This window comes from Salvia splendens, chromosome 2 (assembly GCF_004379255.2).
Source record: "Salvia splendens isolate huo1 chromosome 2, SspV2, whole genome shotgun sequence".
Lineage (NCBI taxonomy): Eukaryota > Viridiplantae > Streptophyta > Magnoliopsida > Lamiales > Lamiaceae > Salvia > Salvia splendens.
In genome coordinates, this window is record NC_056033.1 from 17,993,465 (window position 1) to 18,065,553 (window position 72,089).

General features: G+C 39.8%; 3 protein-coding genes and 1 pseudogene across 3 annotated transcripts; 3 read left to right on the plus strand and 1 right to left on the minus strand.

Annotated features, from left to right (window-relative positions):
* Positions 1-8,015: 8,015 nt before the first annotated feature.
* Positions 8,016-10,879, plus strand: LOC121762328 (serine--glyoxylate aminotransferase-like). The gene is made up of 5 exons (XM_042158174.1): positions 8,016-8,048; positions 8,336-8,554; positions 9,198-9,849; positions 9,998-10,208; positions 10,611-10,879. Exons 2-5 carry the CDS (start codon positions 8,350-8,352, stop codon positions 10,746-10,748), a joined length of 1,206 nt encoding a protein of 401 aa, XP_042014108.1. The 5' UTR covers positions 8,016-8,048; positions 8,336-8,349; the 3' UTR covers positions 10,749-10,879.
* Positions 10,880-11,805: 926 nt separating this feature from the next.
* LOC121790529 lies at positions 11,806-25,771 on the plus strand. Its single transcript, XM_042188726.1, has 7 exons — positions 11,806-12,013; positions 20,167-20,274; positions 20,374-21,024; positions 23,299-23,375; positions 23,999-24,472; positions 24,706-24,800; positions 25,564-25,771. Exons 1-7 carry the CDS (start codon positions 12,004-12,006, stop codon positions 25,634-25,636), a joined length of 1,488 nt encoding a protein of 495 aa, XP_042044660.1. The 5' UTR covers positions 11,806-12,003; the 3' UTR covers positions 25,637-25,771.
* A 1,970-nt stretch (positions 25,772-27,741) lies between these two features.
* Positions 27,742-29,097, plus strand: LOC121775206 (annotated as a pseudogene).
* A 13,988-nt stretch (positions 29,098-43,085) lies between these two features.
* LOC121762336 (zinc finger CCCH domain-containing protein 46-like) lies at positions 43,086-45,942 on the minus strand. Its single transcript, XM_042158185.1, has 6 exons — positions 45,182-45,942; positions 44,787-44,921; positions 44,519-44,698; positions 44,051-44,433; positions 43,828-43,969; positions 43,086-43,741 (listed from the first exon to the last, which is right to left on the minus strand). The coding sequence occupies exons 1-6, from the start codon at positions 45,769-45,771 to the stop codon at positions 43,678-43,680; spliced, it is 1,494 nt and encodes a 497-aa protein (XP_042014119.1). The 5' UTR covers positions 45,772-45,942; the 3' UTR covers positions 43,086-43,677.
* Between the last annotated feature and the right edge of the window lie 26,147 nt (positions 45,943-72,089).

Genomic DNA, 72,089 nt, shown 5'->3' on the forward strand with positions numbered 1-72,089 from the left:
GGGTATCAGCGCCAATGCCAACATCAAGTAATCCTGCAGCGGACCTAACAGAGGCGGTAGTAAGCGATCCCGCTGAGCAGGTCTCTAAAGTAGGACAGCCCGTTCCTGAAGGTGACCCACAGCCAACTACTTCCCCGTTGAGGCTATCCGATGTAAGTTCTGATAACCCTGCTTCTCCAGTTTTCTTTTCTACTGATGATGTAAGTGTAGAGGAAGAAGTAGGCTCCGATGTGGTGAACACGGTTGAAGAAACCAGTGGGATAGAAGAAGTTGAAGGAATTGACCCTGATACAGGAGGGTACATTCTTCCACCCCGGGCCAACAGGGGGGTTCCGCCAAAAAGGTATACCCCGGAGAGAGTTAAAAGGAAGGCTCGCTACTCTGTTGCTTGCCTAGTTACCAGTCACCTGAGCGAAATGGCTCAAGCATTTGAGAAGGCACTGTATGAGGAATAAGAGATCCCACAGTCATGGGAAGAGGCTATGCAACATAAGCACTGGAGAGAGGCAATGCAAAAGGAAATAGATGCACTGATCCGGAACGACACTTGGGAAACATGCATCTTACCCAAAGGAAAATGGCCTGTAGGATGTCGATGGGTTTTCACTATCAAGAGGAGACCAGATGGCTCGGTTGAGAGGTACAAAGAACGGCTAGTCGCGAAGGGCTACACCCAGACATACGGGGTGGATTATTCAGAAACTTTCTCTCCGGTGGCCAAGATGAACACAATTCGAGTCCTATTGTCCGTGGCGGTAAATAGAGATTGGCCACTACACCAGTTCGATGTGACGAACGCCTTTCTTCATGGTGAGTTAAAAAAGGAAGAAGAGGTGTATATGGAGGCCCCTCCAGGATTTGCAGCAGATTTCAAGATGGGTGGCGGGCCTAACGATCGCGGCTTTTTCTCTTGGATTTAAGTTATATGGAAGAGATAACTGAACCGGATGGATCAGTTAGCAAATGTCGTTGCCACTTGATCAAGTTGATCTCGCTATCGCACGCCACCAATGTAATTTATAAACTCTCAATTTTACACTACTTTAACAGTAAAGCGGCAAGTTCGGGGTCGATCCCACAGAGAAGCTAGTGTATCAAGTGTGTGAGTAGTGAACAGGGGATTGGCTACTGCCACGCTTTAACTTGGGAGTTTTTAACTATTGATTTTTACTCTAGACAGAATTTAAGTCACTAACTTGATCAATGAAATTTTAACTACTGGGTTAAGTGAATTTCAGACTGGAATGAAAATTAACTACGTGAAACAGTAAACACCATGATGAAAATGAAAACAACTTTGATTAAGACTAAAACTCAGAACAGTACAACGTGAAATTTAAACTAAGCTAACACTTCGGAAATACGAAAGCAAGTAAAACCGGGGAGATCCTCGGCGGCAAAACTTAAGAATACGCCGACAGATATCAAGTATTCTGCAGCGCTCCTTCGATAGCCCTTTCTAACTAAGCATTACTTTATCTAAGCTATCTAGAGAACTGAACTAGACTAGAGAGCTAAACTAAACTAAATAAAGACGAAAAGTAAAGGATCAGATCTCCTTTGCGTGGTGGCACATCCTCTATTTATAGGCTTGGCATGACTTCCAGCTGGATAACGATCTTGGCAGGGAATATTCGCTCATGCTGAGAGTGAGCGACTCATTGATTGCTACGTGCTTTTCTTCTAGAATGACGACGCTTTTCTGTTACAGATTCGTGACTCAGCTCCGTCCTTGCGTCTCATATATTAGCAGGTGTCCCATTCTAGAACGTTGTCCTTGATAACAGAATGCTGCGCACCATCCAGCTCATAGCCTCATGTGTCCTTCTTCTGGAAGCCAACGGTCCCCTCCTTGATGCTTGATTACTCCCCTTGATCAACTCCCCTACTTTCTGGCATTTTTCTTCTATTGTACTTGCTTGATCAGTCTGGCCTTGTTGCCTTGGTCAAGTGGCATTTCTGCACATTTAACACTTGTTTTGCACGATAAAACCGATCAAGTAGCGCACATTTTATCCCAAAACCGATGCATGAAATGAGCATTATCAATGGGGAAAGGATGTAGGCTAAGGAAAACTTGTATGGGTTAAAGCAGTCCCCAAGAGTATGGTTTGGGAAGTTCGCCGGGGCAATGATTAGCTATGGATACAAACAGAGCAACTCTGATCATACTTTGTTTCTGAAGAGGAGATGAGATAAAATCACTTGCTTAATCATATATGTCGATGACATGATTATCACAGGTGACGACTTGGAAGAAATTGAGAACTTGAAGAAGAATCTGTTTCAGGAGTTTGAGATGAAGGACTTAGGGGATCTCAAATTCTTTCTTGGGATCGAGGTGTTGAGATCTCAGAGAGGGATCTTTCTAAGGCAGAGAAAATATATCCTGGACATTCTTGTAGAAACAGGGCTCCTAGAGTGTAAACCGGCTGATACGCCCATAACAGTTAATCATGGATTGCAGATTGATGATAAAGCCGAGTTGACCGATCGAGGGCGATATCAGCGACTAGTTGGAAAGCTTATCTACTTATCGCACACTAGGCCAGACATTGCCTATGCCGTAGGGGTCGTGATTCAGTTCATGCATAAACCACAGACGGATCATATGGAGGCAGCACTCAGAATTTGTCGATATCTGAAGGGGACAACGGGACATGGAGTACTATTCTCTAGAAATGGGAACCTTGATATTCATGATACACATATGCTGATTGGGCTGGGAATCCGAATGATAGGAGGTCCACCGCGGGGTATTTTACCTTTATTGGGGGTAACTTGGCGACTTGGAGAAGTAAAAAGCAGAAAGTGGTGGCTCTTTCCAGTGCCGAGGCAGAGTTTCAGGGTATCAAAAGTAGATTAACTGAGATAATGTGGCTAAGAAGGCTGATGAAGGAACTTGGTCTCTCTCCAAGAAAGAAGTGCCGACTATACTGTGATAACAAGGCCGCTATAAGCATTTCAGAAAACCCAGTTCAACACGATCGAACCAAACATGTCGAGGTGGACAGACACTTTATCAAAGAAAACATTGAAAGGGGAATTGTTGAGCTACCATTTGTTTGCTCAGAAGATCAGCTTGCCGACATGTTGACGAAGACAGTCAACACGAGAACCTTTGGAGATGCTCTTTGCAAATTGAGTATTGGAGACCCCACCACTCAATTTGAATGGGAGTGTTAGAAAAGGAAATATGTCAATTAGAATCAATTGTGTGACAAGGGAAGATTGCAATTAGAATCAATCACACAAATTAGGAGATTGATAGAATATTATATAATTAATGTTTTACCATGTACATTATCTCGTTAACCTTATTTAAAAGGTGCCCTATTGTATAGAGACATCGTCTCATTCTAAACAAACCTAAACGTGTATTGTGCCTTCTTTATTCTAAAGTATGTCGCCTGAACCATTTGACAGTTTTCCCAAATGTATTGGAATTTGGAATAGTTCATACATTTGCTGGAATTTTCGTGATTTTTTTTTTCAATTGTGTTGCTGTTAACAAAATAGTTTCTCTAGATGTAATTTTCAAGAATGGCAAAATCAATAGAAATTAAATTTTGGTGTTTTGCTATTTAATTCGTAAGGCACCTGTTTCCTTTACTTTAGTTCTACTATGGTATTGTTACATTTTGGTTTGTGTGACTGTGTCATCTCTTAGAATGTCCAGAAATTAATTTTTGAATACTCTTGGCCTATTTTGTTGGATTACTCATCTCTTGTGTCATCTCTTTGGTTTGTGTAAATGCAGCTACTGACTTTTGCTGTTACTTTTCATACTTGTTTATAACAAGGAAACTCCAAGATTCTTCGTGACGTGGAAGCACAATATAAAATAGAGGTGTGGAAAAATATCAAAATACTGTTGTGAAAAAATATCGAAAATACCATTTTTTCGGTATACCGTAATTTTATGTTTTGGTATGGTAACAATATCAATTTTCCTATACCGCGGTATACTAATTTTTCGATATATATATCGTAAATTAGTACTCCATATGTTGAGATATTATATTATATTTTTATATATTTATATATAAAAAATTGAACTAAAAAGAAAAAATCTTCAAAAATCATACTTTTGAAAGTAAAATAATTTTTTTTTGCATAACGGTATGGTATACCGAATATTCAGTATACCGGAATGCAGTATACCGAAACTTCGATATGGTATCAATATGATATTTTGTCATACTACAGTTTTTGGCACTGTATGCGGCATGATGTTTTTGGTAGGGTATAGCGCACCGACCCACCCCTAAATAAAACTATGTAGAAGCGAGAATTGCGTGGAGAGAATTTGTAGGAAAAATTATGCAACATGAGGATAGTTTAGTCATTAAGTTAATTAATGAGAAGAATTTGGATAACCTAATTTTTACTTTGTAACTTGTTGTACCAAACATTTAAATAGAATAACTTGCAATTATCTAGAGCCACCAAACATCCAATCCCGATAAATTAACTAATCAAAATTATGATAATTATCACTATTTGTATCATGTCTAGTCGAAACATAACATAACTACCAAACTTGCCCTCAGCATATCCGGGACATATTAAGAATTAAGAAATGTGACATATTAGTACCAAATTAAACAAGGGAGTACCTGATTGCACATACGGGTGCAACTTTGGGCAGGTTTTGGGTCGGGGTAGAGCCCTACAATTAATCAAACACTAACTCAATGAATCTCAAGAATTATTAAATTGTCACTAAAGTGAAATCACTGACTTCTTTCGAAGTATACAATTTGTAGTTTAAAATTCAAGTCTCCTTTTAAAATTAAACTAGCAACTCATGTTTCTAGGATTTAATTCTTCATTCAAAAGTTTAAGTCTATCGACTATTATGGATTAAGGTGTTGATAATATCCAGCAACTCCCGACGATTCTCTCAACCTTCCTCCCGATGCAATCTGATAATTTTAGGAAAATACATTTTTACCCATCAATTTTTCTAACCCTAATCAGAATATAATAGCCTCCGGCCAATACGTAATTTGATTTCTCTTCTTCTCAAACTTGGGACGGAGACTGCTTTCTTGATTCTCTCAACCTTCCTCCGACGGCAATATCCAGCGACTCTCCGACGATTCTATTTCTGAATCAAAGTTATGATCATTGCAATTATTCTTCAAAACATATAATCGATTTATGTGCAATACCCACAAAAAAGTCGATCTCTTTATCTGCAAAGACTAGATAATTAAAGGTGTCGATTTATTCCTTTTTAAAATTAAGTTATTCATCTCTCAATTATTGTGGGAAGTCAGCATGCATGCACAAGATGATCAATCAAATAATTAGTATAAAGTTGCAGGAGTAACCAAAATACCATGACATTATTACCGAAAATCAATTAAACATAGGAGTCAATGTATATCCCTCGTAGAATTCCACAGAAGATTTAGTCACACATGTTAGTAACAAAAGTCGAAGAACAATTTAATGAAAGAATTTAAAACTAAAGCTAACTACGCCCTTGATAGAGATTAAGAGCTCCATCTTCATCTTTGGGATGAATGGGATCTTCTCTTTAATATGCTCTCTGCTTCTGTATTATCGGATCGATATTTCGTGCCCTACGTCCCTCCCTTACAATAAGATTTTGAATGGCTTAATAATAAGGCATGCACAAACTGAATCTTCACGTAGACCTAACCAGGTAAAACTGTCGAGTAATTCTAGTCGAACATGTAGAAGGTACTAGAATGGCTTGCCACTGACCGGTTAGCTAAATTATCTAGTCTTACCCGGCCGGGTAAAACTCTCTAGAGTACAATGCCACCAAAAGACCTGGTTGAGTGAGAAAATGTCCTTTTTCTACCCAGCCTGCGTGAACTTTATGTTTCTTCATGACTACCTACTTGGTCGAGTGGCTTTACAATCTCTGCATACCTGGCTGGCTAGGTAGATATCTTTGGACCCCTCTCAGTGTATGTTCTTTTGCCATTTTCATCCATTTTTACATATGCTCAACAAACTCGTCACTTAACCAATTGGTGTGTAATTGACATAAAAACATGATTCGAACTATAAAACTCGAGAATAAACACACCAATCGACTAGTCAAAAACTACAAAACAACGAGTTTATCAGGATTCAGCCGCACCTCATCATATTTTTTATAATAAAAAAAATACTCTCCCTCCAACTCAAGCTGATAAAAACTAGGAAATTTAATTATAGTAGAAAATTAGACTAAATTAAATGTCCCCTTATTAAACCTAAAATCCAAATTAACTAAAGAATCATTTCCTTTACCTCCCACCTACCCAATCCGCCGAATACCTCTCATTTCCAAGGTTCAATTATAATGTATTTCAACCATTTTCTTTTGCTCATTTTAGCAGTTATTAATATTGAAAGAAAATGCATGTACGAGAAAATCTGGTGTTTGCACATTGATATATTGTGTTGGGATGAGAAGATATAAACAAAAATAGTGTTGAATAGAAAAGAAAGGCAAAGATAAAAACAAAATGCAGAAAACCATAGTTGTGTGGCTTTGGTTTCCATAGAAATGGTGTGGCTGAAAGCCCTTTATCACTTTATCTGTTGCCATATTGTTTCCACCTCAATCTTTTCAACTCTTCTATGGTGTGTATACTTGTGGACCTTCTCTTCTTTTGTTGTATTTATAGATTAAGCACACATGTATGTATCAAGATTGCATTTCATGCATACATTTGTTGTATTTATAGATTAAGCACACATTTATGTATCAAGATTTCATTTTATGCATAATTTGTAAAAAATCTATCTTAGAAACAATCCCCAAATCTAATAATTTCCATAAATACCTTATTTGCATCACCCATTTGTCCCACGAGCATATATTTTGATATGTAACATATTAAATCTGATTTAATGTCGTGTTTAAATAATAGATAACATGTTACAAATAAATTTGATTAATCCTTCATCCGTCTCATTAAGAATGAAATATTTTTCTATTTAGGTTGTCTCAATAAAAATGACATATTTCCTAAAATAAAAACATCACCATCTCTCTTTTTCTCTCTACTTAACTTATAATACAATACCACATAAAACCATGTGCATGCCGAAAAATAAATATTTTATATTTAGTGTGTCAAAGAGAGAATTTATTATAATTATGATTTAAATTAGGTAGGAGATGGCCAGATGATATCCAGAAGAATCACACAAAACTATATACCTATGGTTTCGTTCCGTAGATTTTTCTGAGTAAATTAGTCATAGGTGATGTGGGATGATTAATTATGAGATATAATTTAATATTAATATTATAGAAACACGTCAAGACACATTGTCGCGGACTAATTTTTTAAAAACACAATCGAACAAGAGGTAAAATTAGTGATAACCTTTAATCAAGAGGTGAAATTAGTGATAACCTTTAATCACAAGTATTAATGGCAATCGAACTACCCATAAATGATTGTTTGCTTTTAGCAAACAGTAGATTAGAAGGTTACAAATGATTGTTTGCGTTGTAGCAAACAGTAGATTAGAAGGTTGCATTAAGCCATTTATTGTGAAATGATAATACAACAAATTAATCACAAGCACTCATTAGTTACAAATTAGTACTCCATCCGTCCACAATAATTGTCACTCTTTTCTATTTCGATCCGTCCCACAATAATTATTACACTTCATTTTTACCATAAATGGTAAGTAGATCTCCCAATCCACTAACTCATATTTTATTATATAATCAATATAAAAAAGTGGGTCTCATTCCACTAACTTTTCTAACAAACTTTTCTTTATATTTCTTAAAACTCGTCCCAAAATAAGAGTGACAATTATTGTAAGACGGAGGGAGTAATTTTTTGAAAATCTAGAGGCGGATTTGATTTGAATATAAGAAGAAATGGAGGGGTATGAACGCATAAAGAAAAAAAATCTTTATATTGGTGTAACTCTTATCTGCCACGTAAGAAGCCCAATGTGGGACCCACGAACTCTTATAAAATTTTATTCAACTCTATTCATCTTTCATTGGGCTCTCTCTCTCTGTCTGCTCAATTCCCACCGTCACACGGGTAAACATATTTCCTTTTCCTCTCCATTCAATTTTTGTTTTTCTTTTTATTTTACTTGCATGAGCATGCATCTAGTTTACTACTGGATAGAGATATAATTTTTGTATTTCAATAATACGTAAGAAAATAATGAAACTGATTTCTGTATTTCCAATGAATTGAAGTAGTCCTATATATTCCTACTCCTACAAACAAGAGTGTGATTGGATAAGTTTTCTTCAAAATATGTTGTGTTTTATGTATTAGGACTTGTTTGATTGTTGAAATATGTACTATGTATTTGGTAGGGAGTGATAAGAAGATGGATTATGTGAATGGGCCCGGAAGGAACCACCTGTTTGTTCCGGGGCCTGTTAATATTCCGGATCAGGTTATCCGGGCAATGAGCAGAAACAACGAGGACTACCGCTCCCCGGCCATCCCTGCTCTCACTAAAACCTTGCTTGAGGATGTCAAGAAGATCTTCAAAACCACCTCTGGAACTCCTTTTCTCTTCCCTACTACAGGTCATATTACTTACTCTTTTTATGTGTATATATATATGAAATGGTTATTCTGAGAAATTTGTTTAAATGACAACTATGAGAACCATATTTATTTCACATATAAATTAATATCAATTGATATCACAAAATATATCAAATTTCTACTTATTATCATTTAATAATTTATGAATATTATTTCCCGACTTAATATCAAATACTTGCTATCAAGAACTGATATGCTGATTTCATTTTTAGTTCATTTTAGAAAATCCAGATTTTAATAATACGGAGTTAAATTTTAGATCGTTCTTGTTCATGCTTTCTAAAATAAACTAAAACAAACCAAAAATGAACTTCGTGTTGGTTGTAAGGTTCGATGCTAGGAATTAGTTTTGCATACATCACTATCCTAGTTTATTCTATGAAAATAAGTATAGAAATAATCCAAGGTTCTAGGAATCCTGTTTATATAGTCATCCAACATATGCATCTCTTTCATTGTGAGTTGGGAAGTTGATTGTCTATATGTTTTCAAATTAACTACACAAGGAACTCTACCATCTAAATTGGACATGCCAAATTTAAAAACAATCAAGACATTCCAATCAAATGAAGCTAGTTTATAATTGATTTAAAGGCTAATTAATATGACAAAATGGAACAGGCACGGGCGCGTGGGAGAGCGCCCTAACGAACACGCTCTCCCCAGGCGACCGGATCGTGTCGTTCCTGATTGGGCAGTTCAGCCTCCTGTGGATCGACCAGCAGCAGCGCCTCAACTTCAACGTGGACGTGGTCGAGAGCGAGTGGGGCCAGGGCGCCAATCTGGACGCCCTGGCCTCCAAGCTGGCCGAAGACAGGGCCCACACCATCAAGGCCATCTGCATCGTCCACAACGAGACGGCCACGGGCGTCACCAACAACCTGGCCACGGTGAGGAAGATCCTCAACCAGTACAACCACCCGGCCCTCTTCTTAGTGGACGGCGTGTCCTCCATCTGCGCCCTGGACTTCCGCATGGACGAGTGGGGCGTGGACGTGGCCCTCACCGGGTCCCAGAAGGCGCTCTCCCTCCCCACCGGGATTGGGATCGTGTGCGCCAGCCCCAAGGCGCTCGAGGCGTCCAAGAGCGCCAAATCGGTGCGAGTGTTCTTCGATTGGAAGGACTACTTGAAGTTCTACAAGATGGGGACTTATTGGCCCTACACACCTTCCATTCAACTGCTCTATGGATTGAGGGCAGCTCTTGATCTCTTGTTTGAGGAAGGACTTGACAATGTCATTGCCAGGCATAACCGCCTCGCCACTGCCACCAGGTATGTGTTAGGAAACCAATTGGTGATAGGAGGAGCGACCTATGAGATGAGACTTAATTACTTATAGAATAGTTTCAGACTTTCAGCTCTCTTTTTGCACCGATATGAGATGTTATAGTTATACTATTATATGTATATGGTTGGATAGGCTGGCGGTGGATGCGTGGGGCCTGAAGAACTGCACGCAGAAGGAGGAGTGGCATAGCGACACGGTGACTGCAGTGGTGGTTCCAGAATACATAGACAGCTCGGAGATCGTGCGGAGCGCGTGGAAGCGCTACAACTTGAGCTTGGGGCTGGGCCTCAACAAGGTGGCTGGCAAGGTTTTCAGAATAGGCCATCTTGGCAACCTTAATGAGGTGTGTCTTGTCTTTCATCTATAATTCACATATATTCCCTTCGTCCACCAAATCCTGACATATTTTGTAATTTTGTGGTATATGGTCATTAAAGACACATTTACCTTTTTTCACTTTTAGTAAGTGTGCCTCATACTCTACTAATTACTCATTACACTGACATTCTACTATAAAATTAATACTCCAGTATATAAAAATTGAACTCACATTTCACTATTTTTTTTCTTCCTCCCTCTTATTTATTTATTTTTCTCTTCATCTCTTTTACCCATTTCTTTATCTCTTTCTTGCTTTACCAAATCATCTCTCTTAAAAACTGTGCATTAAAATTTGTCATTTTAAAAGTTTCTATTAGTATAGTATCCAATTATCATTGACATCTGCTGATTATTGATATTGCAGTTGCAACTATTGGGGTGTCTTGGCGGGGTGGAGATGGTGCTCAAGGACGTCGGATATCCGGTGAAGCTCGGAAGCGGCGTCGCTGCTGCGGCCACGTACTTACAAAACACCACCCCTTTGATCCCTTCAAGGATTTGATTTCTCACACATATTTTGCTTTTGTGATATGCTCTCATACTGTAAAAATTGCACCTTCATTTCCAACTCCTTATGCATGTATTCAGTTTATGTGTTCCTTAATGCAATGCAACTTTATTTGCAATAGCCAATAGCTATCGATTGAGTCGACTAGTTACTAGCCATATTAAAAAAAATGAAAAAGAAAGTTAGATTATGGTTTCAACGTGCTAATAAAATACAAACTCTAAATATTGTATAAACTTCAAACTATGATCTGGACCGTTAGAAAATGTCAACAGATGAGAAAAGTAACATTAACAAAAAATGTCATCACAGCATTAATTGTTGACACTGTGTTAACGTTTTTATTGTTATTATTTTGTGACTTTTGTCATATGTGACATTTTTAACGGTCCAGATTATAGTTTGGAGTATGTATAATATTTAAAGTTTGTATTTGATTACATAGTTCATACTGCTTTATTAAAGTGTGTCACTAGTTTTAGACCTTACTTTCCTAATTTTCTTATGTATCATTCAAATGTATAAAACTTTTTCAAATAAAAAAAGGATATGTCGAGACATTTCTTGAATCTGAGAAAATGAAAATTTATTTTCACACAGAATGATTCCTCAAAATATCATTATATATATTTTTGAGTAGGTGATAGTGAGAAAACAATGAATAAGTATCAAATTTATTTTTCGATGAGAGAAAAAGGAAATTATTTTAATTGAAACATAAATCTCATTTTTAACATAAGAGATCTAGTTAATCATATCCATATAAGCATCATGAAATATGAAAAACAAACCCGAAATTGTGCAGAAAGAATATACCAATATTTGAAGAATTTCAGTGTAACTTTTGTATTCTTGTGAGATTTTCAGGAATATTGACTGCAATTAATTAAGAAAGCTATTAAAATTTGAATATTAATGAGCAGTTAAATCGAGACTAAGCATGAATGCAACGAATATTTATTCAAGAAACCAAATAATCAAATATTCAAAATCAAGCAGAAAAAGATTTGCAGATCAAACGGCAAACATAATTAAAATCATCCAGAAAATAAAAATTTGTTCATCTCCATCCTTTTCTCGTTCCACTTTCTCTCTCTGTCTATACATGGTTTGAATTGAAGATTCGCTTCTTTCTCTACTTGAACTCACCGCCAAGTTGAGTGGGGGATGGAGCGTTGATGGTTCGATACAGAGAAAGGGGGTGTCAGGTTGAAACCTAATTTCTGAAAGGGGAAATTGACGAATAATCATGAGAGAAGGTATGGATTGTTATTTTTTCTAGTTTAATAACGTATCAGATCACGATTGGCTCGTGCTGTTGTTGGAGAACTTGATTTAGTTGGATTTCTGAGTTTAATTTTGAGATTTTGGTTGCGCAATGTCGTTGTGCGTGGAATTTTGGTGCGAGAAACACAAACACCTTTTAATAAGTGCGAATTGGATGGGAGCTAAATAAGTGTTGCGTGGGTGCATGCAACACGTGAGAAGTAGAGGATCAAATTTACCATACGCGCGGCACGTGGATCATGAATCATGAAGTTAGTTAGATTGTTATTGTGATTGTTATTCCGTACATGCAGCATATATAAGCTGCTTCCTTCATTGTATTTGGAATTATTGATGAATTAATGCAATTTACTTCCCCCTCATCTCTCTCGTCTTCTCCTAGTAGCTCTCTGCGTATAGGTGCGATCTCGGTCACCGTTCCGGTCATCGGAGACCCCGGTCTTGCACCAAGTGGTATCAGTTTTTCAGATCCTGTTCCTGTGATGGTTGAGACTCGCTCCGGCGACATGCGTCGTTTGGAGGAGATGCTCGCGGCCTCCATGGCTGATCTCTCCAATCGCTTTGCCGATTCTGATCGGAGACGTGAAGAGCTTGACAAGCTCCGAGACACCTCTGATGGCTCTCGCGATATGGCGATGAAGGAACTTCGCGACGGTCTCATTGCTCTGCAACTCCAACAGAACGAGATCTTCACTCGTTTCGCTCAGCCAGCTAATGGCAATGCAGCTGGGCAATTTGCTGGTGGTGCTCCGATTGGCCAATTCGGTGGTGGCCCTCAACAGCGCCAACAATACTTCGCTACGCGTCAATCGAAGGTCGGCTTCCCGATCTTCGCCGGCGAGGACTTAGCCGGATGGATCCTACGCTGCGATCACTTCTTCACGGTGGATCTGACACCGGAGGATTCTAAGGTACGTTTGGCCGTGATCAATTTTGAGGGTCGGGCTCTTCAGTGGTTCCAGAATTGGTCTAAGTATCAGGAACATGCTATGGCCACGCCTTGGCCTCTATTTTTGCAAGCTTTGGAGGGACGATTTGGTGATCACCTGCTGGGTGACCCTATGACCGAGTTGTTGTCCCTCAAGCAGACCGGATCGTTCTCTGATTACCATGACAAGTTCGAGTTACTTCTGGGCCGGGTATCTCTCTCTGAACCTTATGCTATAAGTCATTTTATTAACGGCTTGCGCCCGTATGTTCAGAAGGTTGTTCGTTTGTTTATGCCTCAAACCTTGGTTCATGCGTATGCCTTAGCTAGACTTCAGGAGATGTCTAGTTCAGGAAGGGAGGGATTTGCTCAGGTTCATAAGGGAAGCAGGGGTTCTGAACTGAAATCATCAGGATCGGGTGTGACTACTACCCCTCTTTTACCCACCCCATCTATGCCTACTATCCGGAGTAGGAGACTATTAACCCCTGAGGAGATGGCTGATAGAAGGGCCAGAGGTTTGTGCTACGGCTGCGATGAAAAATTTGAGCGTGGTCATGTATGTGCTAAGAAGCAATTATTTCTATTAGAATTGGAGGAGGGATGGGAAGGAGCTGATTCTGATGCTACTGATAATTCCCCTGATGAGGGTGTTGAGGATGATAACCCTTTAATCTCTATTCATGCCATTAGTGGCTCGGTTTCTAGAGGATTTCGAACCATGAGAATCACAGGAAGGGTGGGCAAGAAGGCTGTGCATATCTTAATTGATTCTGGCAGCACACACAATTTCTTGGACTTGCAGTTAGCCAAACGCTTGGGCCTTCCCTTAACACAGGTCAGACCAGTCATGGTTGATGTGGCTGATGGGAACCGATTGGAGTGCAACTCCATGTGCAAGGGCTTGAAATGGGTGCTGAGGAACACTAAATTTATCACGGATGTTTTGTTGTTGCCCTTGGGCAGCTGTGATATGGTTTTAGGAATTCAATGGTTGGAGACTTTGGGAGTTATTCACTGGGATTTTAAACACTTAGTGATGGAGTTTAGCTTGCAGGGAAGGAAACATGTGCTACGTGGGGGCCAATCAGACCACATGGTTCAAACTGTCTCTGAGAAAGAAATGAACAAGCTCATTTCTCACAGCCACGATGTTCAGCTCTGTTGTATCAGAGTTACTGAAGAGAACCATCCTTCCTTGCTGTCTCTGGAAGGGGATGAAGCATTAGATGGAGTTTGTCATGATATTCGGCAGTTCTTGGATGGTCAGGAGGCTGTTTTTGCTGAGCCAACTGCCCTCCCTCCCATGCGTTCTCACAACCACCAGATTGTGCTCACTAATGGAAGCTCACCAGTCAACTCTAGACCATATAGACACACGGCCCTACAGAAGAATATCATTGAGAAGATGGTTGTTGATCTACTGAGGCAGGGGTTCATTCAACCAAGCACTAGTCCCTTTTCTTCCCCGGTGGTGTTGGTTAAGAAGAAGGACGGGTCATGGCGAATGTGTGTTGACTATCGGAGGCTAAATAAGATCACTGTGAAAGACAAATATCCCATTCCATTGATTGATGAACTCCTAGAGGAGTTACATGGGGCTGCTATATTTTCCAAAATCGACTTGAGGGCCGGCTATCACCAGATACGGATGAAGTTGGAAGACATTCCCAAGACAGCTTTTAAGACGCATGATGGCCACTACGAATTCACGGTGATGCCTTTTGGACTCACAAATGCTCCGGCAACCTTTCAAGGTCTTATGAATGACATCTTCCGGCCCTACTTGAGGAAGTGTGTTTTGGTTTTTTTTGATGACATCTTAATTTACAGTAAGGATGAGGAAGCACACCTAGCTCACTTGAAATTGGTTTTTGAGAAACTCAGGGAGCATTCTTTGTTTGCTAAGAGGAGCAAATGTGACTTCTCGAGGGAGAGAATTGAATACTTAGGGCACATCATCTCTAAGGAAGGGGTAGCCACTGATCCAAGGAAGCTGCAGGCAATGCAAGAATGGCCGGTCCCCTCTGACATTACCAAGCTAAGAGGCTTTTTGGGGCTTACTGGTTACTACAGGAAATTCATTAGGAACTATGGAATTATTTGCAAACCACTCACTGATCTTTTGAAGAAGGATGCATTCAAATGGAGTGATGAGGCAGAGTCAGCTTTTCTGGAATTAAAAAGAGCCATGATGAGCCCCCCGGTGTTATCCTTACCTGACTTTTCATTACCCTTTATTGTGGAGACTGATGCATCCAGTTACGGTATTGGGGCAGTTCTGATGCAAAAAGGGCATCCCCTTGCTTTCATCAGCAAGACCCTCTCCTCAAAACATAAGCAGCTGTCAGTGTATGATAAAGAGCTTTTGGCCATTGTGTTTGCTGTCACACATTGGAGTCACTACTTAGGGAATCATCCGTTTGAAGTTCGAACTGACCACAAGACTTTAGCTCATCTTATGAAGCAGAAACTCTCCACTCCTGGCCAGCTGAGTTGGCTATCTAAATTGATGGCTTTTGATTTTGAAATTACCTATAAGAAAGGGGCTGAGAATGTAGTAGCGGATGCCCTATCTAGAGTGCATTCTTCTGATATTTTGTGTATGGCCATAACCTCTGTTTCTACAGATTTGTACCCACTGGTTGAGGCTACATGGACCTCTGATCCTCAGCTGCAAAAAGTGATATATGAGCTGCAACAGAATCAGCAGCAACACTCCAAATATTCATGGATTGGGAACCAGTTGAGACGAAAAGGCAGATTGGTTGTGGGCAATGATGAGGCCCTCAGGTTGAGAATTATTCATCTCTTCCATAACTCAAGCTCAGGGGGGCATTCGGGAGTGCTAGCTACCTATAAACGGCTCTCTTCTTTATTTTATTGGACCAACATGGAGAAGCAAATCAGGAATTATATCCGGGAGTGTGATACTTGCCAGAGGTTTAAATATGATAATAGTGCTTACCCCGGGCTGCTGCAACCCCTTCCAATCCCAGCTGAAGCATGGACTCAGGTCAGTTTGGACTTTATTGAGGGCCTACCCCTGTCCCATGGCAAATCAACTATTCTAGTGGTGGTAGACCGGCTCACTAAATATGCTCACTTCATGAGTTTGACTCACCCGTACACAGCTATGACTGTTGCTCAAGCCTTCTTGGACTATGTGTTTAAACTCCACGGGCTGCCGACTATTTTGATCAGTGATAGGGACAAGGTTTTTCTCAGTAACTTCTGGTCTGATTTCTTTAAACTTCAAGGAGTGGAGCTGCATATGTCTACTGCCTACCATCCTCAATCAGATGGACAAACTGAGGTGGTGAACCGTTGCTTGGAAACTTATCTCAGATGTATGTGTGGGGATCAACCAACTGAGTGGAGCAAATGGTTGAGTTTAGCGGAGTTCTGGTATAATACATCATTTCATTCAGCCATCGAAACCACTCCTTTTGAAGCTCTTTATGGCTACTCCCCACCCCTTCATATTCCATACTTTAAGGGTGATTCTACTGTCCATGATGTTAATGAGAGTCTCATGTCTCGGGATGCTATGATGGAAGTATTAAAACATCATCTGAGTCGTGCCCAGCAGCGTATGAAAACTCAGCACAATAAACACAGATCAGAGAGGAAGTTTGTGATAGGGGATTGGGTTTACTTGAAGCTGCAACCCTACAGACAGAATACACTGAGGGATAGGCAATTTCAGAAGCTTAGCCCACGCTATTTTGGGCCATTCAAGGTGGTGGATAAGTTTGGCGAGGCTGCGTATAAACTGCAGCTCCCTTCGGACTGCAAGATACACCCCGTGTTCCATGTTTCCCAGTTGAAAAAGAAGATGGGGCCCTTGGTTCAGCTGCACGGGACCTTACCTACGATGGGCAATTCTACATTCTTGGAGCCGGCACAAATCTTGGGAAGGCGTTTAGTGAAGCGAGGTAACAGGCCGGCAACTCAGGTTCTTGTTCACTGGGCGAACTCATTTCCAGAAGATGCTACTTGGGAGTTCTTGCATGACATTCAAGAGAGGTTTCCGCATTTCAAACCTTGAGGTCAAGGTTTATGTAAAGGGGGGAGATTTGGTGCGAGAAACACAAACACCTTTTAATAAGTGCGAATTGGATGGGAGCTAAATAAGTGTTGCGTGGGTGCATGCAACACGTGAGAAGTAGAGGATCAAATTTACCATACGCGCGGCACGTGGATCATGAATCATGAAGTTAGTTAGATTGTTATTGTGATTGTTATTCCGTACATGCAGCATATATAAGCTGCTTCCTTCATTGTATTTGGAATTATTGATGAATTAATGCAATTTACTTCCCCCTCATCTCTCTCGTCTTCTCCTAGTAGCTCTCTGCGTATAGGTGCGATCTCGGTCACCGTTCCGGTCATCGGAGACCCCGGTCTTGCACCAAATTTTTATTCAAATTTTGTTGTTCACTTTTTTTTATGAATTGGCTTTGATTTTTGTTTTCAATTTTGATTCGTGTTAATGTTTGTGTTTGTCTGATAACGCTGCATTGATGTGCTTCTGAGATGATACTGTATTCAGGAGTTGTGAATTTTTTCCGTTTCATCATTGTACTGTTGCTTTTGTTGCTGAAAGCTGCAAATCGTTAAGATGATTCACATATTGTAGTTAGTTTCTTACTTTAGGTGTTTATTCTCTTGAAATTTGTCGATGAAAAGATGAACCACATACATGATGTATTTGAGCAGTCTGGATTTTTGGCTGAATGGCGATGCATATTATGGACCCTGATCTTTGGATGCTTGTTATTAAGTATTCATAGATATTTTCCTTCTTCACAATGTGCTCCACTATCCAACCAGATGACATAAAGTTGTCATATTGTTGTTGGTTTGAATATTAATAGTTTGCTTTTACGACATCGTGTTACTTTGTGTATCCTTCCCTGGCAATGTTCATATATGTAGAGGAACAACATTCTTCGTATTGCCAGTTAAAAGTTATCGGTGAGCTTAAAGAGTTATGAGCCTGAAGATAGAAGATGCCAACATTTTAGGATTCATTCATCCATGGGCACTGAAATATAAACACATAAGGCCATTAGCAATGGGGCGCCCTAAGGCGCGCCCTATGGCTCGCCCTATATGTTATACTATTGTTTTGTTAATTAATTTAAATGTTTTCAAATATGTAATGCAAACTAAATTAAAAAACACAACGATTAACTAAAAACCGTCGAAGTTTGCATTCATTAAACAAAAGTTACACGATTCAAGTTGGCTAATCTACGCAATTCCCAACTTCCGGCGCAGCTCATCGATCAACCCCCGGAGATATTCTGCTTCGGCGGGTCCGTACACTTCTTGAGGGCCTTGTGCGTTTGCAACAACGTCTTCGCCATCGAGGCTGTTGCCAACTGCTCGTACGCGGCGGCCGTCGGGTTCGGGGTCGGGAGCGGGACCAGGATCGGCAATGGGGCGGCGGCGGTCGAGAATTATGTCGCCGCCGCCTTCCCCTTGGCCTTCGCAGCCTTGACGCCTATGGGACGCAGGGAGGACATCGGTGTGCCGGAACTCTCAATGTCCTCGTACGTCCGGTTGAGGTCCACCGGACGAGTTCCGCTTTCGCTGCTCGTGTAACCACCAGCTTCGGTGGTCTTCGTCCTATTTGTCGCCCCGGTGTGCAGAATCCCGCCTTGGAACTTCTGCTTGTCCCTCAAGAGCGCCCAGATGGCCTCGTGCTTGAACTCGCCGTACAGGGACTGGTACGACAACAGTGCTTTGGAGCGCACGTCGCTCAAGCTCTCGCCGCTCCCCTGCTCCCTCGCGCACTTCTCGTACTCCGACGAGAACAGGTTGATCTGCTTCTTCACCTGGTCCCAGTGCTTGCGAAGTTGCTCCCGTTGGCGCTTGTACGCGCTCGGCGGCTTCGCTGCATTGTAGCGTTCGGCGATGCGTTCCCAGTACGCCACCTGCCTCTGGTTGTTCGCGAATATCGGATCCTCCGATATGTCCACCCAATACCTCGCCAATATGAGGGTTTCTTCCGGATGCTAGTTCGTACGGCCGAGGGCGTATTCTTCACAATTTCCCAGATGTGGCAACTTCTGCGCGTGGTGCCGGGGCCGCTTCTTTTTGGCGGGGGCGGAAGGGGTGGCGTCGGCGTCGGCTGCGGGGGCGGTCCCCGCGGCGGCGCAGCGGGTCGGTTTGGTGACGGCTCCATGTCAGACAAACCGTACGATTCCGTGCTGAATTCGGGATTGTACTGCGTGTTAGCGTCGAACGACTGATATTCGGCGGGTTCTGTACCCGGCCAACGCACCTCCCCAAAAATCAGACTATTGGGACTTGAATCCATTTCGTAGTAATAATAAAAATGTGAGTTTCGAGAGTGAAATCGTGAAATGAAACCTTACAAATGAAGGTGAGATAGGGGTATTTATACAAAAAATAAAAAATGCATGCCATCGTCCGCGACCATCGTTCGCCGATCCCGCAATGGGGCGCCTGATGTCGCGGACGATGGCCTATCGTCCGCCGAGCCCACAATGGCGCGGACGATAGGCCATCGTCCGCGACGTAGGGCGCGGACAATGCATCGGACGCGGACGATGGCGGGCACCCACAATGTGGGCATCGTCCGCGCCCGAGGACGATGGACGCTATCGAGCGTGCCATCGGGCGCCCCATTGCGGGTGCCCTAAATACCAATTCATTTGGTTGGATGCAGATAATTGTCTCCATCCAAGAGTAATTTTGTCTTGACTCAAAATGCCTGGATACGTTATTACTCTTTTGAGGCATATAAGTGCTTTCTAGTTTCTATGTGCATATAATATAATGTGAGAAGCAGAGATTAATGAGATACAATCTCTCATAGATGTTGATAATGATTTGCCTTCATATATGTATAAGATCTGCTTATGTTGGTACTATGTTTTGGCTTTATGTGAAACATCAAATATGCATATTCCTTGTCGAAGTATCTGTGGATTATATCCAAAAGAAGTGAGTGATTAAAAATCTAAATATTTACACAATTGACATTTGTTCCTTATCTTCTAAATGAAGTGCTAAATAAGTTTTTTTCCCACCTTTTGATTTTTTACTCCAATCACATATGTCCCATAGGAAGTTGCTAATGAATACAGAATTGTTGGTGCGTGTTTGCTGATAGCTCTTTAATACTTACCACATATGATTTTGATTCTTAATGTTTTTCAGGATCATGTGAGATGCAACATGAAGATGATAAATCTCTTTCAGAGAAGAACAAGAAAAGGATTGTGAAGACACAGGCTCAGGTTCAAGCATTAGAGAAATTTTACAATGGTAAGTTACTTCTCTTAAATTCTTAAAATGTGATATATCCTGTCCTGTCGTTTACTTTTCTTTTACATGTTAATTTAAGGGCTGGTTTTATTTTACCAGAGCATAAATATCCTTCAGAATCCATGAAAATACAAGTTGCGGAGTCCATAGGTTTGACAGAGAAGCAAGTTTCTGGATGGTTTTGCCATAGGAGGTTAAAGGATAAGAAATTAATCAATGGAGTAAACCATGCCACTGTAAGGCAAGATCGGTCAAGTGGAGTCATACAAGACGGTGGCAGCGGGCATAGGCAAGATTCATGTGGTAGCACAAAACAGGGGGATGACAAGAATGTCGATACTAGGGAGGTGGAAAGTGGAAGAGTGACTTCAAAAGACTTTTCTGCTGCAGACCTTCCGTATGAGCATGACAATAATTATGCTGGAAACTACAATCATACAATTGATGATTCTTCAGGAAGTAGCAGTTCATTGCGGAATGCACCTCCTAATTACCAAAATGGGGATCCCTCTGACGTGTCTACTTCAAGGTACCTAATGCCAAAACTTCCATCTGATACAAAGGGTATAAAACCCAGGCCTGGCCCGTCAGGTTACTTAAAAGTGAAGGGTCGACTGGAAAATCCTGCTATACCTGCAGTCAAGAGACATCTGCGAAAGCAATATCGGGAGGATGGTCCTCCTCTTGGCGTTGAATTTGATCCACTTCCTCCGGGTGCATTTGAATCCTCAATGCAGGAGCCGGTTGAAGGTAAGCTATTACAATGATGTTTTTGTAATATAAATGTATATGTCCATTTCAGAAGTTTCCTGATGTCATATGTAACTTTGATGACTTGTGCATATAAATTTAAGAATATCTTACTCAATTGCACCGTTAGTCTTACAGTGAGATCAGGCTTGTTATTCTTGTTACAAACTGCATTTCAGCAATTCTGGCCTTCTAGCTTGTGATCATATGTATATGTTTAAGTGTTTGTGATACGGATGTTGTTGGAGGGGAGTGGTCTACAAGCGAGGAAAGAGGGAGGTCGTTTGGCCATCAAATCGGGAGGAATAGCGAGAAGATTTAGAAGTTAGGGCTAGCACAAATATCTCGGCGTTTGTTAATTCAATTCCTATCTTTCATCAATTATTGTTATATTGTTATTTCAGTTCCTAGTTTAGTGTTAGCAATCGTCTATATATAGGGAGATACATAGATGATAGAAGCATCTTGGAGAGATCAATTGCTTTGGACGACTTGGTCGTAGGCCTCTGCGGAGGATTGTTATTTCATTCTACTCTCTTCAATAAAAGTGATCATTTCTCTCTTTCTCTGCAATTACAATTTATTGATTTGATCAGTGAGCATAACTCGTGCTCCCTGACTCCCCTTTGCCTTTCTCTCCTAACAATTGGTGCGGTGAACGATGGTGAACTTTCGAGCGGACACGCGATTGGACGAATTAGAGAAGGCGACGGATGAATTGCAGCAGGGTAGACTCTTGTTGGACGTGGCAGTGAAGGAACTGAATGCTCAGTTCCGCCGCATTGATGACCAAGTAACAGAGGTCCGCACCGAACTGACCGCCATGCTTCAGGAGATGCGCGCGGGTTTCGCTTCGCTGAAACTCAAGGACACTTCCAACCCCGAGGACGGATCCACCTCAGCGAATCAGGGGTCAAAGACGACAACCGCCGGTGGTACCTCAGCGTCGCCCATGCCTACCTTTGATGGCTCGGACGCCCTCGCATGGCTTGCACGAGCAGAGCAATTCTTTTTTTTTTTTATCTCGGAAACCCCTTCCGAGGACCGGGTAGGCATCGCAATGGTGGCTCTGGCAGGCGCTGCCCTCCCTTGGTACCAGTTGTTGCGACAGCGAGTTCCGGATCTGACGTGGGCTCGGTTTGCAAGGGAGTTGATGAAACGTTTTGGCGGTAATGGGGCGTGAATATGAAGCATTCGCCGCAGTACCATCTCCTCCTCGTCCACCTACACTAGCAAAGGTGACAGCTCCGATGTTGTCCTCTAGTCCGCCTACAACAGCCAAGGAGAACACTCTACACACCATCCAACAGCCCCTACCTATACAACAAATGTGCACACCCTTGACAATACAACAATCCATTCCACCTCCAGTTTTGGTGCCTCTACCATCTCCTCCCAGTCCACTTACACCAGTGACAGCCCCGCTGTTGTCCACCTCCGGCCCTTACATTCTGCAGTTTCAATCTCCGTTCTCGTCCTTGCTGCAATGTTTAGTTTCCGCTGCCCACCAGTCCACACCTATGACGTTTTCCTTTCCAGGATCTCTATTTTCATTGGCAGGCGCTCCATTCTCCTATCTGGTCATGCTGTGATTCCTACATATCGTTGCAATCTTCTATGGTTCGATGCTCTAGCTACTACTCGAAAGCATGAGTTTGAACCTCCACCGGACATAGTGATGTATTTTGAATTTTAACAGAGCCTTGAGGACAAGGCTATTTTGAGAGTGAGGTAGTTGATACGGATGTTGTTGGAGGGGAGTGGTCTACAAGCGAGGAAAGAGGGAGGTCGTTTGGCCATCAAATCCGGAGGAATAGCGAGAAGATTTGGAAGTTAGGGCTAGCACAAATATCTCAGCGTTTGTTAATTCAATTTCTATCTTTCATCAATTATTGTTATATTGTTATTTCAGTTCCTAGTTTAGTGTTAGCAATCGTCTATATATAGGGAGATACATAGATGATAGAAGCATCTTAGAGAGATCATTTGTATTGGACGACTTGGTCGTAGGCCTCTGCGGAGGATTGTTATTTCTTTACATTCTCCTCAATCAAAGTGATCGTTCCTCTCTTTCTCTGCATTTACGAATTATTAGTTTGATTACTGAGCATAACTCGTGCTCCCTGACTTCCCTTTGCCTTTCACTCCTAACAGTTTGTTTTTCTTTTTCTTTTGAATTATTTTTAAGAAAGTGAATTTTCAACTGTTTTGCATTTACAATCTGGTGATTCACAGTTCACATTGTTCATCATTTCACTTTGGCCTTTGTATTAGAAAATTATCACACTGGAGAAGATGTACGTGGTTCACCTGATCTTTTGAATGTTCGCCAGAATTCCAAGTTTTTCAAGGTGAGTCGGTGTCTCATAATTACATTTAGTTTTCCATCTTCTGCTTATGCCAAATATGATTTTGAAACATCAAACAACCTATTACTCAAGGAGTGTGTACTCGGGCTTATTGGTCAAGTAATTGTACAACCTAGCAGGTCATACACGAGTCTCTGCTAATAAATTTTGGGAGCTTGAATAATGCAGTCTATTTGCCACTGCGTGCTAAGATGCATGAATGTGAAACAAGAGTATAGCAGTGTGTATGCATGATCTACTGTAGAACCTTAATCCGAGATATCTCCACTGTCCATTTAAAATTCTTGATGTTTATAGCTATCCATTAAGTAAGCTGCAAGCAACTAGGCTGAACAGTTTTTTCAATCTCTATTTCGTGTTGCATGTCTTAACCCTTGAATGTAATTGTAAAAATAAGCTGCTGATCTTGCTATCATTCTCTTTTTTTCTGTCTAAGCCGAACAGTCTTTTTTACTGATTGATTAATTTTCTGGTTAAGCAGAACAGCCACAGACCTTATGTGCACATCTTGTAATGTTTTCATTACTATTTTTCTTTTATACTGACTTTGAGTGGGCAGTGCATCTGATATGATCTAGATTTTCTTCTAATCAAAATTCGTACAGGGATCTGAATACCCATCCAGCATGGCTCCATTTAACTCTGATATTGATGGTACGAATTTCAAAACAAGGAGTGGCTTTGATATTCTTGATAGCTACATTTACCGGAAGTCCAGGATAAAGACCTCTTTATCCAACAGTGGTTCCTATTATCCAAGGAGTAATTCTTCAGTGGAATTTACGGGAGGTAGTGGCAGAGATATACCAGGAGTTGGGAGTAGAGATGAGTATGGTTCGAGGCATAGACCTGGTGTTGAAGTTGCAAATATGGATACAGTGCCAAGATATTCAAATCTGCAAGCTTTTGGTGGAAAAGTGAGAGAGAAACGAGCAGAGTCTTGGTCTCAAAAATATAATAATGTGAATGGAGGGGTTCCCTTTGAAGAATATACAGAACATGAGAATTCCCCCTTGGCCACAAGAAGAAATGGCTACTACAGCTTTGTGGACAAAGGGCTCCGAAGAGAAGTTATCAAGGTTAACTTTCTTACTTCCCTCTGGTGTGCTGATGTTTTGTGCCTTCACACAATGTTTTATGCAGGATGATACAATATATACTAATAGGAGGATGATAAATGAACATCAAATGAATATCCCCATCAAGAATGATACAATTGTAATTTACGCCCCTGCATTTGTGCTAATATGCATATACTAATTAGGTAATAGTCATTGATACACTTTTCTCTTTGCATGTTTCTTATTTATAGGCTAAGAAAAGATTAAGGGAAGAATTTCCACATCAACAACCCTTGACAGCAACATTGATGGTGGATACAACACCACATAACTATCTAGTCATAAGGTGAGATTTGGTCAATATATAGTACTCCCTCCGTTCCATAGTAATGGAGGCGTTTCTTTTCGGCACGGAGATTAAGAAAAATTGTGTTATGTGAGTTAAGTAAAGGGAGAATAAAGTGGAAAATGAAAAAGGTAGAGAGATGAAGAGAGAAAAAAGTAAGACGGAGTAAAGTAGGTGTGGAAAAATGTGTTGACTTTTACTAAAAAGGGAAATGACTCTATTACTATGGAATGTACCAAAATGACAAAATGACTCTCTATTCCTATGGAACGGAGGGAGTAGTAAGTTTTTGGACAACTGATTGATATTGTTGTTTTTGCTTGATGTATCTGTACACTCAATATATCCGAGTCTTCTCGAACAAATTACGAACTCAATCATTTGACAAATGGACTAATTGATGCCTGAGTCTTGCATTATATAAACGGCCAATGCTGTCTGTATCCAGACACCAATGTCCGAATCTTGCTGACACCTGACAGTGTCCTCAAATAATCACTTAAACACCAATTCACATTGACCAAATAAATTTTGCAAATTTCAAGGACGTGGAATCATGAGCGATTTCTAGAGGGGATTTTAGCAAGCGTTTGTTTTCTAAATCTTTGTGGTTTCTGGTTAGTCTCTGTGTCTTTATATGGAGAAATGTTCTAGCATGCGTTGCCTTGCCGTTTTCCTATTTCAATCTAGAAACGTCGTCTACTGCTCTTTCATCATCTTTCGTTTGACCTAATGCTGCAACATACTGTATTTGTATCTTTAGGACCGCAACAGAGATGCCATCAAGTTTTAGTGAAGACGACGGAAGTGGTGGAACAAGTTCTTCAGTGGATTGAAAAAAGGCAAAACTATGGGGCTTTTCACTGCTTGCGGAGAGCTGGAAATATGTACAGTTAAAATAATTTTATAGCATTATAACATATTAGTTTTAGTCGATTTTGTCCAATATTTCTCGAGCTTATATATGGTTAGATTGGAAATTACTTTGAGAGAATAATTGTCTTTGTATGATCAAATATTCTCTTCGTTGCAGCAGAGTTCCGTCGCCTTGGCGTCCCCCCACATTCCCGCCCGACATCATGTAAGGGGATTAAATCAGGGTACGCAGTAGCCCGTTAAGGTGGAGGCCTAACCCACTGGTGCCAGAAGCCCATCTCCAAACTCTATAACTTTAGCCGATTTTGTCCAATATTTCTCGAGCTTATATATGGTTAGATTGGAAATTACTTTAAGAGAATAATTGTCTTTGTATGATCAAATAATCTCTTCGTTGCAGCAGAGTTCCGTCGCCTTGGCGTCCCCCACATTCCGGCCCGACATCATGTGAGGGGGTTAACTCAGGGTACGCAGTAGCCCGTTAAGGTGAAGGCCTAACCGACTGGGGGCAAGAAGCCCAGCTCCCAAGGCTTCACACTTGTGCCTGAGAGATGGAAGCAGAGATGGAAGCAACTACACGACAGTAGTGGGATTCGAACCCAAGCTCATTGCAGCAAGATCTGCCACTCCATTGCCAATTGCGCTGCCCTTGCGGTCTCAAATATTCTCTTCGTAATTGTTCATTCCCACGAAAGAAAAAATATATTTATATAGCACGATTAATAAGTTTTACCTTTAGCATGAAATAATATACATCGATTAATAAATTTTTTACTTTACAATTAATAATTTAATTAATTAAGTATTTCATACTTAAATTCATGACGTCTGAATTAGGTTGGACGGAAGGAGTAGGAGTTTTAAGTTAATTCATAACAGTTTTATTTGTTGACGACTTTAATTTTTGAAGTAAAAAGAGTCTAAAAGATGGGAAAAACCCCAAAATCGGAGTTCGAATGAGGATTAAAACATCGCACAAGTCCCGGCATCCCGGAATAAAAAAAATGCGAATCTACGGCCCCAGCCAGCGGCGGAGGGAGGTGGGGTCGAGTGGGGTCGGCCGACACCACCGCCGTCCTCGGAGAACAGCCAGAAAAATACTCCCAACGGTCCCCGACCCCACGGTCTCTGGAATTCTGCCCTTGATTCGGTGCTTGACCCAGTCAATGCGCCATGGCTCATGGTTGATTTCGTGTCAGGGGTGAAGCTGTGAAAATCAGAGATGGATAATTGGGGAAGAAAAACTTCAGTTGGGCTTGGGCCTTGTACTATTAATTACTCCATTGACTATGGAATAATTAGACTATTAATAAAGACAGATAAGTCAAAAATGGTAAACTATGTTCTAACTATCTTTATTTATAAAAAAACAAATCAGTAAAATTATTTTTTGTGGAATATATTATGTAATGTAATGCTACGGGAAACACTAAAAGGGCTACCGATTTTATATGTATATTATTTAATGTTAACAAATTAGAAAAAGTTATAAGACTATATTTTAGTACGCGATCATCTATAAAATATGGAGTAATAATTTGGTCATATCATGATAACATGTTTTTAGATTTTTAAGTAAAATATTAGTTTGAAATTTGGTTCCACTTTTTATTTGGGGTGATTTAATTTTGAAAAACCAAACATAACGATAAACCAATTTAATTTTTATATATTATTATTATTTTGAAATTTGGTTTTACCTCTTTAATCATGTTTTATCATTTTTATTTGGGGATAACAATTATATATTTTCCCTAATTTTAATTAATATGATCAATATATTATTTTTCATTATTAAATTTAATTACCTTCCTTTCTATATTAATGGATTAAAATTTTTCAAAAAGATCTCGAGTTTCTGTTAGTTGTTTTAGCTAATGTTGAATAAGAATCACAATGTCTAGAAAATTTTGTGAGATAGTTTCTATTGATCCCCTCCCTCCAATCCGACTCCACTCTATGGATCCAAACCAACGTCCTCCCTTACTTTCCCGCTACCAAAATCCGCTACATCGCCGTCGGCAACGAAATCAACCCCGACCTCGCCCCCCTCTTCCTCCCCGCGATGCAATCCATCCACGCCGCCCTCTCCCAATTCGGACTACAAAACCAAATCAAGGTCTCCACCGCCACCTATTCCGGAACCCTAGCGTCCACGTCACCCCCCTCGGCGTCCGTCTTGTAGGGATCAGACAATTTCAGATTCACTAATTACCGAGACCTCTTTGGTCTTGTTACAAGATGGCTCAGTCAAACCATCAACCAAGCGACTGATCTAATACAAGAATTTAGCTATTACAGATAAAATCACAATAGCTATTACAGAAGTAATCCTTGGGCTAACTAACACCAAGATCAGCTTCAAGATACCTGCACACTTAATATACTCGTTAGAACCACAAGTAAACTGATCCAACCGGATCAAGTGCAAAACAATGAAGGAATACAGATATAGTATGCAACGAATAATAGGTCGAAGAAATTGGCTCAGACACCCGCCAATAACAGAGATCTATTCACAAGAACACAGATCCAAGGGAGCACCAAAGGTTTCAACTGTGAATCACCTCACAAACCAGAAACCAACCACCAGCTTCTCCTATCACACCGGATCTATCAGTTCTACCAAAAGGAATCACCCAGAAACCCTCACACACCGAAACCCTAGCTCACCAGAAAACAGGAAACCGAAGTGGTTACCCTTCATACCTTCCACTCAAGATTCAACACCACTAAACACGAAGAATCTCACAGTAGAACTCAAGAAATCATCACAAAGATGAAGAGAGAACTCAGAGGAAGAGAGATCGTCAGAGCGAAGAGAGAGAGAGTAAAGTGAGAAGTGAAACGGCGCAAGAGAGAGAGTATATATCTTCACAAAATTGGGCTAGGGCAAAGCATAAGCCCAAAAAAACTCACCTGGGCCTAAATATAATAAAGCCCAAATGATGTCCACCAACTAACAGCCCATAATAACCAACAAGTCTCTAAAGACCGTCGATTTTTTGGTGAAGGCGGAATCCCCGCTTCTCGTCAACATATACCCTTACTTCGCTTACATTGGAGATAGAAATGCTATAAGTCTCGATTTCGCGATGTTTATGTCTGGGGGAGTTGAATTTGTTGACGATGGATTGAATTATAGGAATTTGTTCGACGCGATGGTTGACGGGGTTTACTGTGCGCTGGAGAAGGTTGGCGGGGGCGGGGTGGAGGTGTTGGTTTCGGAGATGGGGTGGCGGAGGTGGAGAGTGTGGAGAAGGCGGGGGAGTATTACCGGAATGTGATCGGGCACGTGGGCGGGGGGAAGGCGTTGGAGACTTACTTGTTTGCGATGATGGATGAGAATGAGAAGAATGGGGATGAAACTGAAAAGTATTTTGGGTTGTTTAATCCTGTTGATCAAACTCCAAAATACTAGCTAGCATGATCATATTATGAAAATGTGTTTATAACTTAATTACATATGAATAAATACTGTTGGAGATCACAGAATATCCTGCAAAATAAAGAAGATTGCATAAGTTTAGGAAAAGATTGGACGAGATATTTAGCCGGTTAATTAGGGAGATTTGATTGAGAGTATCTTACCATGTATAGTTTTAGTCCTTAGCCTATATATGATGTACAATCCTCTTGAGAATAATATAAAAAACAATTATACAATTCGATGATTCTACAAATACTACTTTCTCTGTCCGCCGATACTTGAGACAAGTTGACTCAGACGTAGGCTTTGGAATATGTAATAGAAATTGCGTTGAAAAAGTCAATAGAATGTGAATCTACTTTTATATATTCTCTTCGTCTGTGAAATAATGTCTCATTGTGCTATTTTGGAATATCCGTGATTTAAAGTTTCATTTGTTTATTTCCATTTTAGATTGAGCTTCTCCAAGAAGGGAAGGTATATAGAAAATGTATATATCTATTTACCTTTTTAAAAATGGAAATGTACCCTTCCGAAGAGTAACAAACTCCTAAAGAAAAAAAAAGTATACATAAAGATAAATTATTTTATAAAATAAAAAATTAATGCAAGATGAATTCGAAAACATAAAACTATAATATATTCTCAAATACTTTCCCTTTGGAGAATGATTTTTTATAAAAAAAGAGGGCAAATATGATAATTACCTCTCTATCAAATACTTCTTCAAAATAGGAAAAAATATGATACCTTCTCAAATACCCATCCCCTTGAATATGCTCTAAGGTGACCCACCATTCACCTAACTCGTTACACTCACGCTCTATTATAAAATCAATATATACAATAGGGTCCACGTTCCACTAACTCATTTCTCATTTTATAATATTATATGATATTTAATTCATTTTTTAAAAATAATTTTGTTTGAAATGGCAATTCAAAATGCCACATAAGCTTTCAAATAGCAGTTCAGAATGTCAATAAGCTTTCTATTTAAATTAATTTAATAAACTTTTCATCACATTATTTTCAATTTAAAATAATATACTTTGTTTGTGCTTCTTATTTTTAATTTTCATCCGTCCTTAAAAATTTATCACCTTTCATCTATACCATTTTTGATAATGGATCACAAATTACACTAACTCATTTCCACTAACATTTTATTATAAAACGAATACTCCCCCACTTTAGGAGTCCCAGTCACTTTTGCACACTCATTTTATAAAAATGAGGATAAATAGTTTAAGTTGAGAAATGGTAAAGTAAGAGTCTTCTCAACATTATTCTCTCTCCTACTTTACTATTTCTCCACTTTACTATTTATTACTTCATCCGTCCATGTTAATTGAGTCATTTCTTTTCGGCACGAGATTTAAGAAAGTTTTGTTTAATGAGTTAAATAAAGTTGATAAGAGAATAAAGTAAGAGATAAAAGAGAGAGTAAAGTAAAAGACAGAATAAAGTAGGTGTGATTAGATATTTTGTTTTTAGCCAAAAAGAGAAATGACTCAAGTAACTTGGGATAGAGGGAGTGTCATTTTTATAAAACGAATGCACAAAAGTGACTGAGACTCCAAAAGTGGGACGGAGGAAGTATATAAAAGTAGGACCCACATCACCACATGTCACCAACTTTTTCATCTCACTTTCTATGACATTTTTTAAAATTCATGTTAGGTCATATAGTGACAAATTATCAGGGACGAATGGATTAATAAAAAACCTCGTACCAAAAGCTGCCACCGCCCTCATTCACACAATCACACCTCCAATTTTCTTGGCTCTCCTCATATCACAGTTTTATAAACTCCAGAAATCACGCATACATGACATATTGTAGTGAGGTAATGTGGTCATCCTTGAACATTGGATATTCATCACTCATCAGCAGTAAGCACACAGATATATTATACTTCATCCGTCCTAACTAAATTGAGTCGTATTCCTCTTTGTAATGTCTCAACTAAGTTGAGTCATTTCCCTTTTTTAATAAAAAATAAAACATTCAATCACTCTTACTTTATTCCACCTTTTACTTTACTCTCTCATTATCTTTCCTACTTCATTCCTCTTTCCTACTTTTCAACACAATTTCTTAATTTTCGTGCCCAAAAGTTTTGTATCAACTTAGTTGGGACGGATGGAGTAGTTAAGTGTATGCCTAACTCCATAAATGAAGAAGGGCCACTGTGTTGGAGTTGTAACACGCGATTCTAGGTTTGTAAGAAGGAAATATGAATCAAATTGTAGTCCTTTATTGCATTACTTTAACACACTTTTTTAGGTGAAAACGAACACATTTTAATATACTCTATTATAACAAAAGACCGAACAATAAGAGAGAGCAGAGAAAGAAAGAAAAAAAGTCTAAATCTAAACAGTAATTATCCTGCCCAGTTTAATGTCAAACCCTTCTACAAGGCCTCCATTGCTTTAATCTTCAAAAGAGCTTCACGTAGGTACTTCGCTTACGTCAGTCGGAGTCCCGTAGAAAAAGATATGGTTGTTTTACTAAGACTGCACATTGCACTGAAAAAACGCGTGACCCGGACGTTTTTGAACAAGAAACACTAGTCAGGCGTTTTCTAAGCCAAAACAACGTCCGATCAAGGAAAACATGTCTGGATTTGTTTATTAAGTCTAACTATTTAAATAGCTAGAGCACGACACAAAAGGCAATTCTGGCAACTGGAAACATTTTGGAGAGAAAATTAATATTCAATAGTACAAGTTTAGTACTCCCTCCATCCCTAAATAATAAGCACTTTAGGTTCGGCATGAGTTTTAATACAAAATTGAGAAAGTAAGAGAGAGTTAGAGAGAAAAAGTAATTAAAGTATTATTAGTGGAGAATGGATCTGTAGCACCCTGAAAATTTTGCGACTTTTGTTCTCATTAATGTGGTTGTTGAATTTTGGAATATCTTTCATGGAATTTAATTTCTATGTGTTTGAGTTAGCGATGCGAGTTTTAATTCTTGTGAGTTATGTGGAATAATGTACTATATTTTCCAATATGGGAAATTAATTAAATGGGATCATGTATTTTGTTCTAGCCTTTTTATTTGGAATTTCCGGCCCCTTCAAATTATTGGAATTAATAATATCTTTCTAGGATTTAATTAATTGTTTTGGTATATTTATCCAAATTAAATCCAAACCCAGTTATCCCTAATTTATTCTACATGATTTTCGTCCCCTATTGCTTTCAATTACCTTGTGGAATTAATTTATTTGCTACCTATTTTATGGGAGTCTTTTTCTACAAAATAATTACCAAATTTAAATCCTATTCCTATTTTAATTTGAGGATTTAAATATTTGCTTTGCCTAATCCCTATGATTACACGCCCCCCCCCCTTCATACTTGGGGAAATTTTTGATTTATCTTGTTACCTTAATTATAGGATACTCACTATCTTCTTACCTATTTTGTGAGTATTTTTCTCTCCAAATAAATACCAAATAAATATTTATGCTAATTAAATAGCAATTTTCGAAAATTACTCCCCACATACTACACGCCTATTTTCCTTTTAATTGTGGGATGTATTCATTGACCTCTATTTTATTCCTCCGCAATTATAATTATTTTATTTATGTGTGGGATTAAACCTAGAGAATAAATAAGCCAAACCCTAACGCTAGCCCCCTTATTCACGCCACTCTCTCCCTCTCCTCTCTCCCACACAGTTTTTCCCTCCCCCTCTCCTTCTCCACCAATTCTTCACAAATCCCTTGTTCTTGCATCTTTTTGGAGTTGGATACTCAAGATTCATCGAAGAATCGCACCATTCGTCATTCCTACCGATCGTTTTTTTTTGCAAGAGAAAGGTATATTTTGAATCATCTTTCTCACCTTTACCATTGAATCCATGTTTCTTGACTCCCTCATGCATATAGTAAGTGTAGGAATCGTAGATCTAAAAACTAATCGGTTGGGAAGGGTGTTTGCATAAGAAAGTATGTGTATGTGCGTGTATATAGGTGTGTATGTGAGTTTGTGGATGATTCATTAGTGAATGCTATGTGTAAATACGAAATCAAGGTTGTGATGTCATTTTTGAAGCATGAATATGTGTGTGTGGATGAAGGATAGACAAACCCTAGTTTGTGAATGTTGAGCATGATTTCTGTGGTGTTCGGACAGTAGGTTCCGACGTGTGTTTGACTAACCAAACGATCTTATTTTGGCACGACATTTTAACTGAGTGAAATTGTAAGTGTCTTCTGTGTTGTGTCAAAATTTCAGCCTCTTTTGACCAAAGATGAATTTTTAACGAATTTTCCAATTGAACTGCGCAGTTCTGCCAGAATCTGTATTCTCGTCCGGTGAGTTTCGTTTTTGATTTGACCAACCTAAAGATGTTATTTTGGTATGAAATTTTTAACTGGATGAACCTTGATGTGTCTACTGTGTGGTTACCAAATTTTAGCTTCAAATGATATCATATGGATTTTTAAGGATTTTTGCAAAACGACTGCGCTGTTCTGCCAGATTTCTATATTGTTGAAATAATCTTGGTTGTCAAGTTTTGAGTGAATACATGATACATGTGTGAATAAGAAACGTATCCTATGATGTGGCTATGTGTTACACGTTGATGTATGCTTGAGTGTTCGTTTCGTTTTGTTGATGAACGTTTGGGATGGGCAATCTAAGAAAACGATGAAAGGAACGATAGGACATGCATGATAATTGTAACGATGGAAAAGCCTGATTGTGTGGTGATTTTGGCAAGGGTGGTTGTACGTACGTGGGTACCAAGAGCAAAGGGTTGCGTTCAAGTTGTGATTTGTGTGTGAAACGACCGCTTGTCGTGTGAGTGTATGTGTAATAAACTTCTAGGTCGAGCTACTAAGTCCAATGAATCCGCTAAACACTATGTCTAGGAACTCAAGGTGACACGGAAGACTCTGTCTATGAACACACAAACTCTGGCGTTTCAAAGATCCCTCAACCCGTTATACTATAGATTAGTACAGAGAAGCAGGGGTCGATCCCACGAAGATGGACGCGTAAGAAAGCATCTAGAGACTTTGGTTTAGAAAGCGGCTGCTGCCACGCAAATTTGGGTTGAGGTATAACTACGGCTAGACCTAGGCACAAATCAAACACTAGACCTAGGAAACTGTAAACGTCATGCTGAGATCGAACATCCTTAGGGGTATGTAATTTTAAACTAACTTCCTAGACCGAGCAACAATTACCAACTATAGCTTAACAGAACGCAAATAAAAGCGGGGACCAACTCCCAGAAATATCAAGTACGGAAGAAAAGCTGCAACTAACTAACTAAGGATTTAACTAACAGCAACATGCATCTCATCGGCTAAATCAAATACGAATATGAAGAAAACAGAGCACATACCCAGATTCGAACATAATATAGAAGTTCGGACGTCGGAAACTTGCGACTAGCCGAAATAAAACAGATCTACATATACTAGACGGAATGAAATGAACACGCGAAAACTAGGCATGAATCACGATCACTCTGTTTAAGCTTTAACGCCGGATGCTTAATCCACTCCGGATCCAAGCAATCCGGTCCCAACAACAACCAGAATCTACTCCATGATTCTCGAGTCAACAGATTTGCTCCGATCAACACTAGATTCCAGCGAGTCTACTCAAACTCAGCAACCAACACGAAAATCAAACATCCAATTCAACATTCACAACTAGCTCAAGATAAATGACATCCATAATCGAAATCAACAGCAACTTAAATATGGAAAACAGAAATTTCATAAACAACGGAAATTCAACAGCAAAACGGGCTGAGCTTCGAACGGCGAAGCTCGGTGAAATTCACGATAGTAAAGTAAAATGAAAATGATTAAATTTTTTCTTCGCCCTCTTTAAGGACGGTGTTACCCACTACTGACTAGCAAAATAAACCCGAGAACACCCCACGATTTCCCGATTAAACCCAAAGTATGTAGAAGTGAGTGAGCTAGAGCTGCAATCTGATCATAAGGCCTCCCCCGAGAAGGTCCCCTCTGATTGCATGCTTTCTTCTTTATATAGGTGTGGACATAATCTTCTAGAAGCATTCGTAGAAATCTCCATTCTACCCTTCAGCCCCTTGATTTCCTCCGTCTTGTAATTTTTCTTCAAATTGCTCACTTATTCGCCAGTTTCCTTGGACCATGCAATTGTCCTTCTCTATTCCTGGATCTGGCGAAAACCTTCTACATACCTGGCTTAAAACATGTGTTAGACCCTGCAAATGAATGAGTTTCACCCCTATATCTATGCATGAAATTAGCCTTATCAGTGTGGTATAAGCAAGCGAGGTGGGCTTTCTTTTACTAAACTCCTTTACGTTTCAAAATTATGATATTGGAGATATAAGGGTGGTTTAAAGTGTTATGTCATGCCATGACTGTTTTTTATGTTGAGATTGTTGCTTGATGCCTAGTTCGTCTGAGCTTGCTCCGTTAGGCTATATGGCTGTGTGTGAAACGAAATCGGGTCTGAGTAGGGCTGCAAACCCTATCAGGCTGTGTACACTGGTGGGATCGGCCGGTCTCGTGGGCGAATAGTGTTGCCACACTTTCGTCGCACTGTGGAAAAGTGATGTGATTGTTGGATTGTTGAGAAAGTGGGGAGATTATTTGCCTGGCCAGGCTATGAAATGTTTTTGTGTTCTCGATGATATTTCTTAACTACATGTAAAACTCGAGTTCAGTGGTATGGATGACATAACTGTTATAAAATATTTTCGTCATGAGCCCATTGAGTATAAAAAGTACTCAGCCCTGCATATGTTTTCCCTATGTGCAGGTTGAGCGGGATGTTGCAGCGGATGTTGAGTGAGCTTTAGGAATTCCCGGATGCGTCGTGTCTTCATACATGAGCGTCATCCCATGACTCTCTTTGATACTTGTTATTCCGCTGCCGTGTTTGAAATAAATTTCTAGAAGTCTTCCGCACTATTTAATACTGTTTTATGACATTAATTATCTTGAGACTGAAATCCGTTGCTTAGCTTTTCAATAAACTAAAATATTTCTTTTTGAAGTTAATTGTGTTTTTCATATTAAATGTCGTCCTTTATTGTTGTCTTTCATTGCGTCCCCCTTTCTTCCCCGCTCCTTAGTCCCTCCCCTCGTCACGTTTTCCCCGTCTTCACTATCCTTAGGGCGGTCGTGACATGATCCCACCTCCTTTTTTATTAGGAGTTCGAGATACATTCGGCAAACTACCTAGCCCCTCCCCATTGCCACCCTCATGGTTCGGGTCCAGGCTCGTAAGCTTGCCAAGCCCCAAGGCAACAAGCCTTGTAAAGGCCCACAGGGGAAATTAATCCTAAGTTACACCATTCAGGAGTCGAACTCGAGACCTCCAAGATGGCGCAGTATCCTTGTCACCCTACTCAACCACTTGAGCTAGGTGGCTTGGATTCCCACCTCCTTAGAGTGAAAAGAGTTTCCTAAACTGAAAAGTGCATATTCTTGTGGGAACTAAAAAGGAAAGCCCATATTCTTACGGGACGGATGGAGTATTATTTTAAAATAGTTTGAAATTTAGTAACCAAATTGATACAAATATCATAGTTTAGTTACTATTTAAAAAATTAATGTTTTCATCAACTAAATAAATTTCAAATTTTGGGCCGTGAAACTCAAAATTGTGAATATATTAGCAATCAACCCATTAATATATACTCCCTCTATTTCATAGTAGTACAGTCATTTTGTCATTTTCGTACGTTTCATAATAGTAAAATTATTTCATTTTTTTAGTAAAAGTCAACACATTTTTTATCACTTACTTTACTTTCTCTTCATCTCTCTACCTTTTTTTTATTTTCTACTTTATTTTTCTTTTACTTAACTCACTTGACACAATTTTTTTTTAAATTGTGTGTCACTACCGCAGAACGAAGGAGTACACCACGTTTTCATTATGATATGGTGAAGTCAATCAATATTTAATTGACAAATAGAAATAGATTAACATCCAAATTAGTCTCACCTAACCAGAAATTCAAATTTTTGGAAGCAAATGCAAAATATGGTAACATTTTTAAAGTTCTTATACACTCCATAATATATTCACAATATATACATATTTTATATACTCCGTACAACGTGGAGTACGGAAATGAAAGTATATTTTTGAAAAGAATTTTATGATGAATGAACTACGCAGATGGTCCTTGAACTATGCCTGTCGTATGCAAACGGTCCCTAAACTTAAAAATATTATGGGTAGTAACGAGTAATCACATTCATTGTTTTTTTTTCTATTCATCACAATTTTGCACTAAAAATGCTCAAATTTATGGAGGGCATTTTGGATATTCATATCTAGGTATTACTTCATCCGTCGCAAAAAAATATGGATATTTGGGACCGTACGTGAATTAATGCACAATTGGTAAAATAAAAGAGATTAAAATTAAAAAAAGTAATTATAGTATTGTTAGTGAAGAATATGACCCACCTTATTAGAGAATAGAGAGAAAGAAGTTATCAAAAATGAAAAATGTTCTTATTTTTAAGGGAATATAAGATATTTTCTCTATCTCTCTCTAGTATTGGATATGATATTTTCTTATATTTCGAGTATCTGAAATGATATTTTTCACTTCACTTTTTCAATCACTTATGTCAGATCCTCTTCCTCTCTTTTTCTCTAAAACTATTACTCCCTCTGTCTCCAATAAATTGACAAACTTGTAAATGACACGAGCTTTAATGTGCAATTGGTTAAGTAAGAGAGATGAAAAATGTAGTGAAATGAGAGTCATGGATTATGGGTCCACATTATAAATGTTGTTGACAGAGACGGTTACTCTAACTAACTACGGCCTTCTTCTATGATCAACAAAGTAAATTGACGAAACATCCATGGCAGATCCAAACAGAGTATTTAGCATAAACATACTAGAAAACAAAACTTAGACAGATCCATGCAATTCGAACATACAGAAAGCAGATCAACTTAAAACTACTTGAACTTCATGCAAACGAGATCTCAATCTCAGATCAGGCGGAAACATACAAATCTAGATTAAAAATCAGAGATCAAACAAAATCAAACTCAGATTTAACAAGCTCCAACTTGGAAAAAATCAGATCTGAATCAACTCCAAACGAAAACTTCATTTCAAAAGTGATCTTCGACAATCTCAACTTAAACCACAAAATTCCAAACTAAGATTTAAGATCGAACAACAAAACGGAAAGCTAAAAGAGTTAACTAAGAGAAAAATATTCAAACAACTAAGATTCAGAAATTATCCGGAAAAGTGAAATTAAAAACAGAGTAGCAAATGTTTCAGCCCTCGGAGTCTAAGAAAAACACAAACAGAGAAATGCTTCTTTGAAGATTCAGCTCCCTTCATCCTAGATGAGGAAGAAGAGAGGAAATTGATGGTAGAATGTCAACTCTAGTGACTGCTAGCTTCCTTGCTCCATACTATCTACAACCTAAGTGTCTATGAGAATGTAGAGTGTTCAGTCCCCCTTCATGCTTCAATTCCTCCCCTATTTATAGGACGGTCTGGGCACCAATCCCTAGGGTAAAAGTTCTTCTGATTTGGCGTTAATGGCCTTTGCCAAAAAGAGCATCTCTTCTTTCTCTCTTCTGACTCATCATCTCATGTCTTGATTTGGTTAGCTCCTCTCGATCAACTTGCTCAGCTTGCTTCTAATTGATCAGTTTGCCTTCAGTTTTGGCCAATTTCCGCTTCTTTTTCCCAGTTGATCAAGTTGCTTCTATACTTGGCCGCTCCACCATTCTTCAGTTCCTGCACACTTAAACAACCACTTTTTTTCCATCCTTAGCACCCCCAATTAGTGTAATAACTACCAATAAACTATGCTTGAAACGAGCCCTATCACACATCTTGGCAAATTGAAGTAGTACAGAAATGTGGCTAATTGAAGTAGTATAAACACGAACAATATTAGTAATGTAGTTTGGGTATTTCTTTTGGGCACATGATTTAAAAAAATATAAAGTATTTGTTAAAGGTTAAAATAGAAAGAGTAAACTGAGAGATGAAGAGAAAGTAAAATAAGAAAGAGAATAAAGTTTTTTTTAAAAAAGACAAAACATTAATACATCACTTGTTTAAGCTATATATAGACACATCTTTCGCCCACCACAAACATTAATTAGTATACAGTTGACAACCTTGTAAAGACAAAACAATTAGTAAATTCAATATCATAATGCATCTTAGTTAATTGAAGTACTCCCTCCGTCCTAAGGAAGATGACCTCTTCCTTGGGCGGCACGAGATTTTATGTAGTTTTATTTTATGTGTTGGGTGAAGAGAGTAAAGTAAGAGAGAGGGAATAATAAGTAAGTTTCTATTTTATATTAATGAGTTATCTTGGATGGGACAAACTAAAAAGAAAAGTTGGTTATCTCTAATGGGACAGAGGGAGCAGTACATGCATGCACAAACTTTTTTTGGTTAATACGTCACTTGTTTGCATATAGAGACACCTTGCGCCCATCACAACATTAATCAGTGTACATTTGACAACCCTGTGAAGTCGAAACAATTAGTAAATTTGTGGTGAAGCAAACCATATCCCACATCGGAGAATGAACAAGAGTTGCAAGCATATAAATGGGCTATCCCAACTCCATTAGTATGAGGCCTTTTGGGGAATACCCCAAGAGCAAAACCGTGAGGGCTTTGCCCAAAGCGGACAATATCATACTAATGTGGAGTTCGGGTGTGTACCACCGATACCCAACAGTGGTATCAGAGCCCTGGTTCAGGGGCTGGGCCTGTGTGGCTCAGGGTTCGATGGGTTGCGCTTGCAAGTTCTCCGATGTGGTGTGTGAGCTCGACCAAGATTAGACTTTTCTTATAAAAATTGCAAGTAAAAATATGATATATCAATTTCATTTCATTTCACTTCAAAATTCTTATTTCATTCATGTCATGAGATCCAACCAAAATTAGACTTTTCTTATAAAAATTGCCTCATGTTTCATTTTTCGTCCATCCACAATTAAGTGTCTTATGTACTTTTTACTCCCTCCGTCCGTGATTAAATGTCTCATATTTGACCGGCACATGTTTTAAAAAATTATTTGACTTTATATAGTAAAATGGGTAGAAAAATTAATGAAATGTGGGGTCTACTTTTATATTGTTTTATAATAAAATGTGAGTAGAATGAGTTAGTTGAATGAAGGGTCCATCTACCAAATATTGTAAAAGTGAAATGAGACATTTATTGGCGGACGAACGAAAAAGGAAAAATGAGACATTTAATAGCTAACGGAGGGAGTATTACTTTTGGTAATGGACCTCATATTTCACTAACTCACTTCACTCACATTTTATATTTAAATTAATACTCCATCCGTCTTATGTTACTTGCACTTTTAATTTTAGGTCATAAGTTTCATATTGATTTTTAGTAATTAAATTAGTACTATTTTAAGTGTAATGAGAGATCATTTAATAACGGAATACTTAATTAACTCTAATTTATTAAGTAAATAACCTAATTCTTACTTAAAATAGAAATAGTGTAGGTAATTTGGGACAAACCGAAAATAAAAGTGAGAGTAAAATGGAACAGGGGAGTTTATAAAAGTAGGACTCACACTACCCTAACTTTGTCTACTCACCCTATTATATTTCTTAAAATTTGTGCCAAGTTAACTTAGGACACTTTATCTGGACGGAGGAAGTACTTCGGAGAACGCTTGTTTAAAAAGTCGCCAAGTGGTTATACCTCCAAAACAATCTATAGCACTGGTGATGAAATCACAAATTCATACTCTCTTCGTTCCAAAAGAATATGCACTTTGGGTTCAGCACAAGTTTTAATGCAAAATTGGTAAAATAATAGAGAGGTAGAGAGAAAAAGTAATTAAAGTATTGTTAGAGCATCTCCAAGGGAGAAAGGTATATTGAGAAGATATATTTCTCATTTACCTTCTTAAAAAGGTTATTATGCCTTCTTAAAAAGTAATAACTAACTTTATCCCTTTTCTATCAAGAAGAGATAAAGATATCTTCTCAAAATGAAAGAAGGTATAATACCTCCTCAAATACCCTTTCCTTTGGAGCGTGAAATTTTATGAAGAAGAGGTAAATATGATAGTTATTTCTCTTTACCTCTCTATTTGCCCTATCCCTTGGAGATGCTCTTAGTAGAGAATGGATCCTACATCAATAGAGAGAAATACTTTCTAAAATTAGAAAATGCATATTTTTATAAGACATACTAAAAACGAAAGAGTGCATATACTTGTGGGACGGAGGGAGTAGTACCAAATGTGATACTCCCTCCGTCCCACAAGAATATGCACTTTTTTTCTTTTTAGTCCGTCCCACAAGAATATGCACTTTCTAATTTTGAAAACTCTTTTGAGGTGGCACCCATTCTCCACTAACAATACTTTAATTACTTTTTCTCTCTACCTCTCTCTTACTTCACCAATTTTGCATTAAAACCCGTGTCGAACCCAAAGTGCATGTTCTTTGGGGACGGAGGGAGTAGATGCTATGATATAACCTAAATTGTTTTCAATAATGGGATTTAACATTTTATGAATGTTATGATATACCTAAATTGTTTTCAACAATGGATTTAACATTTTACGGGGGTTGCACATTTCATACAAAATTTTATAACTTTGTTTTATATTAGTACAAAATGTTTGAATTTCTCATAGATTATACAAAAAAATTCATTAGCATTTCAATTGAATACATTACGGCTTGGGCGTCTTTAACTACGTGATGTACATAATACGAAACAATAATGAAGTTTTTTGTACCGATATAAATAGCACTCCCTCCGTCCCAAGAAAGTTGAGACACAACTTTTGAGCACGAAAATTAAGAATTTATATTAAATAAATAAGAGAGATGAAAAAAATAGGAAATATAAGAGAGAGTAAAGTAAATGATGGAATAAAGTAAGAGTGATTAGATGTTGTCTTTTGTTAAAAAATGAAATGACTCAACTTTGTTAGGACGGACTAAAAAGGAATACAACTCAATTTTTTTGAGGCGGGGGGAGTAATAGAACTTTTGTATCAATATGAAACACTAATGAAACCTTTTATATTCCACATCAACAAAGAGTTAACACCATACAAACATAAATAACGGAATTAATTAAAATGAAAATTAGTAAACTTTTTGTACTATGATTTTTATAAACTTCAAACTTTTTGTATAAATATAAAATAAAGGTGAACTATTTTGCATGAATTGTGTAATTACACTGACATTTTAACTTCTCTTTTTTAATAATTCCTTGCCAGCAACAAATAAAAATGAAGGCATCGAAGCTTTTGCCTTCAAAAAACTACTCCTTCCGTCCCACAATAACTGTCACTCTTATTGTGGGCACGGGTTTTAAGAAAGGTAAAGAAAAGTCAGTTGAAAAAGTCAGTGGAATGTGGGACCCACCTTTTTATATTGGTTTTATAATAAAATGTGAGTAAAATAAGTTAGTAGAATGTGGAACCTACTTAACATTTATGGTAAAAATGAAGTGTGACAATTATTGTGGGACGAACCGAAATGGAAAAAAATGACAATTATTGTGGGACGGATGGAGTAAATGCTAACATAGCCTAGACCAGTAGACGTCGGGGTCGTTCTGTCGTCATTACTAATCTTATCTTTTGTTTGGTTACTTTTTTCTCACTTGACAATGTATTTAAGTTTTTCACCCCTATGCCTAATTTAATTCTAGACAAACCCTTTATGACTTATGCCATATTGTGTCCCACTATTAACTTGTCTAACGAGCCAAACACTACCTTAAATGACCATATGCGAAATCAATGCTTATAGATTTTCTTGATCAATCTTGCCAACAATAACCCTAAATAGGGGGAACTAATTTTCAATGCTTACCACATACAATTATTTTTATTTAACTAATCATTGTAATTAACTGATCATGAATAGTAAATGCCTCAAACGGAACAAAGGAAATGGTAGGAAGGACACCAGATACTATACATCTCAAAACTAAATGCCCATTCCCTTTTCATTTCAAATTTCCTAACATTTTTTTACAAATTGATAATGAAAAAAAAGAGTAAAAGAAAAGGACAGCAGTCAAAGATATAAAACTACTAGCCTTCATATGTCTAGTGATGTGCTACAATTCATATGTGGTCCATACCATCACATGAAAGGGTCGCAAAATAAAGTAAAGGAGAGACCCCACTCCCATAAATCAGTTCTTGCATACTACACTCTATATTGTTCCAACTCACATCTTCTGTTCATTGATCATTATACACAGCTAACTGGATTGCAAAATGAGCCATCTAAAGCAAACATGTACTGATTTTCAGAACTATTGTTTCAGGACTTCTGACCTACTTACCAAGCTAGGCTATTCATTACCATTTCACAAACGACGACTGGTAGAAACACCTTCATTGTCGTTGGCAAGTCATCCTTGTTCCTAAGCGCAAATTCTTTAAAATGGCAAAGTGATGGAGTTGAATTAACTAGTGTACCTTGTCGTTGGGAGCATAGTTAGAAGGATGTACTAATTAGAGGACTATTGTCTTCTGATGAGCTGGTGAGAATGCAAATTAATCCTCCGAAGCTGGTTTTGTTGGCGAGCAGAAAAGAGTGCCGGGTAGGAAATGCTCCAAACTGTGTCAAGTCAAAATCAGGTGAAAAGCAGATTAGCATAATTTGAACCTTGCAATATTAGTATCGAGGAGACAAAAATCATGTACCTTCCAGGGAGATAAGAATCGTCATCCTTTACATGTCGGTTTCTATTGCCATTCGAAACATTGTTATCCAAGGAAGATTCAGTTTCTTCCAGCACTGAATACTCATGATCAACTTTTGATGATTCTTGCCAGTCATCGAGTTCTGCAGCAATGAATAACTGAGTTCCAAAGAATTTTTGAAGAAGAAAATATAAGATGACCACCAGCAAAATGTAATCCTAACCTTGCAAAACGTTTGGATTAGCACGATCAGAAGAAACAATCATGTTTTCTACTGGCTGAGACTGTCTCGGGGAGGAAACCAAGACACCAGTTTGAAAGCTTGGCAGAAAGCGATTATTATGCTGCTGATATCCTACGTCCATCAACTGTAAATTCCCCATCCTTCGACTTTGAAGTTCAATGACATTATGTAATTCAGCCTCGTTCTCCAATTGTCTCCTCAGCATCTCCTTTCTATTGAATAACATTCTGGGTCCTGCAGCCAGCTGTGCATGCTCACCAATCGGAACATCAAAGAGTTCTTTTGAATCCATTGTAGAAGGGCTTAAGTTTGGTGAATACTCAGACCTGTCTAGATTTTGATATTGCTGTTGGAATTGTTTCCTACCAACAATCATTCAATGCACCGATGTCATTACCGGGCTAAGATCAACAGGAGAGAAAGCATAGAAAAGCAAAATATTCTTACTTGTCTGGGGCTTTTCCTTTTTCCATGTATGGTTTTACCAGCACTCGAGAATCACACACATAGTGAGGGTTCCCTTTAGCCAAGATGTGTTTTACAGTATCTGGGTACACAAATGTAACAAACCCAAACATCCGCTTTTGTTGATATGGAATTCTAACATCTTGCACCGGCCCAAACATACTATAAACCAGGAAGAAAAAAAGAAGCATAAAGTATCATACCATTTGCATTTATAAGTTCACTGAAGCTACCATTACTGGCCATTTACCTAAAGTAGCCGGCAACATCCTCTTCTTTAAACGTACTGTCAGCCGGAAAGGTCAAGTAAATCTGCCGTGAGCTAGAAGCCATAGCAGCACTCAGTCCCATTCCCACTCGTGAAAGCTCATTCCTAGGACCACACCTATGGAATTTGTGGAAGTTATTGCCTTTATCTAACAAATGCATCGCATTCAAACAGGATATCACGCTTAAATGCCCTAATATGCACGACAGTAAGCATCCACACACAGATTTAGAGCATCAAATTCCAAAATTGGAGCTACATGATGTTGAAATCTATACACATAATATGCAAGAATTAAAATGCTATAACTTGCTCAAGAAACTACAAAGCAGGAAGAAAAAAAATGTCCACAAAAGGCAAAGATTGCCAAAAATTACCTCTGATTCGCATTCAAAGAGTTGCTGGATTTGTTGTAATTAGCAAACGGAGCCCTGACTCCAAACCTCTGCTGCTGAAAAGATCCCAATTCATCACCACCACCAACAAAATCAACATTCCTGCAAAACCCTTTCCCCAAATAGGTACACGGCCTACATCCAACACCACCGACGCCGCCGTCCTCACTCAATTGGAAAATGAGAGAATCACTCCGGCCACTAGGGCTCAGCAACTCATCACTCAACTCATTCCCGCCAAAATTAGAATTGGGCGAAATTGGCGGCGGGGGGGAGAGGCTGCCGCCGATGTAGCCGTAGCGGGGCGAATTCGGAAAGGCGGCTGGCCGGATTCCGGAATTGAGCTGCAGAGCGTTCGAATTCGAGAGTGAATTGGGGAAAGCGAGCCCTAAGCAGACTTTTACTTGATTGACGCTGGATAGGAGAAGCGCATCGGGTGCTAGGGCTAATCTAATAATCTCCTTCTCCCCTTGATCCTGCATCAGAATGTATCCTATGATTCGGGAGGCGTTTTCGGCGTCCAAGCTCTTGATTCTCGGCATCACTATTTTCATTGCTTCGCAGGCATCCATAGCGGCTGAAGTTTTTGCTGCAGAGCTTGTGTGAGTGACGTTTCAGAAAAGATTCCTGCTGTAGAGACAACTTTGCAGGGGAGAGAGAGAAGGGAGAGTAGGGTTTTAGAGATGGATAGATTCCTCTTTCAGTTTCTCTATCCTATCACTATGACTGACCCTATTAGTTGAATCGATTTGTCTCGAATCCAATTTAAGTATATACACTATGATGTTTAAAATTGGAAAAATAGGAATTTCATATTTAGATACTTATTAATTTTTTTATAAATAATACTACTCGAAATTGCACAAAAATTAACGTACAATTGCTAAATAAGAGAGGATAAGAACGATAGTAAAGTAATATTAGTGGATAGTGAGACACATATTAATATTATTAGTATTTAATGAGTTATAATGATCGGTCATAATGATATAGGTTAGGTTGTAAATAAATTTATATGTATGGATAATAAGTTAGAGACAACTTTCTATAATGGAAATATCTATATATTTATGGGAATGACTAAAATGGAAAGTGTACATATTTTTATGGGACATGAGAGTATAAGAAAAATGAGTTAGTGAAATGTGTTACTTTTGTTAAATATAGTACTCCATTTGTCCCCAATATGTGTCTCATTTTAACCCGGCACGAGTTTTACGAAAAGTAAAAGAAAGCGGGTTGAAAAAATTAGTGGTGTGTGGGTTCTACTTTTATGTATTAGCTTATACTTCCTCTGTCCCAATGTAGTAGATGTGTGTCGTTTTGAGCACTCATTTTGAAAAAATGATAATAAATAATTAAAATAAAGAAAAGATAAATAGAAAAATTGAACATATAATGGGGACAGATGGAGTAAATAAGATGTGTAATACTACCTTCATCACACAATAGAGTCACATTTGGTGTGGACACAAATTTTAAGAAATGTAAAAAATGGTGGGTTAAAAAAGTGAGTGGAATATGAGGTCCATTTTTTATATTGGTTTTATAATAAAATGTGCGTAAAGTGAGTTAGTAGAATATGAGACCTACTTACCATTTATGGTAAAAGTAAAATGTGACTCTTATCGTGGGATAGAATGAAATGGAAAAATGTGAACTTTTATTGTGGGACAAGAATAGTAATAAATATGTGAGATGAAGGTAGTAATAAATATTTTGAAATGACAAAATGTGGTCTTTAATGACAGGGATAGAGAGGTACTAGTACTATATTTACTAGGGGTGTGTGATTTAGTTAAGCATACCAATTTAGACTTACTGTAATTAATTAACATTAATGGTATAACACAAATTATCAACCATAAACTCATGATGATGATCTTTCATCAATTATTGACCAACAATTAACGATGTTGACCGAATCTAATATTTCTCCGAATTTATGTAGTTGGTGGCTGAAATTTGAGTACCAAAGATGTTGGTATTGTGAAAAGTTTCTCTATAAATGATTGCTTGTGTGTGAGAAAAAAAGAAAAAGAAAAGTGGTTGATTGGTGATTTGGGTTATTTGAAGGTGTGTCTTAATGAATAAACCTACGCATCTTGAATTTGAAATTCAAGTTGGCAAAGTGGGGTTGAAGGAGGTATGAAATGGTTTTATTCGCTTTTGTAATTTTATTTCAGTTAATTTTGCGTAATTTATTTTGATATGGATTGTACTTATTATTTTGAGTCTGTTTTATCTTTTGTCAAATTTCGTCTAGGTTAGGGTAAAACTTTATGGAGAATCCTTTGCTTCTAACAATTAATCAATTAATCTTAAGAGAATTTATGTACTTTAGTTTTAGACTAGTTGTTAATAATATTAACATCTTTCATCTTAAGCTATCACGGCCAATAACTAGACTTAGAGAGTTTTTAATGATAGATGCACAATCAACGAATTGTTTGTTTAATTTTATTCATGTTTAAATGAGATTTAATCTTATAACTATTGGAGAGTGATCAATTGCTAACTCACCCTCTAGTTGCTAACTACAACTAATTTGAGACCATAGGATTTTAGAAATCTAGTGGTCTAAAATTTGCCACGTGTAATTTTCGATTTTATTAGTTAAATCGAAAAAGATTAAAAAAACTACCAAATTAGAGTTTTGGATGAAAATGTCAATATAGTGTTTTGAAAATATCAAAATAATGCTTTGAGAATGTCAACACATTGCTTATGTCAACACATTGCTTTAAGAATGACATTCTTTAAGAATGACATTGCTTTAAGAATGACATTCTACATGTATTATATTGACATATTTTATATACTATTGATAAGGCTCGTTTCATGGATTGGTTTTGGGTTAAATTCTGTATTTTTGGAACACTAATGTATTTTTCTAAGTTCAGGTGCGTAAGAAATCTGCCGGACCCAGGAGATTGTGCTAATTGACCGGGCAGATGCAAAAGATGATGAATTTTGGAGGGAAACATCAGAAGTCGTCGCTCAGACCTAGGAGAATCAGGAAGTTGGCGACAGGAGTAGAATGGAGCAAGAACAGACTTTAAAAGATCTTATTCAGGGGCACAAGCGTGAATTCACCAAGAAGATGCCCTAGGGATGAGAGCCTGGTTCGGACGAAGGATGCGAATGGATTGATCAAGTTATATAGAAGATAACCAATCGGATGGATCAGTTAGCAATTGTCGTTGCCACTTGATCAAGGCGTTCTTGCTCTCGCTTGCCACCGATGTAATTTATAACTCTCAAACTCGCACTACTTTAACAGTTTAGCGGCAAGTACGGGGTCGATCCCACAGAGAAACCGTTGTATCGAGTGTGTGAGTAGTGAACATGGTTCGGTTGCTGTCACGCTTTAGTTTGGGAGTTTTTACGCTACTGGATTTATGCTAGGCCGAATGTAAACTTACTACTTGATCAAGCTACTCATCATGCTGGCACAATTAAAGGATCAAGTAAGCGACAGGCGGAAATAAGAACTTAACTACCTAGGCAAGCTACGAAAAACACAAACACTTGCCATTCATCATGATTAAACACTGAATCAAAGACTAAAAAGAGAAAATGAACTGGAACAGTAAACAAGAGGGCAAAAACAAAACAACTCCGATTTTTATATTCAAGTTCAGAATGGTGTTGCGAACATGCGGAATACAAAAAGATCGTTTCTTTGACTATTGAATTAAACTAAGCTAACAACTTCGGAAAATAAGAAAGTGAGTAAGGCCGAGAGTATTCTCGGTCGAAAACTTGAGATAACGCCGAACATATATTGAGTATTCTGTCGCGCTCCCTTTTGGTCGCCCTCTCTCCCTAGCTAACCATTTCTCTAACTACGCTAACTCTGGAACTGGAAAACTAAACTAAAAGTAGAAGGAAGAAGCTAAAAAGAAGATAAAAAGAAGATTCCCCCGCCGAGAAGATCCTTGATTATGGTGGCACATCCTCTATTTATAAGCTCGCCTCAATGACCTCCAGCTGGATAACGATCTCGTAAGAGGATATTCGCTCACGCTGTGATTGAACGTCTCATTGATTGATACGTGCCTTCCTTCTAGAATGACGTCGCTTCTCAATAACAGAATGATGACTCAGCTCCGTCCTTGCGTCTTGCGTTTCAGCACGTGTCCCCTTCTAGAACGTCGTCCTTGATAACAGAATTATGATCACCATCCAGCTCATTAGTCTCACGTGTCCTTCTTCTAGAAACTAGTGGTCCCCGCCTAACTACTTGATCACCCCCTTGATCATTTCACCCGACTTTTGGCCTTTTTTGCCTTTTGTACCAACTTGATCGGCTTGGCCTTGTTGCCTTGGTCAAGCGACATTCCTGCACAGTTAACACTTGCTTTGCGCGATAAACTGATCAAGTAGCATATATATTACCCCTAAACCAATGCATGAAATAGGATTTATCAGAGCCCTACCTATATAAAGAGCTCAACATTGAGGAAAAAAAGAGACACTCTTTAGATCACTTTTAGGGAGGCTCCTAGCTCACTCACTTAGCTCCACACTTCAGAAACACATTTCAGTTGCTGCGCACTTGGATATGGGGTGACTTCCGGCTACCGTGGTGGTTTTTAGTTCGTTTGCTGCTGTGTAACACCGCCCTGCGTGGGCGAAGAAACAATATTTTACCTTGCTTTGTTTAATTCTCGTTTTCTTAAGTACTTGTTGGTTTTTAGCTTCGTAATTTCTGTTTCTGACTTGGATCAGCTGGAATCAAGCTTAGTTTTATATATTATGGAGGTTTTTGTTGGATCTCGTGAAGTTGATGCTTGTTTGTTGTTTTTCTATTTCGTATTTGTTGTTTGTTGGATGTTTGTAGTTGGAATCTGTTGGCTTGTTGTTGGAATTGTTGGATCTGATTATGGAGACGTTGGGATTTTAGAGAATCGTGGTGGATCTGGAGTTTGCTGTTTGAGTTTTGCATGATTATGGCTGTTTACGGTTTGTTCTCGCATCTGCTAGGCCAGTAGTTTAGATCTGTCGAGTTTGGCCTTAAATTTCTTGTTTAAATTCAGATCTAGAACTTGCTCTGTTTTCATGGTGATTTATGCTCTGTTTTACTCTGTTATTCCCGTTGATTCATGAAGAAGATGAAGTTTGTTGGTAGTTAGGATCAAATCTGCTCATGTTTGTGCTTTCTGTTTGTTTTTTGTGCTTTCTGCAGCTTTTCCAGAGCCTGGTCTCTTAGAGAAATTTGGTCCCCACTTTCTGTGCTAGTTTGTTGGACGATTTTAGGAAAGTCAGTTTAGTCTCCAGTTGTTTGATTTTATTCCCCAAGTTAATTTTTATGTTCGGGGTCATGCATGTGCTGTACGTGCCTGTTTCCTGGACCCAGTAGATAGAGTAGTCTAACTTTCATTTCCCAAGTCCAGTAGTTTAAATTCTCGACCCACTTGTTGCGTGGCAGCAGCCAACCCCTCCCATAACATTTTAAATGCAGTGTTGCAGCACATCCGTCATCGTGGGATGGATCCTTTACTTCCTTATACTAGCCAATAGTATAGTGGGTTGAGGTTTTGAAGCGGAAAAAAGCGTATCCAACGACCATTTATGATATATTCATGATCTCCTAGACCCTGTGATCTAGTGAATCCTCTGGACCTACTGGATTGAGAAACATCAATTGCACACGCTCTTTCTAGCTACTTCAACTATGTTGACATTTGTTGTTGTACGAGAAAATTGAAAATTTTCAATTTTTTTTCAAATTTTGACATCGGAACATATGCAAATGAGATCTCGTTAGAATCCTTATGAAATTATCTTTAATTTGATACATGTTGTGTGAAAAAATAATTTAAATCGAGAAAGTTATATGTGTTTTAAAATTATGTGATATTTTTCAAAAGTTAGTTACAACTAATTTATTGTACATTGACCTTAATACCCTTTTTGACGTTTTTTGTTGATCGTATTGACATTTCGGAGCTGATGATCTAGACCCTTAATTTGAATATCTAAAGGCTATTATTTAATTATAGTTAGCAATTAAGTATTAATTTAGCAATATAACACTCCCCTATAACTCTCTATATAAGTCTACATAATGATAATAAGCAAAGTTAGATCATCATTCATAGCAACCGTTATACATATATTTTAATATTTATATTTTTCTAGCTAGCCACTTGTCAACCGTCATTCCTTAACCATCCCGTCCCTTAACTATTCATAAATTTTATACAACATTTTACCACATCCTTTGTTTAAATACAATACTTGCAATCATTCATAACTATTCGTTCCCTTACTACGATTTCATTTTTACAAATTATATAAAAAAACATTTCAAATAATAAAACTTCATTAAAAAATAAAAAATTACATTATAAATTCCTAAAAATAAAAAGTTACATGATTAAAAACCTCAAAATTAAAATCATAAAATTACAATTTATTAAAGAAGATTTTTAAATTACATAATCTTAAAATGAAAGGCTTCCGCTACTCGTTACCAAATATCGCCCAAACGATTTATGTGGGCAGCAGAATCGCGCGTAAGTGCCGGACGATGTATGTGCTCGCAGAATGGTGTCGGCGCACCTCTGGACTAGCCATACTTAAATTGAGAATGCAAATGAATATTTTTAGAGAGAAGAATGAGTGAAATAGAGTTTCTTTTGTGTGAAAAAATGGGTGAAGACTTTGGGTTTTATTGATAATTTTGGGATGAATTGGAGGTTAAAAAAATGAAAAATAAAAAGGGGGAAAAACGGTAATAGCTTGGTAAACATAAATTTTTATTATTATTATTATTATTATTATTTAATTTTTGCCAATTTTTTTACAGAAAAACCACTTATAAACGAATAGTAGAACATGTTATCATAGTAGGTGACTCGGTCAGTTCCTTGTATAAGAAAAACATTGTTACAACCTTGATAGACTTTCACTACCTATCGTGTAAGATTGTAGTGTTAGTCCGAAAAGTTTTTCTTACCTAAGAAAACAGACACCAGTGTGGTATAGCACAGAATAGGATCTAATGTGAGATATATCTTTATTGTTATCTACTGATAGATATAATCTCAAAAGTTTAGTAACATATGACATTTGTCTTTCAATCATACACTACTTTGATCTATCAATATTTGCTATTTTTCCATAATCCAGTAAACAAGATATTTTGGGTAGTAGTAATTGATGACGTGTGTTTGTCAGATATGTTATTGCATTGAATCGTGTGGTGCCTGCGTGGTATCATAATATCCCCAAGAGGTGTTTGAAAATAGAATTTATATTCAATAAAATACGTCAGCTGAAATTTATTCCATGAATAATAAATGAGGTTTCAAACTAGACAACTGTTTGAAAAATATATGTAAATTTAATTCATGATCTATAATAGAAAAAATAATTAATTTAATGAATATTGACATCTTAAACACGAGAAAGTACAAGTTAAAATGAAACTCCGATTACTTTAATTTTGAGATTGGATGAGAAGTCAATATTATTTTCTATAGTTGTGACGCCCCGAATTTTCGTTCCCTTTTTATAGAATTAAATCGAGATTTATTAGCATAATTAATTTCCGTTAGAGGCTATATAATCATGGAACCTTCGATGTAATCTCGACCTTCAAATGCTAAGTATTTTGTTGCGGAAATAAAGTGCAAAAATAATTTTTAAAGTGGAAAATTAAAAGAGGTACTTCTATTAAAGAAATAGTAAAGTATTTGTGAGGTTGGAAATACAAGAATAATGGATACACTTGGGAGTACATAGAGGGGCACGCTCAACTATGCATAACCATATCTACACCATGATGCTAAAATGAGAGATACTACACTTTTACTTTAAGAGCTCCAATACCTAGTATTACATGGAAATAGAAGTACAACTTTCCATCCACCTCTAGCATGGGACGAGGGATTAGTCAAAGGGGAAAATGAGACAAAATGTGATGTAAGCAAATCTTCCTTCTTCTCCTCCCTTCTTTTCGACCTGGGGCAGCCACAAGGCTCCAAATGTGGCAGCCTATCTCTACAAAGTTAACACAAAAGTGAGATTAGAAAATGAACTCATAAGTAAAGGGAAGGGGGAGGCAAGCTCAAATGAGAAAGAAGAGGAATGGGACAACCAAGGGCTGCCAACCAAGGCAATGAGATCAGCCAAATTTGTCCTCATTTCATATTTCACCAAAGAGGGAAACAAAACAAATAGTCACAGTGAGATGAGCTCACTACACCGGCCTAATATAGACAAGGATTAGATTCCTCCTTCTCACAATCCAAGGCTGGAAGGCATCCATGAGAACAACCCAATGCATACATCAAAACAGGCATGGAAGGCCTATTCACAAAGCTCAAAAGAGAGCTATCTTGCAGTCCCAAAATAGATGCACAACCTTCAAAGTTTCAGGCACAAGAGGCCAAGAATCGGAGGCTATATAAACTGTCTCCCTACCTCCTCTTCCTTCCCCTACTTAGTCACCACAAACTTCACAAAGCATAAAGATTTCAGCGAGGAGTAGAGGGGAAAGAGCAAGGAAAGGCAGTGGCCGCGCGAAGGGGCAGCTGCATAGACCGAAGAAACCACCCAAGCTAAGGTAATCCCAACGATACCCCTTGCATCATGTAGATCAACCACAATAGATATTCAAGAACTTAGAACCATAGATACTCAAGAATCAAAATGTGAACTTAGCAATATCAACTGCTAGAATCGAACAATAGAAACCCAAGCTTTGAGCAAGAATACAATCACCACAGTAGACTTCATATGCATTAAGGCATCAATTGCTCTTCCCAAATAGACTACTGCCCCAAAGAATTTAAAAACTTAACAGAACAAGTGAAGGGGAAGTGGGGAATGGACTTAGCTTTAGGTCGAGGGGCTGCCCGGCAAGGATCGGGTGACGACGTAGCCTGGAAAGTCGCCTGAGGAGGCGGCGCTGCCGGAGCAGCAGTTGTCGAGACGATGAGTTGCTGGAGCGCGGAGGTGAGGCGACGCCTCCTTCCACAACGACGACTCCGCCTAAGAATGCGGGAACTCAGCCGTGAATTCGCCGGTGAGTGTCGTGGCAGCCTCGCAAAGGAGGCAGCGGTGAATGGTGAAGACGGAGCCGGTGAATCTCCGCCGAGCTGAGCGGACGGTGAATCCACCGAGAAAGAGAAAGGACGAAGTGAGGAAGCATGACGGAGGGAGTCCGGGATCCCGTCGAGATGGATGCGATTTCGCTGAAGAGGAAAGGCGCCGCTGCTTCTCCGATTCCAATTTAGGGCATCCACAATGGGGCGCCCTAAGGCGCTCCACGTCATCAGTTTTATCCTCCTACCCCCCACCTGCATAGGCGCCCTAAGGCGCGCCATATATATTTTATTACTATTGTTTTGTTAATTAATTTAAATATTTTCAAATATATAATTCAAACTAATTTAAAAACACAACGGGTAACTAAAAACCGGCGAAGATTGCATTAATTACACAAAAGTTACACGATTCAAGTTGGTTAATCTACGTAATTCCCAACTTCCGGCGCAGCTCATCGATCAACCCCTGGAGATATTCAGCTTCGGCGGGGTCCGTACACTTCTTGAGGGCCTTGTGCGTCTGCAACAACGTCTTCGCCATCGAGGCTGTTGCCAACGACTCATATGCGGCGGCTGTTGGGCTCGGGGTCGGGATCGGGACCGAGATCGGCGATGGCGCGGCGGCGGTCGAGGATGATGTCGCCGCCGCCGCCTTCCCCTTGGCCTTCGCAGCCTTGACGCCTATGGGACGCAGGGAGGACATCGGTGTGGCGGAACTCTCTTCCTCCATGTACGTCCGGTTGAGGTCCACCGGACGAGTTCCGCTTTTGCTGCTGGTGTAACCACTAGCTTCGGTGGTCTTCATCCTCTTTATCGCCCAGGTGTGCAGAATCCCGCCTTGGAACTTCTGCTTGTCCCTCAAGAGCGCCCAGATGGCCTCGTGCTTGAAGTCGCCGTACAAGGACTGGTACAACAACAGCGCTTTAGCGCGCACGTCGCTCAAGCTCTCACCGCTCCCCTGCTCCCTCGCGCACTTCTCATACTCCGACGCGAGCAGGTTGACTTGCTTCTTCACCTGATCCCAGTGCTTGCGGAGCTGCTCCCATTAACGCTTGTACGTGCTCGGTGGCTTCACCGCATTGTAGCGCTTGTCGATGCGCTCCCATTACTCCACCTGCCTCTGGTTGTTCGCGAATATCAGGTCCTCCGATATATCCACCCAACACCTCGCCAATACGAGAGTTTCATCCGGCTGGTAGTTCGTACGGCAGGGGGCGTACTTTTCACCAGTTCCCGGAGGTGACAACTTGTACGCGCGCTGCCGGTTCCGCTTCTTTTTGGCGGCGGCGGCGGCTGCGGATGAGGTGGCGTCGGCGGCGCGGGGGGAGGGGGCGACAGGTCGGTTTGGAGACGGCTCCATGTCATCCAAACCGTATGATTCCGTGGGATCATACTGCGTGTTGGCGTCAAACGACCGATATTCGTCGGACCCGGCCAACGCGTCTCACCAAACATCGGACTATTGGGACTTGAATCCATTTTGTAGTAAATGTGAGTTTCGAGAGTGGAATCGTGAAATGAAATGTTACAAATGAAGGTGTGGTAGATGGTATTTATACAAAAAATAAAAAATGCGTGCCATCGTCCGCGCCGATCGTCCGTCGAGCCCACAATGGGGCGCCCGATGGCACGGACGATAGGCCATCGTCCGCGCTTCTTCCGTGGATGATGCATCAGGCGTGGGCGTAGGCGTAGGGCGTGGACGATGGCGGGCGCCCACAATGGAGTCATCGTCTGCGCCCGAGGACGATGGCCGCCATCAGGCGCCTGAAGTGCTTATAGAAATACTGTGTGTGCTTTTATGCTAGGTCAAGCTTCTCAAACCAGAGAATCCGCTAGATCACGAGGTGTAGGAACTCAGAGGATCTCAGAAGTCTCAGTTGTTGGACACACAAATTCCGCATTCAAAACCCTCAACCCGATATACTATGAATTAGTACAGGGAGGCAGGGATCGATCCCTCGATGATGGACGCGTAAGAAAGCATTTAGAAGACTCTGGAAAGGTGAATGGCTGCTGCCACACAAACTTGGGTTGAGGTGGAACTATTACTAGACTCAGGAATTAAATCTAACACTAGACCAAGGAAACTGTAAACATCATGTAGGCTTGGAACATATTTGTAACTACGAGATATCTAACTAACTTCCTCGACCGAATAAACGACTGCCTAGTATAGCTAGACAGAAATCGAGTAAACAGTGGGGACCATTTTCCAGAAACAGCAAGTACGGATGAAAAACTGCAGATAACAAACTACAAATTTAACTAACAACGATATGCATTCCTTACCTGATTCAAACGCGAAGATGAAGAAAAAAAGAGCAGATTTCCAGATTCAAACAGAATGTAAAAGTTCAGACGTCGGAAACTTGCGATTAGCCGGAAGTTAAACAGATCTACATATACTAGACGGAAGGAAATAAAAATACGGAAATGAGGCATCCAACTACGACCACTCTGTTCAGATCCACACGTCGGATGCTTAATCTACTCCGGATCCAAGCAATCCGAACCCAACTACAACCAAAATCAACTCCATAAACTCCAATTCAGCAAATCTATTCCGATCAACAACAATCTTAACGATTCTACTCCAATTCAACAAGCAAATGCGAAAAGCACCCAATCGAGTAAATGACGACGAACTCAGAAATAAACATCACCATATCAGAAAACAGAAATTGCATAAAACCTGGTTAATTCGACAGAAAAAACAGAGCCGAGCTTCGAACAGCGAAGCTCGGTGAAATTCACAGCAACGGAAATGAAATGAAATGAAAGCGGTAAATTGTATCTTCGCCCTACGCAAGGACGGTGTTACCCAACAACTAACAGAAAGTGAAACCCGAAATCCCCTACAACTCCCCGGACATCCCCCCAAGTGTGTAGAAGTAAGTGAGCTAAAAGAGCCAAAAACCCAAGCGTCCCCCCCCCGAAAAAAAAAGTTTTCCTTCTGACTGCATGCTCTTGCTCTTGCTCTTATATAGGCGCGGAGGATCTTCTAGAAACATTCGCAGAAATCTCAGTTCTGCCCTTCAGCTTCACTGCTTCCTCCGTCTAGTCATTTTTCTCCATATTGCTCACTTTTATCGCCGATTCCCTTCGCCATGCAATTGTCCTTCTTTCTTCTTGGACCTGGCGAAACTTTCTACACACCTGGCTTAAACAAATGTGTTAGACCCCGTAAATGCATAATTTCAACCCCTTAATCAATGCATGAAATTATCCTTATCAGCGCCTCATTGTGGGTGCCCTTAGGGATATCAGGTTTGAAAAGAAAATGATTTTTGGGGAGAAGAGATGGGTTGAGTTGAGGAGTATAGGCTTTATGCCTTTCCAATTAATTTAGTTGGACCATTAAGTTAATTAAAGGTCGGGCAAAGTGAAATAATTAGAATTTGGGCCAAGTCCCATTTGATTAATTAAGAGGTTGGGCCCAGCATATCATTCTCTTTTGAGATAAAATATTGAGTTAAAGAATTGGGCCTTGGGTAAATAAGTGGAAGCTGGGCCATTCCTTTGGGAGTGATGGAATATTTCTAATTATTAGTTGGAACGATTGAAAGTGCTTTGGGTCGAGATTTAATTGTTGATTAGAATTAACTGAAAGGTTTGAGTTGAAACTCAATTAATCAATTTCCGAATAATTTATTTAATTTCCAAGGATGGAAAATAATGAAGTTGGGGACGCGACGCCTTGGGCGGCCTTACGAAAATTCAAAGAAAGGAATTAGAAGGGATTTTTTCAAGAATCCATATTTTACTAGATAAGTGCCCAAGTAATTATTTTCGAGGAAATAGAATTTCTCCTAATTTAGTGAAAGGAATAATTAAATTCTGCGAAGTAGTGAAACCCGAGGTAAGATTGAGAAAAATCCTATAAGCCGACACTAAGATATATGTGTTATCCAATAGGATGCATGTATTCTCTTCTCGAGAAAAATAGTTCAAGTACTAATTAGCGTGCTACACTATTTATTTTCAAAGGGTAAATTGCTCAAGGGCGAGTGAGGCCAAAGCGAGTAATTAAGTTGAGGAATAAGAGCATCCGCAGCGGTGCTCACTGCGGAGGACGGCGTCCGTGCCGCTGGCGCGGCTCACCGCTGCTCGCCGCTTTCCTCTTGCCGCTGGCATGGCGCTGCTCGATGCATCGAGCACATCCGTGCCGCTGAGCAGCTGACGTGTCGGTCGCGGATTGGCCAACGGCAAAGCCGTTGGTATTTTCATTTTTTTAAAAAATTAGATTTAATTAAAAAAATCCAAATTAAATAAAAAAAAATTTCCCACTTCCCAATAAATTATATCCGTTTTCTCCCTACTTTTAATTTATTTTTCAATTTTTTCCCAAAAAATTCACATTTTCATCTATAAATACCTCCACTTCACTACACAATTCTCATCTAAATTCTCTCATCTTCTCTTATCAATTCTCAATCTTTCACTCTTACTCAAAAAAATGTCCGGCTTCGGCGATCACCCCTCCGACTCCCGCGGTTGGAACCACGAATGGTTCGGCTCACAACCATTCCCTAGTCCGGACACGCAATTTTCGACCCCTCCTCAAACCCAAGGTTCTCAAATTCCGGGTGGCTACTGACCTTACCCGGTGGACGACCAACATGCCCCCGATGGGCGATACGGGTGGGCACCCGAACCCAGATCAGGAGGGAGGGAGCGGTGGGCACCCGCACCCCATACACTCCAGCGGAGATGGATCAATTATTCAAAGCCTATTTGATTATCTCCGAAGATCCGGAGGTTGGCACGAACCAAAGTGGGGATAAGTTTAGGTGGCGCGTCTCTCGCCGGTACAATGAAAACCGTCCGGCTGGAACCATCGAGCGCAATGAGAATATGGTGCGCAATGCCATATTTAGAGCCAACGAAGAAATCCAAAAGTTCTAGGGGTATTACCTCCAGGAAGAGCGGTCGGCGGGGAGCGGCATGAGCGAGCTCGACATCATCAGTGCCGCCTTGGCGGCCTACCAATCCCTTAATTACAAACCGTTCAAGTACCTCAGCGCTTGGCAGAAGGTGCGTATGCATCCAAAGTATAGGGGAGTCGTATCATCCTCCTCAAGCAAACGGTCGAGGTCGGTATCCCTATCCGACGCCGGCGAGGATGAGGTGGCTAGCCAGCTCGCCGGAGCTAACTTGGGTAGCCCCGACGCCGGCCCGAGCAGTTCCCAACGCCGACCGCAAGGAAGAAAGAAGGCGACGGCCAACTGCCGTCGCGCCGCGATTTCATCTGCCCCCGTTCCCGCTCCCTTTGTGCCACCTCAACCCCACCAACTCGTTGTGGACCCTTTAGGCCCAACTCAATTTGACCGATAGGTCAAATATGACCCCCGAGCAACTTGATTCACATTTGGCAATGATACGGGGTCTCCAAAGAACATTGGGGATAGGGCCGGAGGACTAGTCTTCCACGGGGATATTTTTTAGCCTTTAATTATGTATTTTTTTATTTTTTAGGATTTTAATTATATGTTTTTATTTTTTAGGATTTTAAGTTTGCAATTTTTATTTTTAGGACTTAATTATGTAATTTTTATATTTTAATGTATTTTTAGTAATTGAAGTATTTAAATTAAATAATGGAATGATGCGACCTTTGAGCATGTCCTTGCGGAAGAGCATGGATGTGGGTGTTGTGCTCTTGGGGAAGAGCAAGGAGTAAAAAAGTAATAAAAGTGGGTCCGGGCCCACATCCGTGCTCTTGCTAAAGAGCACTGATGTGGATGCTCTAAGCATACCAGGTGTGCTTTCTTTTAATATCCAGCAAATTAGTGTATGTATAAAGCAAATACTTGTGAAATTATGAAATATCATCTTTTCTCAAAATGAAGCTGTGATTATTTTTATCAAGTTGTTGTCATGCCATAAAATGTTTGTTTTAGGCCTATCTGTTTGGGGCTATATGCATGCGGGTTTTGGCGATGCCAAAATTATGTAACGAATTCGGACCGCAAATCTGTTTGAGGCCTATCTGTTTGGGACCGCAAATCCTGTTCGGAATAATGTGCATGAGAGGCGTGAGCTATCCAAGAGGGGTTGGCCGGCCACGGTGTCTGCTGAAGGTGGCCACCTTCACAGTACATGATTCTCAGATATGGTATGAATTTGAAGAACTTAGTCTGCAGACGAACTTTTAAGATCACAAAAGAATTTAGTAATCTTGGGCCTTTTAAGAAAAACCACGTGTGTTACTATAGATGGATGACAACTATATAATGTATGTTTTGCTTTTGGCACGTGTCCACTAAGTACCCCTGTACCCAGCCCTGCATGTATTTATAAATGTGCAGGTTGAACGTCAAGAAGAAGGAGTATTGATCGGAGTCGATGTTATTAAATAATCAAGTGGATCTTCCAACGATCCGTGTCTTCATAGACGAAGTCGTTTAGTAAGGACTTATTCCGTTGTGTTTTTGCGAAGTGAGAGTTGTAGAATCTCACCATCGAACTCTGATTTATTTAATGAGATGTTTATTCCATTTTCAAGACCATTTAACTGAACACTTGGCTTCTATTTTATGAGATCAATCGACTTGGCCTTTGTGCAAATTCTCAAGTTCTACCCCTTTTCTTTCTCGTTTCTTTAAATCCTTCTAATTAGTCACGGTTTACCCGCATTCGCAATCCTTAGCAAAATGCGGTCGTGACAATGGTGGTACAAAATAATAATACTCCACGGAAATATATTAAATTATAGGTTTATTAATTTAATTAGTACACCCTTCATCCCACAATAAGAGTCACATTTAGTGTGAGAACGGATTTTAAGAAATATAAAAAATAGTGAGTTTGAAAAAGTTAGTGGAATATGAGATCCACTTTTTTATATTGATTTTATAATATAATGTAAGTGAAGTGAGTTAGTAGAATGTGAGATCTACTTACCTTTTATGATAAAAGTGAAGTGAGTTAGTAGAATGTGAGATCTACTTACCTTTTATGATAAAAGTGAAATATGACTTGTAACACCCCTTACTCGATCGGTAAACCCACCGAATAAGTAATGTCACTATCTGGTATCGCCGTTACTCATGCATTTTTTTTTGTTTTTTTCATATATATATAAATTACGTTACACGGAAAAAATAAATATCAAACTTTGCAGCGGAAAAAGACTATGAAAAACTTTATACAGACCAGTGACTCGTCAAGGATGTAGCCGCTGCTCTCCTCTAATACAAACTATATCAATTAATCTGCATGGTGGAAGAAGAGGGAGGGGTGAGCTTGACAGCTCAGTAGCAATACCCACAGTACAGAATTCAATCTTTTTAGAAAAGGCAATGGTTTACTAACAAATATTTTAATTACTTATTTTTATCTCCTTGAATCATTTTACATTACGTCTCTTAACCTCAATCATGATAGAACATATATCCCATTCTTATCAACCTGGCACACACGTCTTTCATCATTAAACAAATATATATACATTATTTCCCAAATAATTTCACATATCAATACTATCTATCACATTGCATCACAATTCTACATATACTTACGTACAAAACACGTAATTCCATATAGTCACTTAATTTATTCAATTAGCCAATTGTAATTTATTCACGCTCATTTTTATCTTATACGCATATTACTTCCCACAATCTATCTAACGTTCTATTTCCATACCCAAAGTCGTGCTTTTGATCATCTATAACTTTATTTCACATTCTTATCCACACAATAGCACAGACAAATATCACAGACTTAGACATTATTGTATAAGGTGCCGAGTTCGAGTCCTCTTGACATCAGTTGTAATTTCCTCCTTTTCAGAGTGCCAGGTGACTTAGCTTCTCTGATGCGCCTCTTCTCTCCAGTACCATTTTGTCCAATGCAGCAGTTAGTTCTTTCTTTTCAACGACTGCGCATGTCCTATCATCACTTGCCCTGATCAATGCAATCACTGTACCCATAAATTAAATTCAAATTCAACCCGATCAAGTGGTCAATTAATTCCAGATGACAACTCAAATAGTACCACATGATCAGTTTCCTCCTTCCTTTCAACTTTTATTTTCCTAAGATTTAAAACCATATGAAAAATATTTACACTAATTACTAGGGACTTGACCGGATTCCCCTATGACGTCACTTGATCAGTTTAAAAGAATAAGAAACTGTCGCTTGATCAAGCAGACTACCCGACCACTCCTTTTACCTGCTTACTGGTGAGAGTTAGGCATGAGTAGTGGAATTCCGTCCACCACAAATGCCTCCATTCCTTGGTTGGCTTGATCAATCCCTTCCACTTGGTTGATCCACTGACATTCAGATGTTGACTTGATCAGATAGAGATGCTCCTCGGGGAAAGCATCAGAGATAGCATCTCCGTTGTCTTCTTGCAAAATTCGGCTCAAATGGTCAGCCACTCTGTTCTCACATCCCTTTTTATCCACTGCCTCCCAGTCGAATTCTTGCAAGATGAGGACCCATCTAATCAGTCGCGACTTCGATTCCTTCTTTGCCAGTAGGTATTTAATGGCCGCATGGTCAGTATACACTATCACTTTCGAGCCTAGCAGATAAGGCCTGAATTTTTCGAAGGCGTAGACCACCGATAGCATCTCCTTCTCAGTCGTGTCGTAATTCTTATGTGCTTGATTTAGAGTTTTGGAAGCATAGAAGATTACGTAACTCTTTTCTTAAATCTTCTGACCTAATACTGCCCCCACAGCATAGTCGCTAGCATCGCACATCACTTCAAAGGGGCGAGTCCAGTCGGGGGCACGAATAATTGGAGAGCTTATCAGCCTGTCCTTCAGCAGTTGGAACGCGGTCTTGCAATCATCGGAGAATTCAAACTCCACCTCATTCTTGAGTAGCCTCGTCAGGGGCTGGGCTATCTTTGCGAAATCCTTGATAAATCTTCTATAAAATCCAGCGTGGCCTAAAAAGGCTCTGATCTATCTAAACTATCTCTCGAACTAGGAAACTAAACTAAAACGTAAACTAAACTAAAACGTAAAAGGAATGACCTTTTTATTATGGTGGCACATCCTCTATTTATAGGCACTTCGCACAATCTCCAACTGGATAACGATCTTGGCAGAGGATATTCGCTCACGCTGTGAGAGAGCGACTCATCGATTGCTACGTGCCTTCCTTCTAGAATGACGTCGCTTTTCAATAACAGATTCATGACTCAGCTCCGTCCTTGCATCTCATGTATCAGCACGTGTCCTCTTCTAGAACGTCATCCTTGCTAACAGAATGATGCGCACCATCCAACTCATTAGCCTCACGTGTTCTTCTTCTGGAAGCCAGTGGTCCCCTCCTTAATTGTTTGATTACTCCCCTTGATCAACTCCCCGATTTTTGGCCTTTTTTCGCCTGTTGTACTTGCTTGATCAGTTTAGCCTTGTTGCCTTGGTCAAGCGGCATTCCTGCACAATTAACACTTGCTTTTGCACGATAAACCGATCAAGTACGTTACTTTTTGCCCCTAAACCGATGCATGAAATAGGCCTTATCAATGCCCAATTGTACCCATAGAACACACTCAAGCACGGGGCATAAACGCAATCAAGCATACTTTATTTCCAGCAATTTCCAACATAACACATCAACACAGATCAAACATCATCACACATAGATCAGACATCATCATCTTGCCCATTTCCACATTTATCTCATAAAATTTACATCCACGATCATTTTTTATTTTCTTATCAAATTCATATACTAATTTATCACCCAAACATGTATATTATTACCTCCCGTAACAAATTATTTCTAATCTCATCATATAATCATACTTATACTATTTCTCCACAGAACATCCATATTGGATTAATGAGTGTCATATCAGTCAGGCGATTCGTATTATAAGTGTAATTAAGTATAACATTCACCTATATTCACAATCTCAACTAAAAAGGTTAAAGACTATAGAGAGGGTTCGCTACCTCGTAAGCTTAAGAATATAAGCTTATTTCACTTTGATATTTCGCTATCTTCCATTCCATTCCTTCGTGTCTGCATAAAATTGGTTCTTTTGGCTTGATGTGAAATATAAATAAAATAACTATTAGTAACCATATTCGGTAATTACACTCTAGTATAAGATTTCTTCTTAACTTTATATTATGTTAATTTTTCAGTCTTCGGCCCTTTTTCCTTACTTCTGAAGTTTCCAGAAATTCACATATATTTATATTAACTCTCATATTTACCCAAGATCATATTTTTATAATTAAATTATCAAAATAAATTCCTTTGATATCTCATCTTTGTCTCCCCTTCATCTTCAACTTCCTAATATAGCATTTGTATTAGACTAATTCCTCATTCACAATATATATTCGTTCGGAAGGCTTTAGAAGCTTGGCCTAATATTCTTAAATACCCAGAGAAGTCTAGTTTACAATATAACAAGATTCATTTGGTAATTCATAAGAGCACCCGCAACGCGGGCCGCCCGCGTTCCGCGTTTCGTGCCGGCGGAACGGAACTGGCGCGCAACGCGTTGCGGAGGTGCGTTCCGTCTCCGTGTCGTTCCCAAGCCGTGCCGGGTGCCGATGGCACGACCCGCGGCACGGTCCGTGCCGCCACGCGCTTCGGCGACGTGGCTCGCCCTGCGTCGTGCGTGACGCCCACTCGCCGGCCCGCGAGTGGGCGTCGTCACGCTGACGCAATAAATTCATTTTTTTAAAAAATGAATTTTTAAAAAAATATTTTTTATTTATAAAAATTGTTTTTTATATTTAAAAACAATTTTTACAAATAAATGAATACTAGAAATTCGTATTAGCCTATATATATTTGATGGGCATGTGAATTTATGAAACTCATTCTTGGTTGTCTCTCTTTTATAGACACATCCTTGAATGTTTCATGTTCCACTTTCGATGTGGGACAAACTCATTCTTGGTTGTCTCTATTTTATAGAGACATCCTTGAATGTTTTATGTTCCACTTTCGATGTGGGACAAACTCATTCTTGGTTATCTCTATTTTATAGAGACATCCTTGAATGTTTTATGTTCTACTTTCGATGTGGGACAAACTCATTCTTGGTTGTCTCTATTTTATAGAGACATCCTTGAATGTTTTATGTTCCACTTTCGATGTGGGACAAACTCATTCTTGGTTGTCTCTATTTTATAGAGACATCCTTGAATGTTTTATGTTCCACTTTCGATGTGGGACAAACTCATTCTTGGTTGTCTCTATAAAATTGTATTTTAAATTATGTCATTTTTTATTTTTTTAGGATTTTAATTATGTCTTTTTCTATTTTTTTGAATTTTAAGTTGTAATGTTATTTTGATTTTAATGAAGTGTGTTTGTTTTAATTGAATTGGGTTGGAAATAAAAATAAAAAATGAAATTGAATGAATAGTAATTTAAGGAACGGTTAAGGAATGGATAAGAAACGGAGGGTTGCAGGTTTCGTTCCTTAGTTAAGGAATGGAGTAAAAAAGTACAGAGGGGCCCGCAAATAGTAGTTTAAGGAACGGTTTAGGAACGGTGGGGGAACAACGTTGTGGATGGCCTAATGGTTTGGGAGATATCATTATTTTTTCATATACTATCAAAACTGGACAGTTTCTGTCAACATTTTCTAACTAATTATTATAAATACTAACTAAGCTCCTAAATTCTCCAAAATATTCAGAGCACTACTAGACACATCGATGTTGTTTTAAAATTTATTAAACCACAGTTTTCACTGTCCTAAGATCATCCACAATAGTGGACGAGCCGGCGGACGAGTGACCGGTAAGCCGCTCGTCCACTATTGCGACCGGCGAGCGCGTCGCGGACGAGATGGGCGGACGACCCCTCGTCCGTTGGGTATGCCGCTTGGTGGAAGTTGAGAGAGCGATACGCGCAGATTGGTTATATGGAAGATAACCGACCAGGTGGATCAGTTAGCAAATGTCATCGCCACTTGATCAAGGCGTCCTCTCTCGCTTCACCGAAATATATTTATAACTCCCAAACTTGCACTACTTTAACAGTAAAGCGGCAAGTACGGGGTCGATCCCACTGAGAAATTGGTGCGTTGAGTGTGTGAATAGTGAACAGGGGTCGGCTGCTGCCACGCTTTAAGTTGGGAGTTTTTAAACTATTGGATTACGCTAGGCAGAATATAAACTAACTACTTGATCAAGGAACTCATCATGCCGGAAAATAACTAACGGATCAAGTAAGCGATAATCTCAAATAAAGACCTAACTACCTAAACATGCTTCGGAACTACAAATCACTTTGTCATTCAACATAGTTAAACACAGGATCGAAAATTTTAAAGTTGAAGCTAAACTGGAACAGTAGACAAGATGCCGAAAACAAAATAACTACGGTTTTTGTACTCAGAACAGTACTGTGAACATGCGGAATACAAAAAAGATCGATTCTTTAACACGGAACAACACGGAATTAAACTTAAACAACCAAAACTGGAAAGTAGGAAAGCGAATAAAGCCGAGAAGCTCTCGGTCGGAACTCGAGACAACGGCGAACAGATATTGATTTCTCTGTCGCGCTCCCTTTGGTCGCTCTCTTCTAACTAACCATTGCTATTATCCAACTAAGCTATCTTTGGAACTGGGGAAAACTTAGAACTAGAAACTAAACTAAAAAGAAAAGCTAAACTAGAAGCGGAAGGAAGATCTTTATAATGGCGCTGCATCCTCAATTTATAAGCTCCCCGCAGCAATCTCCAGCTAGGATAACAACTTTGGCAGCGAATATTCGTCCTTGATGGGATTGAGCGCCTCATCGATTGATACGTGTCCTTCTTCTAGAATGCAGCGGTTCTTCAATAACGGAATGGGGATTCAGCTTCGTCCTTGAGTCTTACGCATCAACACGTACCCCCTTCTAGAATGCAGTACTTGATGATCGCCATCCAGCCCATCAGCCCCACGTGTCTTTCTTCTGGAATGCAGTGGTCTCCCGTCTAACTGCTTGATCACCCCTTTGATCAACCCTCACGATTTTTTACCTTGTTCACCTTCTGCGCCAGCTTGATCAGTTTGGCCTTGTTGCCTTTGGTCAAACGTCATTCCTGCATAATTAACACTTGCTTTGCGCGATAAACTGATCAAGTAGCATACATTTTACCCTTAAACCAATGCATGATCAAACTGCTCACACTTAAAACATACTTGTCCTCAAACATAAAGAAAAAGAAAAGAAAAAGATAAGGCAAATTTCAGGCATTGTTTACTCGTTTCAAGAAAGTAAAAGAAAACGAAAAAGAACACAAGACTCAAAACAAAGACACATATTCACATAGATGCATAAAACCAAATAAACTTCCAACAATCATATCTTAAGTCGAGGTCAATCCATTTTCCAGCGGTTTATGTTTCTTCCCTTTCGCGTTCACTTGATCAGGGTGTCAGTTTGTTAAGATAGCTCAATTTAAACCAACTGCTGGATTCACTCAGTCACTCATTTCTCACCAAAGATGTTAGGACTGTTCACTCAGTAATTGCCACACATTTAATACCTCGAATCGGACTGCACAAGATAGTTCCTTAAGGTCTTTGTTTCGGTTGTAATGGGGCTTTAGGGGAGTAACTTGTTAGGGCAGGATCCTAGGGGTTCCAAGTTAAAATTTCAAAAATATAAACTGGAAAAAGAAAAGCACATGAGTCAAGAGACCAAGATCTGAACCACTCTTCTAGATCAGGTTGGGTTGTTATTTTGGCTCTTGATATTTCACTTGGTCAAGCTGCGACCCTTAGCCTTTATCTTTCGGCTTATTTTCTAACTCTCGACTACTGGGCCAGGTTACAATATTTTTCCTGCCCTCTTTTTTTCTTCAGCTTTTCTTAACTTACTCTTTTTTTCGAACTGATCAATCTAACCGATCAACCTGACTGACTAACTTGCTCAACCCGGCTACCCTTTTATTTTAACTTTTCTAACGTTATCCCTTTTTTCTTTTGAAATAATTTGTCTCTCGACCCCTTTTTCTCATGTGTTACAAAATGTAAATATTTGGTTTTAAGGTTTCAAAAGACGGGTAAAAGTGTACATGGCTCAACGTGGCTTTCTAGGGGGTGCCTTTTCTAATGAGGCAGGTTCGTGAAACGAATGAAGAATTGGCTCAATTGGTTAAGTCCTAATGCCTTTAGTCCTTACTACTTGTGCAATTTTCATCTAAATATCAAAAGGTAGGCCCTCGTATATTTTTCTTTGTAATAATAGTAGAAAGTGCTCTACTTTGGCTTATAACTCACATTTAGAGAGGCTTCACATGAGGATTTAAAAATTCAGAATTTCCATTATACTTACGTCATTCAAACTGATGAAGTTATGCAATCAAGTTTCACATGTAAACATACTGTATCCTTTTTCTTACTCTTTTCCAGGCATTCATATCTTTCATTTATCCAGTTCATGCATACTGCCCTAATTATTTCTATCTATTTGTTTGAAAATTATATAAGTTGACATGTATGATTAAATTAGGCTAACCCTCCCCCCTCCCACTGCATATTAGCTCACCCTCGAGCGACTTGATGCAGTGGAAAAAGGGTTAGGCAACGGCACAGGTAGAACAAACCAAGGAAAACTTCTCAGAGTATGCCGAAAAAACAGAAAAACAAGAACCAAAACACATAGACAGTTAAAAGGAGCAATGAATCCATAAACTTCTCACACTTAGCCCAGGGGCTGGACTAAGTGTGAAAACGGATAAAATATACGTATTATACAGACCAAATTCAGAAAGAAAACATAAATTGTTTAAGTTTGAAACGAGCTGGAGTAGAGGATAGCCTGGTGGGAGTGGAGGTACGCCGTCTTTGAGGAGAGCATGTAGAGGGAGGTGGTGGGCGCCTTGCGCTGGGTTGTTGCGCCAAGGGGCTAGCTGGATCGCGGATCGCTTCAAGCATCATCTCCATCGCCGTCCCAACCCAGGTCATCAGGACCAGTTGGGCGTGGGAGTTCTCCACCAGCTGCGTCATCATTTGCTCCATGCGGAGCTTCCATCCATCGTCGCCTTGAGCAGCCTCCTCTTGCTCCGTCCTCTGAGTGGCCACAACTGCCAGCTGGGGCCTCTGTTGCTTGCTAGGGCTCGTTGTGTGTTTAGCCGGCCGCTGCCTCTCCTCCTACTGGCCCTTTTGGTGCTCCCTCTGGCCGGTAGCATAGAAGCGAAGCTTCCCACCACGCGCCTTCTCAAGTACCTGTATTCTAACAAAGAAATCCAGGTCAAATAGTTCAGGTTTGGGGCATCGATGGGGGCGCTGTACACTCTCTTGGATCTCCAGGATCCAGTTTCTCCTCAAGTATGCTCCTAGGAGATGGCAGATGTTTAAGTGGCGGGCAGGTCGGGTAGCAATCTGATTGATGGAGTAGGCCAACCAAAAGCCCAGATGGACTTTCCTCTGCTCTCTCATGCTCCACATGAAGTAGAGCTCTGCCAGGGTGATGATAGCCATGGTATTGGCTTGACCTTGCAGGTTGCAGCCTAGGTAGACCTGGGCGAGGCGAAGCGCTGGGTCGGCGATGTGATTTCCCCTGGACTCAGAGGCTTTGAAAGCTAGCGCTCTCTCGTGGCTCAGGTCCTTCCAGATGGCCTGCTGATCGAAGTCAGAATTCCTGTGTGGGAGGCCGATATCTCGCCCGAACCACTCCCTGTTGGCCATTTGGGCTTCTGTGTAGAGTCCCATCCTGATGGAGAACTCATTTAAACTCATCTTTTGGCCACGGCCAAACACCCGGAAGGAGAAGCTCCTGGCCTCCAGGTCTGTTCTGCCGGTAAACTGGAAGGAAGTGAAACATTCCTTGGCCAGGAGCTCCGGAACCGGGGTGGAATCCACCTCCATGAGCCATTCGAATCCAATGCTGGTGATGTACTCGGCGAAACGCTCCTCGACTTGTATTTTCTCCAGGGAGGCTTGGTGGAGCTTCTTTCCTGGCTTCAGCCTCTTCTGCGTTGTCACCCGCTAGTTGACCTCCTCTTGCCACTTGAGATTGTCGAACTCTAGCATCTGTTGGAGGAGGTCTGCGGTCAAGGCAACAGTTTGTTTGGAGTAGTCGGCGGCAGGGGCCGTTGCAGGCTTTCCTTGTTGCCTCCTTGACGTCCGGGTCTAGCGGAGCTCACGCCCCTCAGTGTCACTGCCCTCATCTCCTTCACGCGGCAGTGGGGTGGTAGGCTGGCTAGCGTCCCTGATCACTATGCCCTGGCTGGCAGGGTGGATTTTCTTAGGAGGAGGAAGAACAATCTCCTTCCCCTTCCTCTTTCGTTCTCGCTGCGCATGGTTTCTCCTCTGCAGCCTCATCTTCATCCTCCAGGCACCGCACGACGCGGTGCCTCTGTTCTGGCTCCTCCTCCCTCCTCGGCTGATTGGCCCTCATGGCCTCTGCTTCCTCTAAAAGCCGGTCCATACTCATACGGCGCGACCAGCGACGCAGCGGCTGCTCCTCCCTCTCCAGTACTAGTTCGTCTTCCACATTCGGAATGAAGTTCCATTCCGCCTCCCTTTGTTGTAGTAGAATATCATTGGGAGGAGGCGGAAAGTCCTTTATATCATCATCATCATCGATTTCCACCACCTCTATCTGTGGACAGGGGCGGAGTTAGAACCCTCGCCACTCACAGGTGACGGGATGTTTAGGGCGGGTGTGCCCTCTTCTGGTCCAGGGCTAGCCCTGCCAGGATCGCCGATGAGCGGCTCTAACTCCGCTCCCCCCGCTGCGGGGTAGATACGCCCTGGGTGTGAGCGGCGAAAGGCTGCGCTGGACCCTCCTCCCCCTCTTCATCGTCGGAGTCGTCCTCGCTGTACTGTACCAGCGGGAAGATGGGGTAGGTTTAAGAGCGTGAGGGGGAGATTGTGTTTTGAGAGTGGATTTTGTTTTGGGGGGAGAAGGTGGAGGATTTTGGGATGTGGGAGTTGGAGCGGGATTGTCAGATCGGGAAATTCCTAATTGTGCTTTAAGGGTGGCGTAAGCTACCGCGGGATCTGTCTCGGTGGGTAAGCTGCGGAAGAGGCGCTCTAGTTACCTCTGGAAAACATAGTCCAGTGTACGGGGTGGAACGGCCTCGCTGGGTTGTGGCAGTGGTACCACCGTGGCTGGCGTGGAAGGTCCACAGCCACTGCTGATGGCGTCGGGAGCCTCCTCACTGGATGACGTGGTGATTTGTGTGATCTTCATTGTTCTGATATCTGGGGGTTTCTCTTTTCTCTGTTGAATCGGTGGTGCTTTGGCTAGGGTTCAGAAACTTGAGAGAAATGGATGAGAGCAAACAAGTGTATTGTAGGCGGTTGGGAGAAAAAGTGAGGTACAGTGCAGAACACTCCCTTTTATAGCCAATGCAGACTATTGGTATCCGTGTGACTCTTCGAGTACCGGCGTGCTTTTTCAGAGCGACAACTGGCTTGGCTTCCTTGATACGATTCGTCCTCTAGTATGACTTTTCAACGCAACAGTTTGCCTTCTCTGACGTTTCGTCTTTCCGCGCTTTTTCAAATGAGCGCGTCCTTTCATCACCCTGCCTTGATCAATCAAACCACTTCAACCACATAAATTAAATCCAAATTCCAACTGATCAAGCGGACAAGTGATACCAGATGAATACTCAAATATTAACCACTTGATCAGTTTCTTCCTTATTCCAATTCTTAATTTCCTAAGTTTTTAAAACTAATAATACGAAAAATATTTACACTAACTACCAAGGACTAGACTGAGTGCCCTTAGGATGTCACTTGATCAGTTTGTATGTTTAGAATTTAGTTGCTTGATCAAGCAGACTACCCAAGAGTACTCAGTCACTCCTTATACCTGCTTTTGCTAGAGAGAGTTAGGCATGAGCAGTGGAATGTCGTCCACCACACACA

Excerpts from the sequence above, each read along its gene's own strand:
- LOC121762328 (XM_042158174.1), top strand. The coding sequence starts at position 8,350 with ATGGATTATGTGAATGGGCCCGGAAGGAACCACCTGTTTGTTCCGGGG. Across the intron at positions 9,850-9,997 it reads CGCCTCGCCACTGCCACCAG|GCTGGCGGTGGATGCGTGGG; the intron begins GTATGTGTTAGG and ends ATGGTTGGATAG. Across the intron at positions 10,209-10,610 it reads ATCTTGGCAACCTTAATGAG|TTGCAACTATTGGGGTGTCT; the intron begins GTGTGTCTTGTC and ends TTGATATTGCAG.
- LOC121790529 (XM_042188726.1), top strand. Across the intron at positions 20,275-20,373 it reads ATTAGAGAAATTTTACAATG|AGCATAAATATCCTTCAGAA; the intron begins GTAAGTTACTTC and ends TTATTTTACCAG. Across the intron at positions 24,473-24,705 it reads TCCGAAGAGAAGTTATCAAG|GCTAAGAAAAGATTAAGGGA; the intron begins GTTAACTTTCTT and ends TCTTATTTATAG.
- LOC121762336 (XM_042158185.1), bottom strand. The coding sequence starts at position 45,771 with ATGGATGCCTGCGAAGCAATGAAAATAGTGATGCCGAGAATCAAGAGC. Across the intron at positions 44,922-45,181 it reads TCTTTGAATGCGAATCAGAG|GTGTGGTCCTAGGAATGAGC; the intron begins GTAATTTTTGGC and ends CAAATTCCATAG. Across the intron at positions 44,699-44,786 it reads GATGTTGCCGGCTACTTTAG|TATGTTTGGGCCGGTGCAAG; the intron begins GTAAATGGCCAG and ends CCTGGTTTATAG.